This window comes from Protopterus annectens, chromosome 2.part0 (assembly GCF_019279795.1).
Source record: "Protopterus annectens isolate FY-2018-M chromosome 2.part0, PAN1.0, whole genome shotgun sequence".
Lineage (NCBI taxonomy): Eukaryota > Metazoa > Chordata > Ceratodontiformes > Protopteridae > Protopterus > Protopterus annectens.
In genome coordinates, this window is record NC_056728.1 from 1,537,480,553 (window position 1) to 1,537,552,641 (window position 72,089).

Here is a 72,089-nt window from a genome sequence, read left to right on the forward strand (position 1 = left end):
TTTACAAATGCACAGAGGACCATCAGTTGGTGGATTGCAAGAAGCACTCATGAGAAGTGATGGATGCTAATCTGACTTTAGTAAGAACTCATTGGACATGTCAGATTTGCTGCAAGGTGGTGAAAGGTAATTAAAATTAAATTACAAGTAAGGTGAAGCAGGATTAGCAGTGTTTAAAGGGACTTGGGGTTGTCCATTAAGGGGTGGCATTATTGTGGCAAGTTTCGGGGTATGGTCTGGGGTCTATGGAAGGCTTTGGGGGGCAGGTTGTTTTCAAATGTGTTTGTATTTCAGATGATTTACATTTTTCTCTTTTTTTACAGATGATGGTGTTATGTTGGGTGTTTTAGATATCGGAATGCTACATAACACAGTCAATCATGATCGGCGCAGAGGTGCTGTCAGCTGGTGGTCTGAAGGAAGCACTCTTCTTAGGTGATTAAAGATGCTACCAAGATGTTTTCACTTGCTGCAGGGAACGAGGCAACAGGTTCTGATGTAATTTTATTTACTCATTTTGATGTGTTTGCATTGTGTATGAAAGGGGACATTTGGTTATTGAGACTGTAGCAGCCTGAATTTGTTACATGGGTAATATATGGGAGGGGTACAGGACTTCAGTTTTATTCATTGAATCAAATGAGTGTTGGAGTGAAAAAGTAGGACTTTCCATTTCTTGCAGGAAGGCCGTGTTTGTGCAGCTACAGTGGTGTGGGAAGGGGTAGGTTAGTTATTTTGTATGTTTCAGGGGCAACGTAAGGATGAGTTCAGTTTCTGGGAGCATTGTAAGTGAATGTTTGGGGCGAATTAGAATTTGCTGTTGAGTGCAGAGGTGATGCATTAATAGGGAAGCATTAAAGGGAAATTTAAGGCTTTGGGGTAGTAGGGAGTTATTTAGGGTTATATGTATTCTATTTATGGAAGATGGGGTTCTTTGTGGTTAGGAGAGCTGCTGCTAAGTGGATGTTTGGCATGTTATTCAGTTTAGTTTGGGGAATTGGGGTTATTGTTTATGAATGGCTGGTATTATAGACTGCCTTGGTAAATTAAATTGCAGGAGAGTACGAAAAATTAGTTTTCTTCTACTACATATGACAACTGTGAGCTAAATAGCCCTTACCACAGTTTGTGGTATCTGTGGGGATATATTTGTGGTGTTGGTCACATACATGTTCAGCAGACTATTAGATTGTTTCATATGGAAATTAGTAGAGGACGCAGGTAAGGTATGGTTATATTTAACTTATCTTTCCACAGTGATTACTTGCAACATCTTCATTGGGTATCATTTTACTTTTGATGCTTATTGTGGAATTGCAGTTGTTGTATGTTCTTATTGGGTTGTGAAAGGATTTTATACGGGTAAGGTGGGGTTGGGATAAGGTAAGGAAGATAGGTTAGTATCATGGGGGGACAGTTCCAGGAAAATGGTGCTTTTGGATATGGTTTAATGTCTTTAAGAATGTTTGTTGGGTGAGAGTCATGAATTTACAGTGTTTTTTCTTTTACAGGTATAAGCAGTTGGGGCTTGGAAGGAGTGGAGTTAGAAGGTGATGGTTTTGTTGGTGTGGCTGTTCCTGCTGTTCTGAATACATCTGTCACAGGAGATGTTTTGGTCATTAGAGTGGTATGCAGTGTGGTTGTATAGGACAGTTAGAAGGAGCAATCCTTGCAGTAAACTGAGGTGAAAGGTAATGAATTTTGTTGTTCGGGTGTGGTACATATTACTTTGTCTGGGTTCATTGAAGCACAGTTGAATTTACACTGGTTTGGGATAGTGGTGTTTTTCAGGTATTGCAGGTATGCAGGTGTTTTAGACGATAGTTCAGGATTTGGGTACTGTGTCTATGAGGTAGGCTTAAGAAAGGCACGATTTGCTGTGCTTCTTTGCAGATGAGGGCTGGTCCTTATGATCTTGCTGAAGTTTAGCAAATGGGTACACCGAATGATGTTTGGCCTTAGGATAGAAGCTTTGCTGAAAAGAGGGGGAACAGCCTTGTCAGGTTGGTGGCAGAGAAGAGGGGCAGGTTTGCCCTCTTCTTTTCAACCTCTGGTGATGGATGTGCAATTCAATAGGTTTGAAAGGAAAGTGAGCAGTTGCTCTGGTGGACAAGTTAATAAGCAAGCTGGGCTGCTTATATGGATGGTGGTGCAATTCAATAAATTGAAGGTGAGCGTGAACGCTGCCTCGTTAGTGCAAGGATAAGTGAGCAAGTGGGGGGCACTGCTTATCAAGGGTGAGGGGGCACGCTGCCCTTTTGGTTATTTCATGTCTTCCTCCATAGGTATTATTATCACCTGTGTCATGTTCTGGTTGAAATTTATAACTATTGGTTAACAATCATGTTTATGGAAGTTTAATAAAGGTCGTCAAATGTCAATCGGTGTTGCGTGTTTATTGAAGTGGAACAGGACAAATGAGGTTTAGAACAGACCCTTTTGTCCTGGGACATCTTCAGTGGTGTTAGATACATGGGATAGGAGGGATTAAAAGAATAAGGGTAGGATAGGGTTAAATGTGAGGGAAGAATGATAGGAGGAAATGAGGTAAGAATAGGAAGGGGATTAGAGGGTTTTGTCAAGTGTAATGATAGTAGGAGTCACATTTTGACGTGAACTTGCTGCCCTCCATCCCCTTTTTTATTAGCAGGGATTTTGTGTATTTTAGTGGGGAAGGCGGAGAAGAGGGGCAGGTTTGCCCTCTTCTGTTCCCCCTCTGGTGATGGATGTGCAATTTAATAAGTTGGAAGGAAAGTCAGAGGTTGATCTGGTGGAAAAGTTAATAAGCAAGCTGAGCTGTTTATATGGATGGTGGTGTAATTCAATAAATTGAAGGTGAGTGGGGTAAAGCTGCTTTGTTAGTGCAAAAGATAAGTGAACAAGTGGGGTGAGCGGATGCGCTGCCCTTATGGTTATTTTATGTTTCCTTTCATGGATGTTATTATCACCTATGTCATGTTTTTAGTTATAATATATAATTATTAGTTAACAATCATGTTTATGGAAGTTTAATTAAGGTTGTCAAATGTCATTCGGTGTTGTGTGTTTATTGAAGTAGAACAGGACAACAGGAGATATGGCGATACAAAACAACTGAAGAAATACAAGGTAATCATAGTTGGTATGATAATGAATAAGGTTTCTGACTAAAAAAAGTCCTATCTTAAGTAAATGTCATTGCCCTTTTCTAGACTTCAATAGTTGATATTGTCATTTTGTCATTTTTGTTAATTATATCCTTCAGTATAAGCACAATAGGTCATCCCAGGATATTTGTTACGTCTTTGAAAACTCATTATCTTGTGCATAATTATGACTAATTAGTAGCTTTATTTCATTCACTGCAACTTTTATAGACTTATCGCCAGATAACAATACTACATCATCGTGTCATATTGCTAACTTGTCAAGGATTTCCAGACTTCATGATAAACTACTTATTTCACTTATTAATTTTCAACAAGATGTCTCTATGTATGTTTAAACCTTCCTGCATGCAAATGTTATTTTTTTTCAATACATCCGAACATTTCAGGAGTACAGTGTTAGAGTATCTAATTCATTTTGTTAATAGAATCATGCAATATATATTTCAGTTCTGGCTATATAAAGTGTGTGCTGTCTAAATCCAACATGCCTGAATTCTTGCAAACAAACAAAACATGATGCCCTATTTTTTGTTTGTTTCTTTGTTTTTTATTGGTCACATGGGCATATTCAACTCAGCAGTTTCAGTTTGTACTCCCTGATGTGTAATGATTCAAAGTTTTTGGTCTTTTCTTTTTGCTGTAAACAAGGGGATGTGGGAAGTGAAGCCTCTCAAATACTAGCTGCAAGGGCGATACTCCCCTGCAGAAAGACTAACTGGTAGTAGTAGTAGCAGTATTTTTGCTTGTTTTGTTTTGTTTTGTTGGGTTGAAGCTTTGACCTGTTTGTTTTGTCTATTTAAAGCTTTAACCACTGGCTTCCCTTCACTTCTTCAAGCTCCAGATTACTGAGGATCCTTTTGTCAAGACCCATCTCCCGGTGTTGAACTCACCAATAGCTGCTTTCTGTAAGAAATCACTGCTGCTATATTTTTTTAATGTACACGGGTAGAGATTCCTTTGTTTTGCAAGATTTCTTCCTTCATCACTTCATCGTGTCTGTGTGACCATGAAGTTATTAAATACAAGTTCAGGAGGAAACCCCCCACATGGTGGGTATAAGGGGGTTGCCCCCCCTACCAAAATTATTTACAGGTTAAATTTTCATTGAGTTACTATTACAGCCAGTTGTACTCGGGTGTCTCACTGTGTTGTAAATCGAACATTCATTACAGAAACTAAAAAAGTTTATCAGTGACAATGTGTAATACTAGTAAATGTTTTCAAGAGCAATGTACATTATTTATGTATGTATGTATTTATGAATGCATTTTAAGTTTTAACTGAAACAGCGCACTGATCCATTTTTATATTCTTATTGCCATTATCTTCAGGCATTTACTGAACTGAAAGAATAAATTCATACTCGGAGCAGGATGTAAGAGATGCTTTTCTGTTATCAAGGGAGTATACATGAATGTTCATGCTTTAGATATGTCCATGGCATATTTATGAAACTGAAACACACACAGAGCTAGGTATCCCAATCATTGCCTTACAGGGGAAATATAGGAGTTTCTGTGGTCTTTAATATCTCCCCCAGATCAGTAGCAATGTTAGTTATAAGCAATAATGACCTTTCACTCATCTAATTTTATACTTACACCAAGACAATTCACTGCTATCAGTCATAGGTTCTCCTATGTAGATGGTTTAAGTGCTGTGAAAACAAGCATGATGAGACAAAGTACCAGTTCAGCACAGAGGTAATTACACTGTAGCGTTCCATGCAGTGTGTTATTTATGATGCCACAAAGGGTTACAAAGTAAGCAAAATGTATCTGGTTACTAGTGCTTCCATCTGTTGAGCCACTTTATGGCTAGCATATTCAGGAAGACATTAGCAAACAGTCCGAGATTAGAAAACCAGCTGATAGTACCAGCTACAAAATGATGCATGACATTTTTTTTCTCAGTGTTCCAAACTTGGCAGTTTTTTGTGTTTTTTGCATGATTACTGCCGGGCATTAGGGGCTTCAGAACTTGTTAAATATTCAAACAAACAACAGCTGTTGGCTTGCCAATGAATTGCCTTTTAGATATCAATTCTGCATGCTGTCATGACACATTCATGCAGCTGGAGTTCAAAACTGGTGAAAGTAGGCATTTCACCTTTGGTAGCAGAAATCAACATGAGAATAGCTAGCCCTGCCAGGGCACCACTGTAGTTTGGAACCTCAAAATGAAAGCACAGCTGAATGAAGAACTGCATGTTCTTAAAGCTCTGCAAGTTAATGCAATTAAAGAATTGCACAGAAAAAAATATTTCCAAGCAATTCACACACATATCTTTTTTAGTGTCAGGAAAGTTTCAAACTATTGTCGAGCTAATTTGAAGTACTCTTTCACTGCATCAAGTTTTGCACAGAAAGAAATGTGCAAGTGTTGTATTAGCATTTCGCTGCTGATGTACATTGCATCTATGCTCCAAGCTTTGGCATTATTGCAATCTCTAGGATGCAGAAAGTAAGGGACTTTCACTGTTTTCCTTTTATTTATTCATATTAACATCCTAACTGTAGTGCGTTTCATCCTAATGAAATCATGTAACAGCCCATTGTTAGTAAATGACAAATTATCACTCAAATGAAAGTCTTATATCATTCTTACAGTCATTCTACTAAAAATAGGTAAATTAACTTCCTGTATAGACACAGATATCTTGAGTTACATTTTTCCTGTAAAACATGATTGCATTTTCACCAATACCTAGTTGCACACAAGACAACTAGTTTGCAGTGACAAGCACTGCTCCCAGAGTTGCAAACCAGCTACTCCTGACATTGCTTTATATTCTCATTCCAACTGTCTAATCAATACAAAAAGGGTCTGTTGCCATGGATATGAACTTTCCCATTATCTCCATTACCAGCTTGGTGGACCTGGGCATCCTGAGGCAATGTAGAAATTGCCTCATGTTTATTGATAACCAGTTAATTCTCAAACAAACTGATATGGTATGTGAGAAATGTATTTAGGCAATGTCTCTGGAGGCAAAGCGCTCACATAAAAGTACTCCTAATGTTAATAAGGTTGTCAGTAGTGCAAACGCTGCACCCATCACGCACAATTCAAAGCAGACATATAAACCCACATATGCTGAACCACTTAAATGTAACCTTGCTAAACCACAAAGACCTCCTAGACAAAGTACACATAATAAATGCCCTCAGTAGCCCTGCATGCACTCTTTCAAAATAACACCCACATCAACACATACAGCCACATTTCATGGAGCCTGTACTTCTAAGCCTACAAGGCAAGCCACCACACAGTCCAATTGGAGATTTCATTGTGAAACACACTGATGTCTCTCTCACCAAGCTAAGTAAGGAGAAACTCATGGTTAGTTGCTTATCAGGGGCCAGGATCCACCACATTACAAATGCACTTGGGTCATTGGACCACAACTACCAGTATGGCTCAGTCATAGTCCATGTGGGTGTAAATGACCTGAGACATGCCTCCACAGATAATATGAAGAGTAAGATCATGCAGCTCTCTGAATATGTGTCCCAGGCTGGTATGAGCCTAGATTGAGTAGCATTTTACCTTCTCCAAGGATGATGCCACAATACAAACAAATTATGGCTGACTTTAATAATTGGCTTTGTTTCTGGTTTCCTTCTAAGGGGGTGCGATATTTGCCAGCATGAAATGAGATGGTCAATGGACCACGCTACTTTGCCTGAGATGGTCTGCACCTCTCCCCTCTAGGCTTTTGAATATTAGCTAAAACATTGTCTTCCCCCATAGTGCCTTTTTAGGCAATGCCAATCTGAAATTACTTCCGATATAGCAAATCATAACCAAGAAAATCTAAAGATATTACTGCTCAATGCTAGGAGGCTAAACAAAAATCTCTACTCCCTAGAAGCTCTCTTCACCCAAGAGAATGCTGAATTTGTGGTCACTGAGACATGGTTTAAAACTGCGGAGAGCACACCAGCAGTGCAATATTATAATGCCTTTGGCACATTTAGACTAACTACTACACAGACAGGGACTAAAGGTGGAGGTGACTCAATTTACATCAGAAATAGACATACCTCAAGGCTGATCAAACAAGACAATGCACTTGAGCTACTCCATGTTCAAATCATCATAGGCAAAATCTAATACCACTTCCTTGCAAACTATAGGTCCCACTATATGACCCAGGAAACCCATACTATGTATTTAAACTTATTGGAAACACTCACCATCCAACCCAATACCATATTCATGGGCAACTTTAATTACCCCACTATTAGCTGAGAATCCTATAGGAAACCAAATGTAAGGCCACAGAGATTCCGGGATTTTGTAAACACAAACTCTCTGGACCATATTGTCAATACACCAAACAGGGGTGTAACGATACTGGAGCTGGTCCTCACTAATATGAAAGCATGCTGCACACTCCCTAGTGTAATGTCTTCCCTGGTATGGTCAGACCACAAAATGGTCTCCTTTGAAGTAAAACTAAAACCTGGAGCCCCAGCTAACTCTAGAATATTCAGGAACTACTCTAAGGCTAACCTCCTACTATTAAGTGATAATCTGGCAAAATTTCAAGCCCCCATAAACCCTGAGAACACTGCTGACTATGCAGAATTGTTTACGGAAAGCCTATACAAGCATGTTAATAGCCACATAGAGGAAGTTGTACAAACCAGGAAGAAGTACAGAACTAAATCAAAAAATAAGCCACCCTGGTGGAATCACAAAATCATAGACTGTATAACAAAAGGAAGAAAATCATGGCAAAACCTAGGAGGTACAGCACCCAGCAGGATAAAAGCTCTCTCATCAAAGTAAACAAACAAATCAGTGAACAATTTAATTCTAACAAAGCCACATTTGAGGTAAATTTGGCCTCCCAGGCCAAGGACAACCACAAGGCATTCTTTAGCTATGTCCACAACCTCAAGGGCAATGTAGAGCTCATTGTAAATGGAGCCACCTATACTGAGCCAGAATATATAGCAAACCTACTGGCCAAAAAATTCAGCTCCAACTTTACCCATCTCCTCTGTCAACCTTCCCTCAGGAAATACCATCAAATGCAACTCCCCCTGCTATCACTAGGGAACAGGACATTAATGCTCTTTCTCAGGCTAAGAACACTGCATCAATGGACCCAGACAATATCCAGGATGCCTTCTAAATAGCATGACACATGACCTATCAGGCTCTCTGGAATTGCTATTTAACTGTAGCCTCCAAAGAGGCTTCATGCCTCATGAATGGAGAACAGCAACAGTCATCCCTCTGCACAAAAGTGGGCCATCTACAGACCCCGGAAACTACAGACCCATAAGTCTCACTAGTCTTATATCCAAAGTCATGGAACGAATTATCATGGAAATAATCAATAATGATATAGTAAACCTCCAGTCACTCGACCCAATCCAGTTGGTTTCATCAAGGTCAGGTCATGCCTACTCAACCTGATGGACTTGTTTAAGAAAGTCACCAAAGCAATGGATGAGGGCAAAATGGTTCACACTGCCTACCTTGACCTGGCCAAGGTATTTGACACAATACCCCACTTGGGCATTGTTAACAAACTCAAGAGGTTAGGTACAAACCAGTATGTCATCCGGTTGATAGCCAACTTGTTCACATACAAGACCCAGGAAGTTAGAACTGGGGAGTCCACCTCCACAAAGAGGCCATTCACAAGTGGAGTCCTAAGGGATCGGTCCTTGGACCACTCCTTTTTGGCATTTACTTCTCTGAAGTCAAGATCAATTTCAATGGTCTCTGGCTGACTAAATTTGCAGATGATTGCAAACTAGGAGCTGTCATTGAATACAACACCAACACAAATATTCTCCAGGAAGGGTTGACAGACAAACAGCTGGTGTCAGAGACATGGACTAAAATTAAATGCCAAGAAATGCATAATAGTATCTTTCAGGAAGTCAGCCATCCCTGGTAACTATCTTATTGACAACACCCAATAGAGTTGACCCAGTAGTCAGGGACTTAGGGACACACATAGACAGCAATCCAGTCTTTGACCATCATGTGTAAACAGTAGTGAGGAAATCATTCTATGTTGTGCAACTTATAAACAAAGATATGACATCTAGATCCAAGGAAGTCATTGTTCCACTGTATTTGGCATTCATCAGACCTATCATTGAATACAGTGCCCCTTTGGTATGCACCTAACCACACATAGCCAATAATTGGAATGCCCACAGAGGTTCCTTACTAAAAACACAGGGTGTAAGTAAAATGTGTATGCAGACCACCTCAAGGCCATATTCCTGTATTCTGTATCCTACAGGATGTTGAGGGGAGATCTATGCCTGGTACGCAGGTCATTGTCAGACCCTACTTTGATGGACCTCTTGCATATCCACAAAACAAACATCACCAGAATTACCCATTCTAAAGACTTAAACCTTGCTTGTGATATAAATACAACCTGCTGAAGAGACAGTTATGTATCCCAGAGACTACCCAATCTCTGGAACAGGCTCTCCATCCATGTGAAACAGAGTTCCTCCCTAACCCAATTCAAGTGTAACTTGGACAATTGGATGGGGAACAGGAAATGCATCCCTAGTTTGGCACCTATGTCTCTAATGGACACAGGCAGCCTGCAGATGGTTCATCTCCCAGGCTTCTGCTTGTAAATGCTTCATCTCCCAAGCTCCTGCTTATACTTATCAAGGGTACCAGAACTTGTCAGAGATTTGGGATATATGGCTAGGTTTAAAAAGGCCTTTGTGGTCATTAGCCTAGTATACACCTATGAACTTATACTATCCAACACATTCTACAATCACAGGGCCCACATCTCCTTATGTATTTATTGTGGTCTTCCCTTACATTCTGCTGCCTTCCCTCCAGTCTGTTGCCTTCCCTCCAGGAGTTGGTAAAGGCTGACTGAAATGAGAACTAGACAGTAACAAATGGGCAAAAGAGAAACCTTTTCCATAGAGGGGAGGCCAAGAGGTGAGAACATTAATGAAACAATAATAGACAATAACATTGACCATAATATAATCATACCTGTATGTGTGTGTGTGTGTGTGTGTGTGTGTGTGTGTGTGTGTGTGTGTGTGTGTGTGTGTGTGTGTGTAAGGACACTCCATATTCATCATACATGTATGTAGTATAGGAACATTCAGACACACTGCTCAGCTGTTATTACATAGGCATAATAACTCTTAAAAGTTTCCCCTCAAATACAGCTTTACTCCTCCGAGATTTGCTGAATTTATACATAAAGTTAAACCTGCATAATGGTATATATATATATATATATATATATATATATATATATATATATATATATATATATATATATATATATATATATATTATAAAATAAATGAACTTGGCATTCACAAAGATGCCTTCTTACTATCAAAAAGGTTGTAGCATGCAAAAGACCTTTTTGTGGTGAAAACAATTAGAAATTGCTTATCTTTCTGACCCTCTTGTTTAATTTTAAAAGTCCAGTGCTATGACTTCTAGTGCTTAGATGTATAGATCTTTGATCAATGATAGAAGTCTAAGTGTACCATGACTCACACTGGCATTGCCTTTCACTCATAGACTTATTATTTCTACTACACCAATGAAATACTTTTAAATGTTCTATAAATAAAAGGTTTTAATAAATACATTTAAAAAAATAAATATTTAAAAAAAAGTACTTTTAAAATACTTTTGTGTTTCAACATTAGTACAGTGATAAATATCGCAACTTGTTACGTAGGAGATCGAGGTTTGATTCTCCAATGGTGTACAACGTATTTGTGAACGATACAGTTGTGCAGTGTTTGCATTGTCGCCTCACAGCAAGAGGTTCTCCAGTTCAGTTCTCGTCTGGAGTGCCTTCTGTGCAGAGTTTGCTTGTCCTCCCTGCATTTGTGTGGGTTTCCTCCCATGTTACAAAGACATGCATTTGGAGTGATTCTCCCCGTGCCTCCGCTGAAAACTGGCTTCATTCCAAGTTGGACTTTTCAGTAAACAAATGCTAAATAGATAAATGGTCACACTTTGCAGAATGTACTGTGGAAGAGTTTTGAGTCTGTTCTTTAGAGATGAGTGCTACCTTTAAATGCCTTATTACAAATCAGTTGTCTTTAAGGGAGCTGTTCTTCCTGATTTTGACCATGAGTTTTCTACTTTAATGTTATTATATACTCTGTTTAGGTGAAGATTCTACCAGTTAGCTTGTTTTTAGTGCTTGTTTTGGGTTTATTTATGGTAAGCCCAGCAGCCTCTATACAGCCATTCACATGTTTGTGTAGGGACTCTATAAATAATTTTGCATAGGTAGTTGTGTCTCAGAGTTAGGAGACCCTTGAATTTTGACAAACTGTCACTTAATAGGATGCATTTTGCCTTTGAATAGTTCTTAACCATTTCTGGTTTAGCTGCATTTTCTTGGTTGATTTTTACTTCAAATGAGACAGCTTTGTGATCTGATCTCACTACTGAGGATGTGACACAGGGAGAGAGGGGCACTGCAATGCTCATCTATGTTGGTGCGTATCAAATTGAGAATGTGCATGATATTCTGGTTGGTACATGTACTATCTGTTCCAGGGAATTTGCATTAATAAAGTCCAGGAAACATTGTGCAAGTGAGTTTAAGGTGGTGTCAGTTTTCAGGTCTATAGAGGGGTAGTCAATGTCAACCATGAATAGGATATTCAGTTGGATTTTGAGCAGCTCTAGTAGGTTTATGTACGAGTTATGAGACTCTAGTGGTATAGATGGTGACCTGTAGAGAGCCATGATGTGGTGAGGGATCTTATCTATTGTGACTTGCACATAGATGAGCTCCATGGTCTCACCCTGATTAACCAAGCTGGAAGTATGTTTATTGCTAAGTAGATAAGCTGTGTGATGAAAAAGCACTTCCTCATAATAGAGGACACATGGTGACCAAAGCACAGTTTATTGTCAACATAGGTTCCCAGATCCCTGACTCTGCGATCAATTTTCAGGGTTGTGTAGTCAATGTAATAGTTGCATAGGTAGAGTCATGCTTATCAAAGTATATGATTATATATTCCTGGGCATTTAGTTTTAGTCCATGATTTTGACATCAATTATTTGTTTCTGTAATGCCCTCTTGGAGAATCATGATATCTCAAGAGGTGTTTATGATGATGCCAGTTGTTCAGTCACAAACCCTGAACACGAGCTTTGGTCTTCAAGAAGTAAATTCTAAAGAGATGTGGCCCAAGGACTGAACTTTGGGGTGCACTGCTAGTGATAAATCTTTTTTGAAGAAGTCAACCAGATTAGATAAGCAAGATCTGCTCTTGATGAATCTGAACTGACTTGGGTCTAGAGTCTGTAAGTTACTTACATTCTAATTTATTAAATCCATAATGATCTTTTCTATAGCCTCATATATGGGGGTAGTCAGGCATGGGGTCTATATTACATTATCGAAGTTTCAAAACTTCAAATCTGATATGGTCGACACCATATAACCGAAGTCTTGAAACATGCAACCTACAAAAGCAAACCATTTAAACGCTCTAAGCAGGGGGGCAAACCTCCTGCACCCCCACACCCCCTGCTACGTAAATATACCAACTCCGAGATCACACTACAGTGCAGAAAATGGAAATCTTCCCTTTCCGCACTGTACGGAGATCTCCATTAAAATATTCAAAGTTTCAAGTCTTCGATCATATGGTGTCGACCATATCAGATTCGAAGTTTTGAAACTTCGATCTTCTAATATAGGCCCGTCAGGCTTATGGGTCTAACATTACTTGGATCCTTTAAAGACCCACCTTTGTGCAATGGAAAGACTGTTACTATCCTTGATTTATCCAGCATGAAACATATATTAAGGCTGACACTGAATAGCCACTGTGGGGGGTCTGACAAATGATGAGTCAGGCTTAGGCTGCATGGTGTGTTGCCCAGTCTCATACATTTAGCATTCTTGACTTTAAATAGCACCTTGAGGATTTGTTTTGGGGAAATTGGGGGTTGTAAATGTGAGTACGTTATTTGATAATATTGGATATCTGATGGCCATGAACTTTGAGCTTAGTTTATCAGCAGTTAGACTTCTCCTGTGGTTTGTGCATTTCTTCCTGCATCCTGTAGATTGTGTAACTAGATAGGTAGGTGGTTCAACTCTCACAGTGGTGAACTTGTGTGTGATGGACGACTATAGAGTCAGGTAAGCATAACCTCTACCACAGCTGTTAACAATCGACTTCTACTCTGGGAAAACATTTTGAAGTGTGGCTTGGTATAATGGTAAAGGTGTTTACCTCACAGGCACAAGGTACAGGGTTTGATTTTCATGTTTTGAAGGGGAAATTGACTAGGCTTTAAATGGCCTACAAGAGCAGCTAGCCTAGTACTTACCTATGAACCTGTACTACAATGCCCTCTGGGTCTGAGTATGTAATATCATTTACTATTAAATCTATGCAGTGGTGGGCATTGTTTTGGAGGTTTCTAATATAGTTAAAGAATCTGTTGTTATCCTTCACCTGGGTGGCTATTATTATCTTATATTTGGATTATTTGTTTTCATTGGGGTATGGAATTCCTTGTTCAGTTTAAGAAAATGTTTTTTTTTTGTATCTTGAAAGTTATTATTATTTATTTATTTATTTATTTATTGCATGCAGTATTTGTTTCTTTTATTATTGCACCTGTTTATATTAGGGTTCTGCTATATGGGCTGATTTTTGAGTTTGGCATTGTAATCATTTCTGAGGGAGACAGATGCATCTATACAACTATTTACATGAGTACAGAATTTGTCAGTTAAGGATTTCAAATAAGCAGTGGGGTTCATACCTCTCAACCTCTTAGAATAAGAAATCTGTGCAAGGCCAAAAATATGGGGGGGGGGGCAAAGGCCCAAAACTAGGTACACGTTTTAAATGTTACTCTTGTAAAGTTAGAATGTTGCTAGACTAAAAGGTTCTACATTTGCATACATTTTCTAAATAATATGAAGACTGAAACTCAAATGTCTCATTTAGTGAATTCAGTCCTCATTGATCTGCCAGAAAACCAAAAATTGCATGTGGAACAGACCAAAACTATGATGCAAATATATGGACATCTGCCAGTGTCTGGACCCTTGAGAAGTGTGACGGGGTTGTCAAGACAGATGGGGGAGTTTGAAATTAGCCAGGTCATCACTCAGTGTTAGTAGATAAGCCTTTGCATAATTTCTGAATACTGATGTATTCAAAGTTGTCAGTGGTGCAGCGGTTAGCGTTGTCGCCTCACAGCAAGAGGTTCACCGGTTCGATTCTCGGCTGGGGTGCCTTCTGTGTGGAGTTTGCATGTTCTCCCTGTGTGGCGTCTCTCCGGGTACTTCTCCGGTTTCTCCATTCCAAAAACATGCATCTGGAGCATTTCTCCCCGGGCCTCCGCTGAAAACAGGCTCTGTGGAACCTAGTCGGACTTTCCCGGTCAACAAATGATAAATAAATAAATAAATAAAAATAAAATAAACTTCAGTCTTATGCAGAATGTGAATGATTTTCAGCATATCTCTCAACTGTCCAGATTTTTGTAGAATGTCCAGATATTTGCCTCATATTTTTGGTTTTCTGAAAATCACTGAGGACTTAAGTCACTAATTAATGATATACATTTGAATTTCTGACTTCAAATCCTTCAGAAAAAATGTGTGCTACTGCAAAAATCTGTTTCTGTATCAACTTTCTAAATTTATAAATGCAAAATTTAAAATATGTGCCCGTTTATGTGCCCTTGTCCCACATTATTTTAGGCTTTGTCCAGACTCCCTGCCCTAAAACCATAGAGGACATTACAGTTTGTATGCTACAAAGATGTCCCATGTTGGTAACGACCAAATCTCATTGCTGATTTCATTGCCCGAGTTCATTGACATTTTTATTGTCATTAATGTATATTTATTGATATGCCATGATACTATCTTGTCCAATGACATATTATGTGATAATGACATAATGATTGCTATCTGGATGCAAAAGGCCAGCCATGTCTACCTGAACAAGTACAATATTGATTTTCTACCTTGCACATTTTACTGGTGACTCTAATGGAGCTGTACATGCCAAAGGAAACAGTAGACCCTCCATTTGGATAGGAACCTCTTTGAATCATTGCCATACCTTGTGAACACACCCTGTAGTAGAAGAGAATATTGTACAGCACTAGTAAAACTTCCTGGGATGTAATTTGGGCCCGTGGAGCTACCGTCCTTCACTGTGCTCATCTGCTACGTCATGAGGATATGATATAATGGTGGTTGCTCTCAAAGCCTAGTATAGTAGTGTCTTAACTTGCTGGGGTTTCAAAGCTGTAGCTGAATAACCTTCTGGATATGTATGTCATCTGATTTGGAATTTAGTGCACCGCTGATTCCTATAATGCTACATTGATGAGTATTACCTCCAACATACAGAATATCCATTTGCTATTTTAACTTATAAGAGTCCTTGGTTGACTGGGAATATACCAAATGTATTAATATACTTATGATTTTAAATTATAATGTTGCTATATTTATAGATGGGTATGTATACAATTCTAATGGCTACTCCCTGTGTACTGCTTCTGTGCTGTATGCACAATGTCTAAGAATCTTGCCACAGACAGCAATTTAATTTTGTCTTTTTTCAGTTGCATTCAAGCAGCTTAATCTGCTCCCAGCTAGTGTCATTTCAATTTTGTGACCATGAGCTTGTCATGTAGGTGCTTGTGCTCCAAGACTGCCTAAAACAGACACTGTTGTTGAGTTGTGAGGGGCAATGTAGTTAAAAGAATAATGCAACATTTGTATACAGGATAGAAACCTAGTCTGGCAAAACTACATAAGGAAAATGTCCATGGACTCAAAATTAAATAGTATGACATTGCATACATTTACTGTGGATGCATATGTCATACAGCTAACTAGAATATGATCACACACACGTCTTAGCCTAGCTAATCTGCCCATTAAGGTATATCTTAATTAAAGAGAAGCTCATTGCTAATCAGTTTCTTATCTTTTCCTACATTCCACTATAATTGATTTTGATTATTATATGCATTTCTAGATTCCAACATGTTTTTGTTTCACAGTTTTCAGAGGAAAGTAATTTCATGCATTTGCAACTCACTGGAAGCAGTCATCATAGGATCATAAGAAGTTATGAAGCTAATGGCCAAAGAGCCTTTTTAAACCTAGCCATTGATGCCCCTATTTTCATAATTATCAGTATTCTAGGACTAAAACAACTTTGGAATATGCCTGTGCCTTAGGGCATCTACAAGCTGTTCCTGTCAATAAAGGCCACCGGTGACAACCCATGGGTGAATTTACAGTTTCCCATTTATTGGTCCAAACTGCATTTGAATAGGATTAGAATGAATGGGGAGTCTGTTCCAGAGAAGGGTAATCTCTAAGACACATATCTGTTCTTCCACCATGTTTTGCTTATGTGACAGACGAGGTTTAGATCCTTAGATCAGGTAATTTCAGTGCTGTTTGTTTTCTGAATATATAGCAGATCCATCAGGACTAGATGGGAGAATGCCTTGGAGGGTAGGCACAGATCACCTCTCAGTAGTCTGTAGGAGATTCAGTACAGGGACAGGGTTTTGAGGTAGTTCACATAGGACATGTTATTTATACCCCTGTATTCTTTTTAATGAGGAACCTCTGTGGCCACTCTAGTTGTTGGCAAATGCCTGGTTAGGTACATGTTGAAGAGTGCATTCTACTTGATTATGTGTCTAATGAGAACTGAGTATAGCGGTGCTATGATCTACTTAGATCTGAATGCCATGCCCTTACTTATAAGTTGCGCCACGTAGAAGGATTTTCTCACCGCTATGGCACATAGTGATCAAAGTTCAGGCTACTGTCAACCTGAGTTCCCAAGTCCCTTACCACAGATTCTTCTCATAGGGGAGTTTTATCAATGTTGTAATTTGCAGGGGTGGTCATTTTTCCAAAGGGTATAATTATGCATTTTTTGCAATGAGTATTAGGCCATGGTTTTGGCACCAGTTATTTGTCAGACCTTCCTCAAGGATATCTTCATCTCTGGATGATTCAGTGATTGCACCCAGTTTGCAGTAATCATCAGATCTAGTCAGCCAAAGGCTCTCTACATTTGTCAGGAATCCATAGAAATATATTCCAAACAGGAGAGGTCCCAGTAGGAGCCCTGTGGGACACCACTAGTAACAGGCCTATTGGTGGATTCCCCCTCCTTAACTTAATGTGTTCTATCTGTGAGTCATTTGGCTATCCATCTGGTGATATACAAATATGTGCTTAAATCAGTGAGTTGTTTAAAATGCCCAAGTGAGGTATCATGTCAAATGCCTGTGCCAGGTTGAGGTACACTATGCACTATTTTGCCCTTATCCATGGCTCTAGTGACCTTCTTGAATAAGTCCACCAGATTTAGTAGGCCCTTAACAAAACCAAACTGGGATGGGTCCAGTTTTTTTATATAAGTTCCTATGTCTTTGTTTTTTAGGTCCTTGATAATTCTTTCCATGATTTTGCATGTAGTACTAGACAAACTTATGGGTCTATAGTTCCCTGGGACAGTTGATGGTCCACCTTTGTTTAGTAGGATGATAGTTGAAATCTTCCATTCCCTAGGGACAAAGCCTGTCTGGGACCTAGGGACAAAACTGTAGTTGAACAAAGATTCTAGCGGGTCTGAAAAGGTCATGTTTCAAGCTATTTAGGAAACATCCATGGATATTATTAGGCCCCATTGATGTTTTTTAGATGTGGAAAGTGCAGTGAGACCTGTTCTTTAGTGATAGAGGAAAAGTCATAGAGGGTACTTCTTGGGGAGTAACCAGTCATCTTAGAGCCATGGATTTTGTCTTCTGTTTGTACCTTACAAAGGCACTGTAAAGGTTCTGTTCCCTACTCTTTTACCTTGGACTTTGGTAACTACTTTAGCCAATTAAATGTTTCTGCCAAGTCTTTTTTCACTATACTTACAGGTTGAGTGGTATGCCTTCAGTTATAACAGAAATATCACAAAATCACAAGAAATGTATGGGTTTTTTTGTATGTATATTTGTTTTGACTAGGCAATCATTTTTTGTTTCTAATTAGAACTAGCCCATACAATTCTTAACTGACATAAATACATAAATAAGCAGACACACGCATTCAATGTGAAATTGTGGTTTCATTTATTTTACAAAATAAATAAACAAGCAAGCAGACACACATGTTCGATGTGAAGTCATGGTTTTATTTATTTGACTATTTCACAACTAATGACATATCTAGGCATACATAGCTATTTTTGATATAATGTAACAGTTTTACAGTGAAGCAGTGTAAACTGAAACTGAGATGAAATGTGATATTTTGTTGCAAACAGACAATTTGCTTATCAATCACGACAATGCAAGACATCTGTAATCCACACATCATTTTTAGTTGCAATGATATTTTTTAAACTAAAAAATAAATACAAATGCAGGTATCTTTCCATACGTAACACAACCACTCGATTAAACAGCTTGTTTATATTTACACATTTTACATACATGTACATACATACAAATATTTCGGGCATGGGCAATAATACCCTTCTAGCTTGCAGATGTACCAGAACAGTCATTTCCATATAAGTGAAGATGTTCTTAAATTTTCTAAAGTACTGCTTGCTTTAATATCTTGGCTGAAGCTCCTTCTGTGTGAAGTCTGCATGTCCTCCCCGCAGCTGAGTGGTGTTCGAAAGACATGCATGAATGGGAGTGCCTTCATTGAAGATTGGGTGTCGGGCTGGCACCTTGGTGCCGTAAAAATCAACTGCCAATCCTTAGCGGACCTGAGTTTTGCTGTGGCGACCCCTAACCGGGAAAAGCAGAAAGAAGAAGAAGAAGAAATGCTTGCTTTAATATAATTAGAAATGTTATTCCATGTGTCAGCTGCTCTTACAGAGTACAAGTTATCAAATATCTCATTCCTAGATCATCTCTTACACAGACTGATGATTCTCTACTACTCTTTTATAACTCCAAACATTCATAGAGGTAGTTGTCTCTAATTATTCTCCACTTAAATATCAATATGAGACACAGTAAAAAGTTTAAATATTTTAATCTTTTGCAATAATTTAAACTTTCACATTCATGAATGCCATTAGTATATTTTCACTGTGCTCTTTCCAATTTTCTCATGCTAATTTTATTATAACATTTCTAAATCATTATTCCATCCTCTAATTTGGGTGTATTTTAACTTAAAATTCATTATTTCATCACTTCTGATTTCCTAGACTTCATAAAATTTTTTTATAGCCTATAGTTTTAAAAATGATCATTAATCAATTTGTTGATGATCAGATAAAAAAGAAAACTCAATGCTGGATATACCCATACACCCAGGTCCTTAAATGAATGCACATTTTAAATCACTGTGTGCTATATATAATACTCACCATTCAATCTATGTCTCTCAAATCTCATATTGTTTGCTGTTAATAAATTTATTAACATATTATTCTTCTGTGCTTAAATGGTTTAAATTAGTCAAGTTATTTTATCCTGTCTGTGACAGATGTAACATGTTTAGCTATTTAAAGTTACCTGCATGCAGACAATAGAGTATCACAACTGAAAAATATCAGTCTGAAAGATATGATATAAAGAGGCATGGACTGGAGTCAGGACACCCTGACTGTAACCTAGAGATTCACCTGTCCAATTGATGTGTATTTGCCATGTCCTATCTGTAAGCCATGCAGCTATCCATCTAATCAAAATTATATCAATAAATAGTTGTCCTAATGTAGTGATCATTGTTTTGTGTATGATCTTATCAAAGGCTGAAGTTAAGTCTGCATAAATTACACCACAGTACAATTTGCCATTTATAACTTTTGTTGTATTATTACAGAACATCATGTTGCAGGTAGTTGTAGATCTGTTTTCAGCATATGCATGCTTATATAGAGTTTTAAGTCCTACAGGGGGGATTCAGTAAAGGTTACAAATATAATTTTGACCATGTGAGCATTGCAGTATGATGCGCACATAGCTGCAACATTTTTAGATTCAGTAAATTCTGTGTAGTGGCACGCAGCAGCATGTAGAGGCATGCAGAGGCACACACACACGCAAACACAGAAATTCTAGTGGCATGCAAATGACAACATATTTTGCTGAATTTTATTCTAATGAATCAAATCAACATGGTGGAACAATTCAACAACTTGTAAAGCAACCGTGTAGACTCCATGTTCAGGTTGTCCATGAATTCCAAAACTTTCCAAATTTAGCCACTGAAAGGAGTCTACACAAAAACAAGAGGAAGTAAAAGCTCTTACTTTTGTACAGAACTGCCCTTAACATGTAACACCACACATATTCTGACCTAATTACATAGGGTGGATGCTAGAAAATCAGTGTTGTTGTTGTTGTGTCTTTCGGCTTTTCCTGGTTAGGGGTCGCCACAGCGGAACTCCGGTCCACTAATGATTGGCAGTTGATTTTTACGTGCTGAGTTGCCAGCCCTAATGCACAACCTTCAACAAAGGTATGCCCATTCATGCATGTCTCCACAGTAGACGCTCTAGCTGAGAATCAAATGGGACAACGTCTTGCTGTGAGGCGACAACGCTATCGCAGCACCACCACCGCGGACTAGAAAATCAGTGTAACAATCATAATAATTCCTTTTTAAGTGCCATGATATAAATGCAGCTTTGCCCCCCCCCCCCACTCCTAAATGAAGAATACACTTGTATGTAATGTAGGTTGCTAAAATGTGTAAACCTCCATGCAACAGAGTATTATACTGTAATGTAAGCATATGCAGGATGTAGATGATGGCTTGCAGTATTCCTCTGTGACAACACTGGAGTCCCATGCAGTTTTCCTCCCTACTCCATTACTAACTGTAGATTCAGGCCTGTCAGCATGATGAAGATCCAAATGAGGTCAAAACTCATTAGAATTGTTGACTCTCAAAAAAGAGTAACTGTGTAGGGATGTTCATTTCATGTAGGGACTTCCACAGTGTTCATGTTGAATGCATGACAATAGTGAATGCTGACGTCAGAGGGGTATGTCAGGTTACACTTGAAGAGGTGAACATGTAGGACTGTGAAGAGTGAAAGTGCATGTAAGCAGTGCACAGTTCCCAGGTTCTGTGTAATCCTCATTATTTGGTTGTTAAAATGTGTGGTCTGATCTCTGTCCTGTTTATCTGTTTTTTTTTTTTTTTACTTTGCCATTGTTTGCACAATACTGCACTTCGTGCAACCACAAGAAACAGAGGAATGAATGCCAAGTTTCTCTGTGTTATGTAACTATTCCTGTGGAAGCACATGTATGTGTTAGGGCTGGACTATAGACGGTCCTGGGTTCATCTACAAGGTGTGCAGCCTTTCCTTCACTTTTTATGGTCCATGTTTGTACAATATCACATGAATGGAGGAAATATCAGCTTTTCCAATATTTACCTTATTTATGTGAAGGTGCACAGAGGTGCGCATAGCACACTAATGAGCAAGCAACAGGTGTGTTTAATAGATGCTAGTTATAGCATGATCAAGTGAATTGCATGTTAATCAACCAATCCAACACAGTGGAGCTATTCAACAATGTATAAAGTATCCATGGAGCCTCTATATTGGTTTTTCCTTTATCCTTTAATACCATTAGAGTAGAGACAAGGAAATATTAACTGACACAATGCTAGGGGCTGCTGCAGCTATTCTACATCTGCATGTGCTAGAGGCTGAAGCCAATGCTGCTGGTGCTGCTGACAATAGGTCCAGGCTGAGAAGGAGAACAGTGCTCAGCTGCAGGGTATCTTTCCAGGTGCTACATGACCTGGAGATTGCAGAACACTACAGGGTGGACAGGGACACATTACATGAGCTCTGTGAGCTCTGCCACCCTCAACTCAGAGCCATAACCAGCTGAGGGGAACTAAGATATGTGTAGCCCTTAGGAAATTAGCTACTGGTACCTTTCAAAGACAAACTGGGGACATGATGGGTGTGCAACAGGCATCAGCCTCGAGGATCCTCCACCAATTTTTGGATGCTATGTTCATACATGCCAGTGAGCATATATGTATGTATGGTTCCTTATAGTTCTGAAGAAAGGGTCAGCAATATGGAACTGTTTTACTGTGTAGCACACTTCCCTGAAGTACTGGGTGTCATAAACTGCACTCATGTACACATTAAGCATCACCTGGTGAGTAGGATAGAATCTAAATTAACTGCAAGGGATACCATGCCATCAACTGCCAAGTCATATGTAATGCCTAGTCAATAATCTTGAATGCATGTGCTGGCAAACTTGACAGTTGTCATGAATCCCATATCTGACACACATCACAGCTGTACTAGATGTTTGTTAGTGGAGACATCTCACAGGGCCATTTACTGTGGGATGCTGGCTATGCCCTCGAACTGTGGGTGATGACATCAAAAGTGCACACACGCCCACAAAAGAACGCCATAATGAGGCACAGGCTCAAACTAGAAACATCAAAGAGCATGTGTTTGGGCTTCTAAAGTCATGGTTCCAGTGCCTACATATATCCTGTGGAGCCCTGCAGTATATTCCCCACACATGTACACAAATATTCACAGTATATGCTATGTTCCACAATCTGATCCTGTGGAAACAGCCGCAGCAGGATCAGCAAGGGGAAGGGACACACATTGCTCCACTAATGTCTAGGTCACCACAGCCACAGTCAGAAGAGGACTCAGAGGAGGAACCCCCAGCTGCTGTCTCTGTAAGCAGATGTAGGTCTGCGCTGTATCCCCTTGCTTTGGCTAAGAGAGAATGCATAACACATTCACTGACCACCTAGGGACCTAATATCATTCTCCTACTCACATATATACAGTAAAAGTGATGCCAGGCAACTCACACTGCCTATACCAACCCCTGTATTGGCTGTGTACTGCTTGCATCAGACAGAGTCAGTCCTGAACTAAAGGTATGTCAACTGCTACATTAGCAAGATAAGCCCTGAACCTAGAGTGTATTCTTTAATAATATTATGGCATATCCTTGTAGTTCCTAAATTGGTACAGTAATCAAGTAAACAGTGGTGGATTTGTACAGAAAATACCTTAATATGTGACACCAGACATTTATTTTACTGATATTTGTCCATTAGTAATTAGGAGGTCTCAGGCTTGAAAGATTCACACAGTCATACCTCTGAAGAATTATGATGGTCCCTGCATGGCCTCAGTTTAGCACCATACCTTTGTACTGGTAAATCATTAAAGACAGAAGTTAGAAAGTGATGATACACGTTACAGTTTCAGACTTCAGACTTGTTTGTGTCATAACAGTAACTGAGCATTACCCCCCCCCCCAAAGAGGAGTGTACCATTGTTCCTGCCATAACAGTAACTCAGCTATGTTACCCCCAAAAGAACAGTATATGTGTGTTTGTGCTCTCTGACCTGGACTTCATTTGTTGGCAACTGCATATCATATAATTCCCAGTTAATATCCGCTCACTCATTAAGGCCAGCAATATAAAATGGCTTACACACTGCATGTGTTAGATAACTGATGAAAGATCAAGAAACACAGAAAGGTAACACAGAGCTGTATATTTGTAAGCATAATTATGACAGATTGTGTGATCACTAACTGCTCTATGTCCAAATATTGTAAAGAGAATTAAATGTACAAATTGCAGCTGATGTTTTGATAGCAGTGTAGATTCTGATGCAGTTGGTTGTTTTAAGAATGACTTCATATCATTGATGCAAAGCTGTTTATGTGGCAAAGAGGACTAAGGCATCCCCCCTGTTTTCTGAAGCTGTATTGGTGTGAGGATCCAAATCCTGACATATGTAGAAATTTGTGATGTGTACTATCAATTTTTTACTGTGCTTTTACAGATTTTGCATATGTGTTCCTTAGTTTTAGTATCTTTCCTCTGTCTTCTTTTAATTCCACTTTTGCACAATGCGCCACATCCCGACAAACAGTTTTGCTAAGCTTATCTTGTATGTGCAATGCACAACATTGCAGAAACAGGGAAAAAAACAGATTGCCTGGAAAGCAAACCCCCAAAAATAGAAAACAGATACATTCAATTAATGCTCTTAGCCATCACAAAAATCTGGCCTTGTGTACAGATGGGACGGGGTATAATAGCAAACATTAGTAATGCGGCTTTCTTTTGTGGACTGCTTCCCTGCACATAAACAGGCCTATCTTGCATGTGTGCTCACTTTGTTAACCATCACAAAAAACTAATGCTCATTGCACTATGGAATTGTATATATAATATTTAATTTTTGGTGTTTATTGTCCATTTCTTTTATATGGCATAAAACTACATGTAGAAACATTGCAGACCAAGGGCAGAATATAACTGCATGACATATATTTACAATACATCCACCCCCCACCTCAAACCACCCAAAACAAACACTACAGCCCTGAGGTCTCATTACTTTTTCCACACTTATATCAACCACAATACAAAATGTTATACATAATGTTGTGTACTCACTCATGGACAGGGCCCCTTGGTGATGCTCACAGCCTTGATCTGGAAAACTCAAACAGCCAATATGCTCAATAAGGGCACTTGTGTTTTTACACAGCTAGGCTTCCAAACAGCCTACTGCTATTAGGCTACTAGCCTCAGATGTCACTAGGAAGGAATGTACCTCTGCATGCCTCCCAACCTATTGTCTCCCACATGGCCTGTCAATGTCATCTACTATAAGTTCAGCTTAAGTCGTGTTAAAACCAAACTTGTGCCATGGCGTGTACAATAAATACTGTGTTCTGTAGTCTGTGTCCTTAGATAGGTAGGGGTTCTATTCTCACTGCAGACAACTGTGAGTGTGTCTACACATAAGCGCAGAAGTGTGTATCCCACAATTACCTCTCCAATGGCATGACCTTACAGTTTTTTAAGACTTGCACAAACATACACATCCATTTCTGCAAGTCTCCCAACCTCTTGTCTCCCACATGGCCTGCCAGTGTCATCTATGATAAGTTCACCTGCAGTCCTTGCAAAATTAGACTTGTGCAGTGATGCATGTGTTGTGTTCTGCAGTCTATGCACCTTAGATAGGTAGGGATTCTTTTCTCACTCCAGTCACCTGCGTGTGTGCCTACACAGAAGAGCAGAAGTGGGTATTGCACAGTTACTTCTTCAATGACATGGTTTGCTAGCTTTTTGAGTCTTCCACAAGCCTAAACATCCATTGTATGCAACCCTCTCAACCTCTCGTCTCCCATATGGCCTGCTGATGTCATCTACTATAAGTTCACATGCAGTTCTGATAAAATCAGATTTGTGTCTTGGGGCATGTGTTAAGTACTCTGTTCTGTAGTGTGTGTACTTAGATAAGAAGGGATTCTATTCACACTGTAGTCAAATGGTGTGTGTGTGTGTGTGTGTGTGTGTGTGTGTGTGTGTGTGTGTGTGTGTGTGTGTGTGTGTGTGTGAGCTGTTTCTGGATTTTACAGTCATAGGTTCATAGGTTCATAGGTAGGTACTAGGCTATTGGCCCAAGGGCTTATGTAAGCCTAGCCAACAAGGTACCCTGGCTTACGCCACCCAAGAAAGTTATTTTCCTGTGCCACTGTTGAGCAGAGACACAGAAGTGATCCCCGGGGTGTATTTCCTATTTCCCATCCACTCATCAAGATTTTTCTTGAAGAGTGCTAATGAAGAACTTTGCTTGACATAGATGGGTAGCCTATTCCAGAGTATGGGAAGTCTCTGGGATAGGAATCTATCCCTCCAGCATGTCCTGTTTATTGTGGTGACAAGGTTTAGGTCCCTAGAGCGTGTATCTCGGAGGTATTGAGATTTCTTTAGGTGTAGCATGTCCAACAGCTCTAGGTTTGACACAGCTTTATATGTTAGGCAGAGATCACCTCAGAGTAGGCAATATGCTACGGAGTAAAGCTGGAGTTTTTTGAGGTGGTCAGTGTAGGGCATTTGTTTGAGTCCAGTAATCCTCTTTGTGAGGTACTTCTGTGGCCTTTCCAGCTGCTGCAGATGTCTTGTGAGGTACATTCCAAAAGGGGAGTTGTACTCTATAATGGGTCTAATGAGTGTCGAGTAGAGGGGAACGATGACCTCTTTTTTCCTGGATGAGAACCATTTTATGATGAGGTGTTCCACGTGGAAGGACTTCCTGACTACTGTGGCGATGTGACTATCAAAGCAGAGACTACTGTCCACCTGGGTCCCAAGGTCTCTTATCATGCATTCGGTGTTAAGTCAGCCTTTTATACCAGCCTGTGAGACACTGTTATAGTATCCTTAACAGACACTGCTGATGTCATCATCTATAAAGTGTTGCCTGACATACTCCATATCAGACTTGAGCCATGGTGCTTGCATTAAATACTGTGTTCTGTAGTGTGTGTATGCCTAGATAGGTAGGGTTCTATTCTCACTGCAATCAAAAGGGGAGTTGGTGTGTGTGTGTATGTGTGTGCACGTGCATGTGTGTGTGTGTGTGTGTGTGTGTGTGTGTGTGTGTGTGTGTGTGTGTGTGTGTGTGTGTGTGTGTGTGTGTGTGTGTGTGTGTGTGTGTGTGTGTGTGTGTGTGTGTGTGTGTGTGTGTGTGTGTGTGTGTGTGTGTGTGTGTGTGAGCTGTTGCTGGGCTTTAGAGTGAGCCTTTTCTACCATCCTGTGGGACACTGTCATTTTGCCCTAGGCAGACACACATCTGTCATTACTAGGTTATACAGTAAGCAAAACAAGCTGCTGTCCACAAATACAAAAGTGCAAAACCAAAACTGGAAGATCACCCTCCTCAGCCTAAGAAAGAAAATTAAACAACTTGTGCAATCTCTCACCCCAACCCTTATTTTCTCTTTTATTTTATTTTTTTTTCTTTCCCCCACAGCACAGTGGGGTAGTCCTGGCCCACAGGATCCACCTACCCCCACTCTATTGCTATGGCACCAAGGCCCAACATGTCTGAGCCACAACCTGGCATCACCCCTTGTGCTGCCCTGCACTACCTGGTCCTCAGGTACTTCTGCCCAAGAGGACAGGCCTGTGGTTCCCTCTGGAAGTAGTGATAGAGGGGGTGATTTTATCACTCGAGAAGAACTGCCAGGGATGGCGCATAGGTTTGTGTGCTGCACTGTGGGCACACACTTATACCAGATGGAGACACTGCTCTCCATCATTACACTGAATAACACAAGCAGATGCATACATCAGACACTGCAGCTATCAGTCCAGTGAAGTGACAGTGATGACAGTCCAGTGGATGAGGACTCGATTCTCACTGTCACCCAGCTTGACATCGATGGGTTTGTGAAGTCCACACCCTTACTTCAACCATGGTGTTCGCCCACTTCTTGTGTTCTTCACCATCACTGCCTCTTGTCTTTTATGTCCTGTATGTCAACAATTGCTTCCTCACCTTGCCAACTTACCTACCTCAGAAATACCTGTGTCTCTTTCCCCGACATTCCTCTTTCCAAAAAAAAGGGGAGGGCACCTATCCCAAAAAAATAATTGCCCCATACATAGTGCTACATGTCGCAGATGTGTCTGCTTGACATTTGATTCTTTCCAATTGCCTATATAACATGATTACATTGTTGTCACCTCTCTCTCTGCCAGTGACAGTCCAAATTCAGCTAATCTTCTGTACATATGGTCAGTTTTTCAGAGCACATTCTCATTATACATCATATATTCACAATACATGCATGTGTTGTCCACCCACTCCAAGCAATACAACCCTGGGGGCCCAGTATTTTTATACACATAAATCAACCATACTACAAAGTGAAATATATAATGTTCTTTGCTTCTTCATGGACAGGGCCAGTCGGTGGTGCTGACAACCTTGCTCTACTAAATTCAAACATCCAACTATGCTCAATGAAGGTACTTGTGTTTTTACACAGCTAGGGTTCTACACACCTAGGACACACTGTACAGTTAGGCTACTGGCCTCATATGAACCGCCTATGCAGGCCTCACAACCTGTTATCTACCACATGGCCTGTTGATGTCATCTACCATAAGTTCACCTGCAGCCATGTAAAAAGAGATTTGTACCATGGCACTTGCGTAATGTACTGAGTTCTATAGTCTGTATACTTAGATAGGTGACAGGTAGGGGTTCTGGTCTCACTGCAATCAACTAGGGGTGTATGTGTGTGTGTGTGTGAGTGTGTGTGTGTGTGTGTGTGTGTGTGTGTGTGTGTGTGTGTGTGTGTGTGTGTCTGTGTGTGTGTGTGTGTGTGTGTGTGTGTGTGTGTGTGTGTGTGTGTGTGTGTGTGTGTGTGTGTGTGTGTGTGTGTGAGAGAGAGAGAGAGAGCTGTTTCTGGACTATACAGTCAGCCTTTTTCACCAGTCTGTGGGACACTGTTATCGTATCCTTAACAGACACTGCTGATGTAATCTATAAAGTGTTTTGTCTGACACACTCCATGTCAGACTTGAGCCATGGCATCTGCATTAAACACTGTGCTCTGCAGTGTATGTACCTAGATAGGTAGGGTTCTGTTCTCACTGCAATCAAATGGGGAGTTGGTGTGTGTGTGTGCTTGTGTGTGTGTGTGTGTGTGTGTGTGTGTGTGTGTGTGTGTGTGTGTGTGTGTGTGTGTGTGTGTGTGTGTGTGTGTGTGTGTGTGTGTGTGTGTGTGTATGAGCTGTTGCTGGACTTTACAGTGAGCCTTTTATACCAGCCTGCGGGACACTGTTATTTTGCCCAAGACAGATGCACGTCTGTCAATACTAGATTATACAGTAAGCAAAACAAGCTGCTGTCCACAAATACAAAAGTGCAAAACCAGAACTGGAAGACCACCCTCCTCAGCCTAAACAAGAAAATAAAACAACTTGTGCAATCTCTCACCCCAACCCTTATTTTCTCTTTTGTTTTTTGTTTGTTTTTTTATTTTTTGTTTTTCCCCCACAGCACAGTGGGGTAGGCCTGGCCCACAAGATCCACCACCCCTCACTCTACTGCTATGGCACCAAGGCCCAACACATCTGAGCCACAACCTGCTAACACCCCTTGTGCTGCTCTGCGCTACCTGGTCCCTCAGGTACTTCTGTCCCAGAGGACAGGCCTGTGGTTCCTTCTGGAAGCAGTGGTAGAAGGAGTGATTTTATCACCCAAGAAGAACTGCCAGGGATGGCACGTAGGATTGTGTGCCACACTGTGGGCACACACTTACAACAGAGGAGACACTGCTCTCCATCATTACACTGAATAACACAAGCAGATGCAGACATCAGACACTGCAGCTATCAGTGCAGTGAAGTGACAGTGATGACAGTCCAGTGGATGAGAACCCAATTCTCATTGTCACCCAGCTTGACATAGATGGGTTTGTGAAGTCCACACCCTTACTCCTACCATGGTGTTCACCCACTTCTTGTGTTCTTCACCATCACTGCCTCTTGTCTTTTATGTCCTGTCTGTCGACAATTGCTTCCTCACCTTGCCAACTTACCTACTTCAGACATACCTGTGTCTCTTTCCCCAACATTCCTCTTTCCAAAAAAAGGGGGGGGGAAACTATCCCAAAAAAATAATTGCCCCATACATAGCTCTGCATGTCGCAGATGTGTCTGTTTGACATTTGATTCTTTCCAATTGCCTGTATAACATGATTACATTGTTGTCACCTCTCTCTGGCAGTGACAGTCCAAATTCAGCTAATCTTCTGTACATATGGTCAGTTTTTCAGAGCACATTCTCATTATACATCATATATTCACAATACATGCATGTGTTGTCCACCCACTCCAAGCAAAACAAAATCTGTGGCTTACAAACGTATGTTGATTTGGAGATAACACCTAGGGGGTTAAGAGTTTATAAAGATCCAACTACCCCTTTTGACTTGCAAAAAGATACAGACATTGCTTTCCATAAACGTTGGGTTGCAGCCACTCATAAATGTGTTTCCGAATGGGTACACATTTTGATTGAGCGTGACAGAATTAAACAGCATGAACTGGGTGTAGAGATAAAGAGACTGCGTGAAAATCTTATAGTTTGTACTTCTTCTCCAACTATGGATGATTTTTTTAGCAACATGAATGAGAAATTAAGAGATTATGAGACTTTGTTACTTGAAAGAAAGAAAGTTAAATTACTCAGGGATTTACGTGACTACAAGAATAACAAGGCTTTTTTGTCGAGCCAATCGCAAGAAGCCACGTCATCGGGTGCATTTTCAAAACGACTATGGAAGAGAAGGTAAACACAATTCTTCGTTTTCAGCATCTGAAGGGGGTTATACTTCCTACGAAGAGATGGAAAATACTAACATAGAATTTCCTACACTGCCAAAGCCTCAACAATCTGAGAGATTTCACCAAACTTTTCGTGGAGAGACGAACAATGCCTGTGGAGGTCTCCAGGGGAGAAAACGGCAGCGGGAAGCACAAGGCTCGTCACAAAGAGAACAATTTCCACAAGGTGAATATAAAAGAGGTAAATGGTGATGTTTTTTCTTTACCTCCAAATGAAGATTATGTTATTAATTTGTCGGGACATCTTTTTACGGACATTGAATTAACTGTTCTTAACAGGGGATTGAAGTTCATTCCAACGGTAGTGTCTCATATGCATGAAATGAAAAGGGACATTTACAGATTTGGTAGGAAGCTTCATTTAAAAAGTTTTTTCCACAATTCACTTAATAATGTTAATGTTGTGTCTTCTTTAGATAGTTTGGATTCTTCATGTGATAGTTTTCACACATGTGTATCTGAAGACACATATGATGCATATTTTAAGTTTGATACTAATTGCATTAAGCAAGTCAGTAGCTTTGTTCCTACTGTGGGCACACACTTACAACAGATGGAGACACTGCTCTCCATCATTACACTGAATAACACAAGCAGATGCAGACATCAGACACTGCAGCTATCAGTGCAGTGAAGTGACAGTGATGACAGTCTAGTGGATAAGAACCCGATTCTCACTGTCACCCAGCTTGACATCGATGGGTTTGTGAAGTCCACACCCTTACTCCTACCATGGTGTTCACCCACTTCTTGTGTTCTTCACCATCACTGCCTCTTGTCTTTTATGTCCTGTCTGTCCACAATTGCTTCCTCACCTTGCCAACTTACCTACTTCAGACATACCTGTGTCTCTTTCCCCAACATTCTTCTTTCCAAAAAAAGAGGGGGGCACCTATCCCAAAAAAATAATTGCCCCATACATAGCTCTGCATGTCGCAGATGTGTCTGTTTGACATTTGATTCTTTCCAATTGCCTGTATAACATGATTACATTGTTGTCACCTCTCTCTCTGGCAGTGACAGTCCAAATTCAGCTAATCTTCTGTACATATGGTCAGTTTTTCAGAGCACATTCTCATTATACATCTTATTCACAATACATGCATGTGTTGTCCACCCACTCCAAGCAAAACAACATCTGTGGCTTACAAAAGTATGTTGATTTGGAGATAACACCTAGGGGGTTAAGAGTTTATAAAGATCCAACTACCCCTTTTGACTTGCAAAAAGATACAGACATTGCTTTCCATAAACATTGGGTTGCAGCCTCTCATAAATGTGTTTCTGAATGGGTACACATTTTGATTGAGCGTGACAGAATTAAACAGCATGAACTGGGTGTAGAGATAAAGAGACTGCATGAAAATCTTATAGTTTGTACTTCTTCTCCAACTATGGATGATTTTTTTAGCAACATGAATGAGAAATTAAGAGATTATGAGACTTTGTTACTTGAAAGAAAGAAAGTTAAATTACTCAGGGATTTACGTGACTATGAGAATAACAAGGCTTTTTTGTCTAGAGCCAATCGCAAGAAGCCACATCATCGGGTGCATTTTCAAAACGACTATGGAAGTGAAGGCAAACACAATTCTTCGTTTTCAGAATCGGAAGGGGGTTATACCTCCTATGAAGAGATGGAAAATACTAACATAGAATTTCCTACACTGCCAAAGCCTCAACAATCTGAGATATTTCACCAAACTTTTCGTGGAGAGACGAACAATGCCTGTGGAGGTCTCCAGGGAAGAAAACGGCAGCGGGAAGCACAAGGCTCGTCACAAAGAGAACAATTTCCACAAGGCGAATATAAAAGAGGTAAATGGTGATGTTTTTTCTTTACCTCCAAATGAAGATTATGTTATTAATTTGTTGGGACATCTTTTTACGGACATTGAATTAACTGTTCTTAACAGGGGATTGAAGTTCATTCCAACGGTAGTGTCTCGTATGCATGAAATGAAAAGGGACATTTACAGATTTGGTAGGAAGCTTCATTTAAAAAGTTTTTTCCACAATTCACTTAATAATGTTAATGTTGTGTCTTCTTTAGATAGTTTGGATTCTTCATGTGATAGTTTAAACACATGTGTATCTGAAGACACATATGATGCATATTTTAAGTTTGATACTAATTGCATTAAGCAAGTCAGTAGCTTTGTTCCTACTGTGGGCACACACTTACAACAGATGGAGACACTGCTCTCCATCATTACACTGAATATCACAAGCAGATGCAGACATCAGACACTGCAGCTATCAGTGCAGTGAAGTGACAGTAATGACAGTCCAGTGGATGAGAACCCAATTTTCACTGTCACCCAGCTTGACATCGATAGGTTTGTGAAGTCCACACCCTTACTCCTACCATGGTGTTCACCCACTTCTTGTGTTCTTCACCATCACTGCCTCTTGTCTTTTATGTCCTGTCTGTCAAGAATTGCTTCCTCACCTTGCCAACTTACCTACCTCAGAAATACCTGTGTCTCTTTCCCCAACATTCCTCTTTCCAAAAAAAAGGAAGGGGGGCACCTATCCCAAAATAAATAATTGCCCCATACATAGCTCTGCATGTCGCAGATGTGTCTGTTTGACATTTGATTCTTTCCAATTGCCTATATAACATGATTACACTGTTGTCACCTCTCTCTCTGGAAGTGACAGTCCAAATTCAGCTAATCTTCTGTACATATGGTCAGTTTTTCAGAGCACATTCTCATTATACATCATATATTCACAATACATGCATGTGTTGTCCACCCACTCCAAGCAAAACAACATCTGTGGCTTACAAAAGTATGTTGATTTGGAGATAACACCTAGGGGGTTAAGAGTTTATAAAGATCCAACTACCCCTTTTGACTTGCAAAAAGATACAGACATTGCTTTCCATAAACGTTGGGTTGCAGCCGCTCATAAATGTGTTTCCGAATGGGTACAAATTTTGATTGAGCGTGACAGAATTAAACAGCGTGAACTGGGTGTAGAGATAAAGAGACTGTGTAAAAATCTTATAGTTTGTACTTCTTCTCCAACTATGGATGATTTTTTGAGCAACATGAATGAGAAATTAAGAGATTATGAGACTTTGTTACTTGAAAGAAAGAAAGTTAAATTACTCAGGGATTTACGTGACTACGAGAATAACAAGGCTTTTTTGTCTAGAGCCAATCGCAAGAAGCCACGTCATCGGGTGCATTTTCAAAACGACTATGGAAGTAAAGGTAATCACAATTCTTCGTTTTCAGCATCTGAAGGGGGTTATACTTCCTACGAAGAGATGGAAAATACTAACATTGAATTTCCTACACTGCCAAAGCCTCAACAATCTGAGAGATTTCACCAAACTTTTCATGGAGAGACGAACAATGCCCGTGGAGGTCTCCAGGGCAGAAAACGGCAGCGGAAAGCACAAGGCTCGTCACAAAGAGAACAATTTCCACAAGGCGAATATAAAAGAGGTAAATGGTGATGTTTTTTCTTTACCTCCAAATGAAGATTATGTTATTAATTTGTCGGGACATCTTTTTACGGACATTGAATTAACTGTTCTTAACAGGGGATTGAAGTTCATTCCAACGGTAGTGTCTTGTATGCATGAAATGAAAAGGGACATTTACAGATTTGGTAGGAAGCTTCATTTGAAAATTTTTTTCCACAATTCACTTAATAATGTTAATGTTGTGTCTTCCTTAGATAGTTTGGATTCTTCGTGTGATAGTTTTCACACGTGTATCTGAAGACACATATGATGCATATTTTAAGTTTGATACTAATTGCATTAAGCAAGTCAGTAGCTTTGTTCCTCCAGTTTTAAATAATGATGCCGTGCAATTTATTAATTTATTAAATTTCTCCATTGAACATGCATTTGAAGAATATATGAAATATAGAGCTAATATACAGTATAATTTATGTCTCAAAGAATGGAAGGCTTTTTTAAAACTGAGTAAAATGAATGAAATTGTTTTTAAGCCATCTGATAAAGGCAATAAGCTTGTTGTTATGCATTATTCCCAATATTTTAGGATGTGTAGTGATCATTTAAATGATGAAAATGTTTATGAAAAGGTAGGACATAGTTTATATAATAATGCTTTAAAGGAATATGATGAGTTACTTGGGAAGGGTGAAAGGTTAGGCTATTTCTCTCAAATGGATTTAAAGAAGAAATTTAATAGAGAAGGTTGTAAAATGGCCAACTTTTATTGTCTTCCCAAAATACATAAATTTTTGACAACACCTCCAGGGAGACCCATTGTTTCGGGATGTAATTATTTTTTGCATAATTTGGGCCTTTTTTACATAATTTTTTGTTAACTAAGGTTAAAACTTTACCTTCATATATCACTGATGTTTTTGATTTTATAGAAAAAAATTAAAGAAGTTAAATGGAATAAGCAAATGTATTGGATTACCATCAATGTTAAAAGCCTCTGTACGAATATTAGTCATCAATTTGGTATGGAGGCTGTCAGGTTTTTCCTAGGGGATTATCCTGCTACAGAGTATATTTTAGAGCTTATTCATTTTTCTTTGATAAATAATTTTTTTGAATTTGACAATTGTTTGTAACGACAAAAACGAGGCACAGCCATGGGGGCAGCTTTTGCCCCCATGTATGCAAATTTAGCTATGGGTTTATTTGAATCAGAATTTTTATATAGAAAATATTTTTTTCAGAAATATGTTATTAAATATTTTAGGTTTGTGGATGATTTAATTTTTTTGGTTGAAGGTGGTGAAGCTTTAGTGGATAATTTCATTTTAGATTTAAATAGAAACAGGTTCTCTTTGGAATTTGATGGGTTGAAAAAAGGTATATCTATTTCTTTCCTTGATATTATTTTAAATATTGTTGATGGAAAGAGTTTAGTAACTTCTGTCAATAGGAAGTTTGATGGTGGTACACAGTATGTGTATGGCACTAGTTGTCATCCTCCACATACGTTGGAAGCTTTACCATATAGTGAAATTCTTAGGATTTCCAGATTATGTAATAGTAAAGTTGTTTTTAATAGGGAATTGAACTTATTAATGCATATGTTTAGTCAAAGGGGATATAATAAGGAAGTTATACAAAATAGTTACAATAGGTTTTGTGGTTACAGGTGTAAAAACGTTGTTAATAATGTTTATACTAGGTGTTCAGATGTGCAAAATGTTAAAGTTAAGCCGAGGGATATTTTATACTTTGTTTCAACTTATGGTTGTTTTAGTGGGGAACTGGTTAAATTAGTTTATTATTGGAATTACTTCAGTTCCCTACATAATGTGTCTTTATGGTTGGATGTTGATTTATGATTTTCATATAAAACGGGTAGGAATATAAAAATTTTTTTAGTAAAGAGTAGATTTGAGATGCCTGTGGCTAATTTACAACGCAGTTTATCTTTTAGTGGTACTTTGAAGTGTGGGAAATGTAAAGCCTGCAGTTTTGTGGTTAATAATTTTTCTTATATTAATAATGTTAGATTTAATACTTGTGGTGTTTTTAGCTGTAACTCTGAGGGGGTGATTTATGCCCTTAAATGCCCATGTAATAAATTTTATATTGGTGAGACCAAACGGGCATTCAAGGTTAGGTTGTTGGAACATGCTAGGGACATCATTAATAACAGAGAAGAAAGTTCTGTAGCTGCACATTTCAAAGATTTTCATAATAGTAAAAATGAAGAACTTCAAGCCACAGTTTTAGAAAAAATAAATTGTTCATGGCATAATATTTCGTACATCAAACAAGCTTTGATACATAAGGAAGCTATGTATATTTTAAAATTTAACACTATGTATCCACAAGGTCTTAATGAAAACTTAAATTGGAGAGTATTTATCTAAATTAGGTTATAACTAATTGATTAATTGATTTATTGTTTTATTCATTAATTTTGTATATATAAATGAAGTGTGTTACTATGTTTTTCACTCCTTGAAGGCTACGGCAGAGATGTCAGAGGAATAAATTTGCTTTTTTCTGTTCTTCTTTTGTGGATTTGTGGATTTGCAAGATTTGTTTTCGACATATACCTGTGTCTCTTTCCCCAACATTCCTCTTTCCAAAAAAAAGGGGGGCACCTATCCCAAAAAAATAATTGCCCCATACATAGCTCTGCATGTCACAGATGTGTCTGTTTGACATTTGATTCTTTCCAATTGCCTGTATAACATGATTACATTGTTGTCACCTCTCTCTCTCTGGCAGTGACAGTCCAAATTCAGCTAATCTTCTGTACATATGGTCAGTTTTTCAGAGCACATTCTCATTATACATCATATATTCACAATACATGCATGTGTTGTCCATCCACTCCAAGCAAAACAACCCTGGGGGCCCAGTATTTTTATCCACATAGATCAACCATACTACAAAGTGAAATATATAATGTTGTGTGCTTCTTCATGGACAGGGCCAGTCGGTGGTGCTGACAACCTTGCTCTACTAAATTCAAACATCCAACTATGCTCAATGAAGGTACTTGTGTTTTTACACAGCTAGGGTTCTACACACCTAGGGCACACTCTACAGTTAGGCTACTGGACTCATATGAACCGACGAATCTATGTGCCTATGCAGGCCTCACAACCTGTTATCTACCACATGGCCTGTTGATGTCATCTAACATAAGTTCACCTGCAGCCATGTAAAAAAGAGATTTGTACCATGGCACTTGCATAAAGTACTGAGTTCTATAGTCTGTATACTTAGATAGGTGACAGGTAGGGGTTCTGTTCTCACTGCATTCAACTAGGTGTGTGTGTGTGTGTGTGTGTGTGTGTGTGTGTGTGTGTGTGTGTGTGTGTGTGTGTGTGTGTGTGTGTGTGTGTGCGTGAGAGAGCTGTTTCTGGACTTTACAGTCAGCCTTTTACACCAGTCTGTGGGACACTGTTATCGTATCCTTAACAGACACTGCTGATGTCATCTATAAAGTGTTGTCTGACACTCTCCATGTCAGACTTGAGCCATGGCATCTGCATTAAACACTGTGTTCTGCAGTGTGTGTACCTAGATAGGAAGGGTTCTATTCTCACTGCAATCAAATGGGGAGTTGGTGTGTGTGTGTGTGTGTGTGTGTGTGTGTGTGTGTGTGTGTGTGTGTGTGTGTGTGTGTGTGTGTGTGTGTGTGTGTATGTGTGTGTGTGTGTGTGTGTGTGTATGAGCTGTTGCTGGACTTTACAGTGAGCCTTTTATACCAGCCTGTGGGACACTGTTATTTTGCCCAAGACAGATGCACGTCTGTCATTACTAGATTATACAGTAAGCAAAACAAGCTGCTGTCCACAAATACAAAAGTGCAAAACCAGAACTGGAAGACCACCCTCCTCAGCCTAAACAAGAAAATAAAACAACTTGTGCAATTTCTCACCCCAACCCTTATTTTCTCTTTTGTTTTTTGTTTGTTTCTTTATTTTTTGTCTTTCCCCCACAGCACAGTGGGGTAGGCCTGGCCCACAGGATCCACCACCCCCCACTCTACTGCTATGGCACCAAGGCCTAACACATCTGAGCCACAACCTGCTAACACCCCTTGTGCTGCTCTGCGCTACCTGGTCCCTCAGGTACTTCTGTCCCAGAGGACAGGCCTGGGGTTCCTTCTGGAAGCAGTGGTAGAAGGAGTGATTTTATCACCCAAGAAGAACTGCCAGGGATGGCACGTAGGATTGTGTGCTACACTGTGGGCACACACTTACAACAGATGGAGACACTGCTCTCCATCATTGCACTGAATAACACAAGCAGATGCATACATCAGACACTGCAGCTATCAGTGCAGTGAAGTGACAGTGATGACAGTCGAGTGGATGAGGACTCGATTCTCTCTGTCACCCAGCTTGACATCGATGAATTTGTGAAGTCCACTCCTTTACTCCAACCATGGTTTTCACTCATATCTTGTGTTCTTCACCATCACTGTTTCTTGTCTTGTATGTCCTGTTTGTCAACAGTTGCTTCCTCACCTTGCCAACTTACCTGCCTCAGACATACCTTTGTCTCTTTCCCCAACATTCCTCTCTCTAAAAAAAAAAGAAAAGGGGCACCTGTCCCAAAAAAGAAAAATGCCTCATACATAGTTCTGCATGTCACAACGTGTCTACTTGACACTTGATTCTTTCCAATTGCCTATATAACATGATTATGTTATTGTCACCTCTCTCTGGAGGTGATAGTTCAAATTCAGCTAATCTTCTGTACATATGGTCAGTTTTTCAGGGCACATTCTCATTACACATCATATTTTCACAATACATGCATGTGTTGTCCACACACCCCAATCAATACAACCATGGGGGCCCAGTATTTTTTATACACATATATCTACCACACTACAAAGTGAAATATATAATGTTGTGTGCTCCTTCATGGACAGGGCCAGTCAGTGATGCTGACAACCTTGCTCTACTAAACTCAAACATCCAATTATGCTCAATGAAGGCACTTATGTTTTTACACAGCTAGGGTTCTACACACCAAGGACACACTTTACATTTAGGCTACTGGCCTCATATGAACCTATGAATCTATGTGTCTATGCAGGCCTCACAACCTGTTATCCACCACATGGCCTGTTGATGTCATCTACCATAAGTTCACCTGCAGCCATGTAAAAAAGAGATTTGTACCATGGCACTTGCGTAAAGTACTGAGTTCTATAGTCTGTATACTTAGGTAGGAGTTCTGTTCTCACTGCAGTCAACTAGGTGTGTGTGTGTGTGTGTGTGTGTGTGTGTGTGTGTGTGTGTGTGTGTGTGTGTGTGTGTGTATACTCAGCAGAGTAGATGTGTTTTCCTACAGTTGCTTCTCCAATGACATGGCTTGCTAGTCTTTTCATACTTGCAGAAGCTTGCACATCCATTTCATGCAGCCCTCCCAACCTCTTGTCCCCCACATGGACTGCTAATGTCATGTACTATGAGATGGCCTGCAGACATGTAAAACTAAGACATGTGCAGTGGTACTTCTGTATAGTACTGTGTTCTGTAGTCCATACACTTAGGTAGGGGTTCTGTTCTCACTGCAGTTACATGTATGTATGTCAGGCAGATGTTACTTGACATTATAGAGGTCATTTTACACCAGCATGCAGGACACTGTTATCACCATACACTCAACAGATAATGCTGATGTAATCAGCTATATCACATTATTGCATGCACAACCATTCCACCAGCCCAGGATCAGACCCTGGCCTGGAGTCCAGTCAGGCATCACCTTAGGTTCAAAGGAGGCTACTAGATAGAGGACTGGTGAGAGGTATATTTTGGGGTGTGTCTGGTGGGGACAGGGGAGGTGAAATTTCCCCAGTATGTCTGATAGCAGGTTGAATGTGTTCTCAGGGTCAGTATGAATGGTACCATCCACTACTAGCTAGGCACCAACCTGGGCCCTCACGTTTAGATTTCTGACAAGAATGCTTCCTGATTATCTTTAGCTAAGGATGCTACTTTAGGTGTGTAAATGGCTTTAGAGGACTTTTCAAGATAGCTAATGTCCTTGTTCAAGCTATGGAGGGTGTCCTTATTCTACTCATTTAGTTCCCTCTTGTTCTTAGACATTACTTTCTTTGATTTGTTGTATGTATGCTTGATGCCCACCAGGATGGCTTGTTTACTGTAAGGAACTTGTTTTGATCCATTGACATTCAGCCAAGTCTTTACATTTGTATAGCTGTTTATACAGGCCTTTTGTGTACAACTCTATATAGCAGCCATTGCTGACAGTATTAGCAGGGAGGTTGCAACTCTTTATAGCATTGGTTAGGAGCCTATAGTTTACTTCGGATAAATATTTGATCCTTTATGCACTTAAGAGGGTGTCAGGTATGATTGTGAATGTGAATGAGACTGAATTGTGATCTGACCTGACTTGGGGGGGGGGGGGCAACACACAGGGGTTAGTGCAAAGAACCACTGTGTTGATCAGAACTATGTATAGGACATTCAAGCCCCTTGTAGGAGTACATACTATCTCTTACACAGCTTGTGTTTTAACAAAGTCCATGAGCCTTAGGGTGAGTGTGTTTGTGCACATATATGACTCCAATTGAATGAAGGATAGTTGAAATCACACATGACCAAGGTGTCTGGCTGTATAGTGAGTGACTCAACTAGGTCCAAGTAGACAGAGTGGTCCTTGTGGTTCATGATGGGAGACCTGTAGCTATCAATGATATTGAAGGAGGTTGTACATACAGTTAGTTGGACTTGGAGCAGCACTACAGAGTTATAACTCTTGTAGTGTATTTGTCTTTAATGAAGATGTATACATCTCTGCCTTTGGTTCTATTGCACTACTTTTGATGTGTTTACATGTGCAAAACACTGTACCCCTGCATGGCCAGGGTGCTCTCTGCAGCCCTGAGCCATGTCTGTGTGACTGCAGAGACATGGACATCTTCCAAGGTAAGGAGTTCTTCCAGTGAGTGCAGTTTCTGATTTACACAATTTGTATTAAGCAGCATAACTTTCAGTTTGTCTATGGTGGATTCTTTTACTTTGGGACTTTAGTTGTTCTGACATTGTCTAAAATGGCCACTATGGAGGAGGCAAGCACCTTCATATAGTACACCGAGGTACGTCTCCAGTCATTCACTGTAACATGGACTCTGACTATGACAGAGTCATAATGGTACTTGCTGTTGAAAGAGTCAAGTGCATGAGTGATCTAATGGACCCTGGCACCTGACAGGCGGCTGACTGTGACCTTCTCCTTGTCAAACCTGGCAAGGGGGACATCTGTGTGTCTCACTATGAAGATGCTTATGAGCAAGACATTTGGTTTTGAGGTGTTTTGCCTGAGGGGCTTATTGGCTGAGACACTGTTGTGTGTTTTATTATGTGCAGTAGATTCTGTTGGGTCTGCACTGTGTGCAATAGGTTTGTGCTTGGGAGGTCTCCAATCTTTAATTAAGTTTCTAGTGTGTTGCTCCACGTATGTGGGTTTGTGTGTTGTGAGCTTATGTGCAAGAGGTGAATTGTATGTGCTGAGAACATGTTTGACATCTGGTTTATTGTTATGTGAATGATTTGATTTCAAATCCATAGTATAGATACAGCTCTCATGTTGTATTAGTTTGTGTTAGCAATAACTGTTTGTCAGTATACATGAGGCAATTGTTCTGTTGCCTCAGGATGCCCATGTAAATCAGGCTGCCTGGAGAAATTGTGGCAAACTGTCCTTCCATTATAGAAGGTATATAATATAGTAACTAGATGGGAGTGGGCCAGGTGTGATGAAGACTTTCAAAAATGTGTCTATTCTATGTATGGCTAGGGTTGCAAAATTGTGTCAATGTTTCACAATGCATACCTGAGTTGCTCACAGGGCAGCTGTGCAAGCTCTAAGCAGTTATGGTAAACTGAGTGCAAATACCCCAAAACACAACACTGGAATGCAAATGAAGTTAAACTACTTTAAACAAGTAAAAAAATGAAAAGGCCAACAGTGAGCTTTATTCCAGCAATCCCCAACTCAGATGGGTCCTTGGCTGCACATTTCTGCCACAAGGGTGTAGGGGGACTTTCTTAATGTAAGAGAGCTGGTTTTAGTGCTCCAATGATACCACACAGTCTAAATTCAACAAGCCTGAATTGAGTTTATGCTATAAAATGCAGACGTACTAGAAATCCAAAGTGCAGAAAATCACAACAGAAGAGCAAACAGTTTAAATAAAACAGTAATTCAGTACAATATTCCAACAAGAGTATAGGCAACAAACCTTCCTAGTATGAAATAAGTGATCTGGAACACAAGTATTTAAACCAAAACTAAGACACTTTCAGAATAACAGACACAATAAGCCTTCAACCAGGAATTCCGAGCTTAGAAGGGTGTAGGCTATCCTCCCCTGCCATAAGGGTCTATACCATAAACCTGCCTAATGTGAAATAACTGGTTTGGAGGACAAGTGCTTAAACTATAACAAAGGGAATTTGAACAACAGCCACAACATGCATTAAACTAGCAATTCCCAGCTCAGAAAGTCAGAGGCTACCCTCTCCTCTCACCAGAGTGTAGACTACAAACCTTTTTAATGTAAGGTAACTGGCCTGGATCCCAAATTCCTAAACTAAAAGTAAGACACTTAGAATAACAGTTACAATGTAATGCAATACCAGACAGATGACAGTGACATGTCTTTTAATTTACCCACATACATCATGTCATGGTTAGTAGGCCCTGTGTTATCTTAATGAGAAAGCCCTGTTGTTGGTCCAGCTGCTGCATGTGTCTGGTGAGGTTCCTGCAAAAGAGAGCATTATACTGTATTACTGTTCTGATGAGTCTGACTACAGTGCTGTCATACAATCCTGAGATCTGAATGTGATGGCATGTCTTATGATGTGCACCATATGTGTACTGGAAAACATTAAAGAGAAAGGTTATAAATAAAATATATAATGACACACATTGCAGTTCCTGAATTCACAACCTATACAAGAGAATACAGTAGAAAGTATTGTCATGATGATGCTATCCACTGTATCATTTGGCAAGGCAAATATAGCTGACAGGTACAATTATCATTTGAACAACACAAATGCAGATGTACTAGGCACTAATGTGGCTAGGCACTGTGTGCATCAGACACAAAACTTTTGTATCTCTGAAGCCAAAAGAGAAAATAGAGATATGGCACAGTTATCATCACTTGCACAGGGTACTGGGGGCCCTAGGCTGAAACAAAAAGTTGCTGAGTGTGTGTGAGGGTGAAAGGGAAGAAAGCAGGCTGTTTTTGTGTCTGTAGGAGTCCTCTGTGTGAAAGTGGTATGTGAGAGTCTGCATGAACACAGCCAAGCTCAATGCTAGCTCTACATCTTGGTATGTTGGACTGGTTTGAACTGTGCATGGTAGATGTGGCAGTTCATTATTGTCAACCCTGATCCTGGGAACTGGTTCGGACAGGTGTTGCACTGTTGCCTCCATGCCCAAGGTCAGATAGAATGCTGCTACCTGAGCATGATCGATGTCTGCGGGAAATTCACCCAGCAGACAAAAGTGGGGATATTATCCTTATGGACAGACAGCATTATTTAGCTAAAATGTGTCAAGTATCAGAGAATGCCACTACGTATATGCCTCTCCAAAGGCACCAAGTGGAAGGTTTAATTAAGAAAGTTAAATTTTATGTCTATGACTTACATATGACCAGGTTACTCTCCTTAGATATGTACAAGTATTTTTCTATTGAGCATCCAGTTGTACCTATTATATATGGTTTACCTGAGGTACATAAAAATTTGAATGACCCCTCCCCCATGTGGCCAGTTGTCTTTAGTAGAAGCTGAGTGACTGAATTGTTATCTATTTTTATGGAAAGAACACTGCACCCTATTCTAGATGGTGTACCTAGTATCCTGAAGGACATCATAAGTTTTTTTAAGAGACCTGTATGCATAGTATAAAGATTTGGAGGATATTGAATAATTACTTCTTGCTACCCTTGACATAAATGCATTATTTACTGTTATACCAAGTGATTTTGGTATTGAATGCATTACAGTGTTTTTGTCCAGAAGCAGCAATTTCTCCACAAACAAAGTGATGTTGCATGCGTGCTTCTTGAACTTATTCTGGAGAATAATGGGTTGCTCGTCAAAGATGCATTTTATCTGCAGTGTGTTGGGGAAGCAATGAGCACAATTTGTGTCAACTCCTATGTGAATGTAGTTTTAGTATAATGGGAATACAAGAATATTTATTCTAATAATCCTTTTATTGATAACATTAGTTACTACAGACGTTTTGTTTATGACATCTTTCTAGTATGGACAGGTACAGCTGAAAGCCTCTTGTCCTTAATTGAGTATTTACATACCACAACAACATTTTTTAAGATTTTCTCATCACTATTCTAAGGACTCTATTGAATACTTAGATGTTACTGTTGTAGATGATGCATTTGGCAGGATAGAGACTAAGATTTACAAAAAGCCATATAAGAGAAATAGCATCTTACACAAGACTATTGTGCATCCTAAATATGTAACTCGGAATGTATTGAAGGGGCAGCTTCTTAGACCATCGAGGCTTCACACCAAGGATGTCTGATTGATTTTTGTCAAGAGGTTATTCATATACAGAAGTACTCAGAGCGGCTATTGAGGTACACCTTATGAGGGTTACCACTGCACAACCATACTTCAAAGAACATGATGAAGCTGTATCCTGTTTGTCTGTTAGACATTCTGCCACCCCTCGCATTGAGTTTACATATTCCAGTAGTGTAGGAGTGATATGTGAGATTACAAAGAATTGGCCAGTGCTTATGACTGACAATATGATCAAGAAAGCATTGGGACCTGTACCCAAGTTTTCTTTTCGTAACAACAAATCGTTAAAACGAGAATTATGCTACAATTTAAATGTGTCAGATCTGTCCGCTCTGATTGCACTGGCACTTTTCCATGCTGATCCTGCAAAGCATGTAAATATATTTGGGTTACAAGCTCCATTGAACACCTTTCTCTTAATTATGATAAGTTTGATTTTTATGCTGATTGTAAATGTTTAAATGTGAGTTATTATGCCAAGTACCAAGCTTGAAGTAGCTTTTATTTCAGAAAAAAAACAACGAAATGTTGAATGAGAGAGTTCTACAACATGTAAGTGACATTTGAAATAAGAAATCCATGAATGCTTTAGCTAGACATGTTATTGACTTTGGCCCTGCACATTGTTTTAAATTTGCTATTTTAGAGATTATTGAATGAACCACTAGAGGGGTGACATTAAAAGTATTACAGAATGTATTGAGCTCAGATGGATCATTTTACTTAAAGCTGATTTGCGTCCTGGTTTGAATGACACTTCAAACTAGTCTTCCAAGCACGTGGCTTGAGGCATTGATTTTATTGGCTACCTCTTAATGAATGAAGTTTTTATGAATGGAGTTCTATGAATCCGATCAGGTTACCTCATCTATAGCAGGAGACTTGTGACTTGTTTTGGTTTTTGATTGGTTAGTTTGTATTTTAAATATTGAAGCACTTTCATTCGTTTTATGGTCTGAAGAAGCGGCTATCAGCCATGAAAGTATTTACCTACTTTTATTGGCTTTTCTTGTTTTTATATTAAAACTTTTGCATGTTCTAGCTATGGTGGTTGAGTTTGATTTATGCTAACCACTACAGAGACATTAGGATGAGGAAGAGTGATATCCTTGACCATTGGATCAAGGAATGTAAGAATGGGGGCACCCCGCAGATGTGTAAGTATCACTTATAGGCACTACTTGTCATAGTTAAAAGCTGGGTATAGTCATGATTGGTATGCTTAATAGCATTCTGTTGTGTTTTGTTTTTATCCATAGACATCACAGACTGAGAAGTGAATGTGCAAACCCATGTCACTAGATTAGCATGGATGTGAGATGCATGTGTTATGTATGCATCCCAACTGTGGGGCTACTTTACCATTAAGATTTACAATGCATTTATTTGTTACTTATATAGTTGTATCAAATTGAGCATTCATTTCTTAACTGTAATAGGGAAGTATGCATGCAATACTCTGGAGAGCAAAACAACAGTTCATTATTACAAAGTAGTGCCTTCAAAATCCACATTTCCCAAATATACAATACTGTAAAACAACCACAAACTGGAGAAAACACCAGAGGAAGCAAAAGGAAACAAAATAACATGAATTAAGCATACTGTTTTTATTTCTCCGCTTTCCATCCACTAGGACTTCATCAGAATAACAAATTATCATAAAAACAAACTTAAAATATTTATTACACTCCATTCAATTAATTAATAAATTAGCTCACAGCCAGTAAAAAATCCACCCAATGAATAATTTAGAAGAGTTTTAACATCTTAAAGACATAACTAACTAATAGTACTGATAGGTTGAACTTTACACCTACGATCTTTTAAAAAACATTTTATATTAATATGTCCATTTAAATCAGGATGTTTGTCAGCTATTAACCTTATTTGCCATGATGTTTCTCTTTTTTCCAAATCATTTGTATGGTCTACCCCTCATATCCTTGGGAACCTGTTCAAGCAGAAAAAACAAGAATTTTTTTATAAAATTCACAAGTAAGACTATGCCTGAAGAAGGCATTGTTGTGATCTTTATTTCTAATAGCATAAACATGCTCAAAAATTATTTTATGTAGTGCCCGTGTTGTCATCCCAACATAAAATGCTAGGCATCCAGAGGATACCCCAATGTAAATCACTCCTGTGCTATTACAATCAAATTTCCCAGTACTAAAGAATGTTTGATTTAAATGTGCTAACATTAAGTGAGACCCCTCCTCATCAATAAGCCTACATGATGTGCAGAACCCACATTTGTAAATCCCTTTAGTCTTATCAGTATACAATAAACTGATTTTGCTCTTGTTATTGTTTAATAAAGTTTTTAAACAATAATTCCTTTTGTATACAAATGAGGGGCTCTCACCCAGCACCTGAACTAAATCAACATTACCTTTAATAATCCACCAGTTGTTGATAACAATACTCCTAACAGTATAACTATAAACTGACATATCTAAGTTGCAAACTAAACTTCTGGAAGTACGAACTGAATAAACACTCTCCAAATTTTGTCTCAAAAGAGGTAAAAAATTTATTACCTTTTATTTAAAATTTCTATAGCACTTGATACTAATATTTCCCTTTTGTAACCCCTCTGTAAAAAAAGAGAATTAATAAAAGACAGCTCTTGTTTAAAAACCTCATCTCTTGTAGTCAGTCTTGATGCTTGAATAAGTTGTCCTCTAGGCATATTTTTCTTAATTAAAAAAGGTGGTTACTATTAAATTTAAATATTGATTGGTAAAAGTACTTTTTCTATAAACTTTACTATGAAAACAAGGTTTCATAAGATCCCATTCTAAAGTAATGTCTAAAAAATTAACAGTCAAACCAAAATCACCTAAATAAAATCTTAAAAAAACAGTACTAGCATTTAAATTCTGTATAAAAGGCATACATTATTCTTAAGTGCCTTTAAAAATAAAAAAAAAAAATCATCTGCAAATCTCTTAAAAAATATTACTTGTTTGAACATAGAAACAAGGGGTAATAATTTATTTTCCCACCACCCTAGCAGCAAATTGGAAAATGCTGGGGCTACAGCAGACCTTGTGACAACACCCTTTAGCTGTTGAAAGTACTTTCCATTAAACAAAAAATAATTATGTTCTAAAAGAACTTCTAACAAAGAACAATATAAATTAATGTCTGAATTCAAATAAGCCATATACTTCCCTAAATACAATCTTACAAATTCTATACCTTCATCCCAAGAAATACAAGTAAACAAGGAAGTAACATCAACAGTAAACATAGCACGATGTTCTTGAACCTCATAAGCAAAATTATTATGCAATTATTTAATATGAAGTAAAAAATCCTGAGAATCTTTTAAATAGGAAGTCAACTGTTGGACCAAGGGATTTAATATGCTATTAATGTACAATGAAATACCTTCAGTAACTGAATTAGGTGCAGACACTATGGGTCAAAAGGGAGGGGTTTTTTTGTATCTGTGTGTATCTTAGGTATTCCAAACAGAACACCAATTTTTTGGATTTTCAATATTCATAAAATCATATAACTTGAGGCCCAATGACCCATTCCTCAAAAGCTCATATAGATAAGTGTTGATGAACCTATAACCAATATTAATGTCACTTAAGGTGACCTGTTTGTATTCATTATTTACACCCAAAATACTTTCAATGGCAGTGATATAATCTTTCTGATCCATTAATACCAACCCCCCTCCTTTGTTTGCTTTCATAACTCTTAACCAATGCATATTCCTAATTTCAGTCAACACTTGTCTTTCAACAGTACTTAAGTTATAATAACAGTGTTTGCTATCAGTTCTATTGTTTAACATGTGTTTTATATCCTTTTTACAACTTTTTTCAAAGGCTTTCAAAGTATTGTGAAGCCTGGATTATAGCAAGATGGTTTAATAAAACAGGTATCACTTAATTTTAAACTTCCACTTAAAAAGTTCAAATTCAGCTTCCTTGTAATCATTTTAAATCAATTATTGCATTTACAGTGTTAGCTCTGCATGAAGGTACATAATTTAAGCCTAATTGCAGAACTTTAAAATGTAAGTCATTAAGATAAAAACTCAACAAATTAAATGTCTTACAATATTCACTCACATTAAAGTTCAAAACCAGTCCTTCTTTCTCAAGTTCTTGTTCCTTGTGCAATTCCATTGCACCTGAAACCCTTCCATAGAAACCCCTGAGTGTTTTGAAACTGAAATGGCAGTCTCTACTTGATTCTCATTCATTGGATATAATGGCAGTTCCTCAAAAATATCCACTAATTCTTCTTCTTCTAGAGGGCTCGTGACTTGAAATAAAGACTCCTGTGATGCAATTTCCTTCTGGTCATGCATTCATAGCTACACTCCTTCTAGGTCTAAAAGAGGAAATACACCCTCTGTCAGAATGGCCCACATAAGTTGCAGACAATAACCGTTTTTTTTTTTCAAATCTCTCAAGAGAATCAAAAATAGTTTCATACTAGGTGTTCATCTCCTCAACAGACTGTAATTGGACCAAAATCTGTCATCCATAACTTGAGTGGTATCTTTTAATTCATTCATACTGTGTTCGTTATGTTTGATCAAGATTTTGAGAAAGTCAATCCCACTCTGGTTAAAGAATTCAACTAAGTATACAAGGGATGAGTTTCGTTTATCCCTCTGGAAAACTTAAAAAATCTAAGACCTTTAGGCACAATGCATAGCATTATACACTAGTCAAAATATAAGTTCTCCGGTTTTAAAGAACAACACTTTCTCAAATATTTTTCAGACTCAATCAACTTACTCTTCAATTACTCCTTCTCGACAACAGCTGTTGCCTGAAATTCAGTCTCACAAAATGGATTCCTTTGATTGGAAAAAACAGAAGACACATCTTTGAACAAATTAGGTGTGTTCATTGGCAACACTTTAGAACCATTACCTCTGTTTTCACTGATGGCTATCTCACTTCTTTTAATGACATGAGGTGTATTTTTTGAACCAATTTTTAGGCTCTCAACTTACTCCATCAATACAGTCAATGATTTTTGTAGTTTACTCAAGGCAATTTGTAGTTTGCTGACATTTTGCCCCTGAGTATCAGGAACAATATAAGTAGAAAGCTCCAACAAGGTGTTATCCACTCCAGTTGCCATCAGAAACACACAACTAGAACAAAATAAACCAATAAATGTGGTAAAAAATAAATAACTGTAAATTAACTGGAGAAAACACCAAAGGAAGCAATAACAAAATAGACAAAATAAACCAATAAACATGGTAAAAAATAAATAACTGTAAAACAGCCATGAACTGGAGAAAACACCAAAGGAAGCAAAAAGAAGCAAAAATAACATGAATTAAGCATACTGTCTTTATTTCTCCACTTTTCATGCACTAGGACTTCATCAGAATAACAAATGACCATAAACACAAACTTTAAATACGTATTACATGCCATTCAATTAATTAATCAATTAGCTCACAGCCAGTAACAAAACCCACCAAATGAATAATTTTGTTTTTGTTATTGGCTGTGAGCTAATTGATTAAATAATTTGGTGTTTTCTTCAGTTCATGGTTGTTTTACAGTTATTTTTTTTTACCATGTTTATCAGTTTATTTTGTTCTAAATATACAATACTGTTAAGGTTTCATCAGTATTGCAATGTAACATCAGAGCTGTAAAGCAGTGTCACCATTGGCTTGATGTATATTTGGACCATGCATATGTGTAATATATGTACACATCAAGAATCGCTTACTGCAATCTGTAGTATCTTGTGCATCTGTTAGGAGCTGGGTATTCCTAAAACTAAACAAATGTATTTGTTAGAAGTTTGTTGTGCTAAAAGTAAAGGTAACAGAATAGAGTAAAATAATTGTGTCAATACTTTGTATGTCACATATGAATTACTAATGTTCTCCCTTTTTTTTCTCTCATGTCAACCTTTTTCTCTCTCTTTTTTGTGTATGTGTTTATTATTTTCTTTTGTGCGTGTGTTTATTTTTATATATTTTTTTGTTTTTCCCACAGAACAGAAGGATAGGGTTATCCCACAGGATCCACCTGCCTCCACTTCACTGGCTACAGCACCACTACGTAGCATGTCTGGTGCAGAACCTGGTAGTACCCCCTCTGCAGCCCCTACACTACCCAGCCCTTCAGGTAATTCTGCCCCAGAGGATAGGCCTGTGGCTCCCTCCAGGAGCAGTGGCAGAGGGGATGATTTTAACACCCATGACAAACTTCCAGAGAAGGTGCATAGGATTGCGTGCTGCACTGTTGGGACCAAACATTCAAGTCTGTCTTCTCAGCAGCTGTGGGAAAAAAAGAACGGAACACCATTATGAATGCCAGTCTTAAGTATATTCTGCTTTTACATCTTACAATTACTCACAGAAAGTGATACTTACATATATGTGGAGTGTCCCCTGACTGACATTCCTTGATCCAAAGGTCGAGGGTATTCCACTTCCTCCTCCAGAGGTCATAAAAATGATGTCTGCATTGATCACCTGTGCAGTGGATACCTATCACACTGGTTAAGGCCCTGGAAAAACTATTCTAGGCTTCAGATTTATATTCTGAACCAGAATACTTCCGCTACAACAACCTGGGCCCATTATTTATAATTAGGAGTCCAACAAAAATCTAGGACTCCTGGACACCCTAACATTAAATCCAAAAGCACACACCCTCTCCAGCAACTCCAGACATGCCTGCAATAGTTCAAGCTCAATGTCTAATGAGCATTTCCTACCAATTGCATTTTATATGCTGCTGTTTCCCACCTATTGCATGCCTTATCCTTACTGAGAGTGCACATATTTTGGTTTTGCAACATTTTAAATCATTGTGCATTGCTTACCATCATGCAAACACAGTAGATGAGTGTGTGCAATGCCAGGCACTGTGTTTGCATGATGTTAAGTGATGCACAACAGTAGCAAGCACTGCAATTTCAAGATTATTTGGTATCCAGGCACTTGTGTAAATGTGATACTGAAATGGACCATGTCTATGGTTCTCCTGAACTTACAGCTATTGCCACAAGAAGGTTGAGAAAACAGTTGTGTATGTTGCATTTAATTGCTATAATCTGCAATTTGCACACCCTGTAGTAGAACCCTGGACAATCTGCACTCCACATCTACATTTAACACCTCCAGCCAAGGGATTAGTGGGATGATATCTGCTATCTTAGTAGTTATTGTAAGTCTCTCGCTGTTTATTTGAAGAACATTTGGAGCTGGCGCTTTCCAATAATTTTCTTTTTTTATGAAGGAGAAGTATATTTACAAAAAGAAGGAGTGGCTATGGGATCACCTTGTGGATCCCAGTTTGCAAATATTGTTTTTTACAATGGGAGCACACTATTCTGTTTAATAGTTGTTTTCCCACCCACTTCAGACTCTACCTCCACTATTTAAATGATATATTTATATTATGGAGGGGCAAATATACATATTAGATGCCTGTTTGCAATATATCAATACAAACACTAACTTTTTAGCTTTCTCCCATACTATTGGTTATGATTGTATACCTTATCTGGATGTGATGTTAAGTAAGGATAGAATTAATGGGAGATTTTTAGCTAGTATCTACAGGAAGCTCACCTATTCAAAAACATTTTTGTACTTCAACAGTGCATACCCCTTTAGTCATAAGGGTACTGTAGTTAGGAGCCTGCTTGTCCAAGCAGCACGCATGATTACTAGGGATGAAGATTATGAGAATAAATGTCAATTACTTAAACGTATGTGTTTGAAAAGGGGCTATCCTGCAGGTCTCATTGATGAACTTATTCTGGAATAAATTCTGAAAGGGATACAGAGCATTTTGCTCCTTTATTGTGTTTTAGACAATTAAACATCACTGTGAATGTGGAAAGGGGAATTTAATTTTGAGTCAAGATATAGCACAGCCTTATATCTCTCAAAACTTAACTACATCTTACAGCTCGGATAGTAACATCATAAAATGGATTTTGAATAAGAGCTGAAGTCTACTAAGTGAGAATGCCAGTATTAGGGATATAGTAGGTGATAAGCCATTGATTGTATATAAGAGGGGTAGTAATTTGAAATCCATTTTTAAGAACCACAGTACTCGATTTAGGGGCACCAGTGGAGTTAAGAAATGTAGGAGATGCCATTATTGTACATTTCTCCTTCAAGGGAGTGCTTTATAGTTTTGTGTAAATCCTTTAAAGTAAAGGGGAAAATTAATTGTAATAGCTCTGGGTTAGTTTATATTGCCCTTTGTCAGTCCTGTGATTATTTTTATATAGGAAAAATGGAGCATAAGCTTTGTGAGTGGGTCTATGGCCATTATTATATCAGGAAAGAAAAAATACTAATCCCCTGTATAGACATGTAAAGGGGCGTAGTGGTCCCAGTTTTAAATTTACTGTGCTTTAGAAAGTAATCCCGAATCTGCGTGGTGAGCCCTGTGAAATTAACTTAAAAAAATGGGAATTGCCTTGGCAAATTTACTTTTTAACTCATATAAAAGGCCAGGACTGAATGATCACATCTGTATTTCATGGTTGCTTAAACTGAAGGCTTTGAAGAGATGAATTGTCAACAAATATGATTGAATGATTAATGGTTGATTGATCATTTTTATCACGTTTATATGTTTTAGAATGTACTTAGAATTTCTTTTTGTATTGTTCATGTAATTTAGAAGGGTTATGTGGCTTTAAAATTAAGTTAAAGCATCATATGATTGTTTTAGCATTAAATGATGTTTACTATTTATAAGCAGGCAATTTAAAATGTTCTTTGTCTGATGAAGTTCTGCTGATACAGAATGAAAGTGCTTATCTGAACTATTAAATCTTTTAAGTATTTTTGATGGCCCGTGATCATTTGGGCTTTTGTGGATTATCGAGTTTGTCTCCGTTTTTTTTTTTTTGGGTTTGATACAGGTTTCACAGCCAGTAACACAAGGACAAGCTGCTAAACCTTACTTGTGCACACCACACATCATTAATATTTATGGCGCAAGTTGCGTGAGGCTGCACAATGTCGTGGAGTGAGCCGTATCATGTAAGCGAATACACTCCGTGTAGGCTCTGTGCAGAACCTACATGGAGTTTATTGAATCTGGATTCTAGTCTTTTTAATTCTGATGACACTTTATGTAAATAACCTTCTCCATTATTTTTTTATAAAAAGAAAGTAAAATTATGGGTCTCTGTAACTTGGGGTTTGTCCTGTTCCCCTATCCCTTAAATATAGGTTGAACAAGTGCATGTCTCCAATCTTGAGGAATCTCCTCATACTTTAATGACCTGCTGAATAACAAGTGCACTGATACTGTAAGTTCATGCTGAAGTGTTCTCAGTCATTGTTACTAATTCTATTTCATCCCTGTACTTTGTGTCCAATGTATTTTTCAGTGTAATGTAATTTAATTTCAGAGTCTGAAGGTAATGGAATGTTATTAGCACAAGTTTTCACAACCTTTGTGCAGCCCAAACTGCTTTGAATAAGAGTTTGTAAATGTATTTATAGTCCATTATGTTTGAGAATACATTTTACAATCTACACAGTTTGTCAGTTTGTATGTTTTTAGTCCTACCACATCTTTTATATTTATAAAATGATTTTCTGTTATACACAATATCATTATATAAGTATTTTCAGAATGTTCCTGATCTTGTCTCACACTGTATTTAATGTGTCTGTCCAGTTTTATCAAAGTTATAGTTGTAGTGTCCCTCATTTCCATTGGTCGTATTTTTATCTATCATCTTAGTGGTATAACGCTTTATTGTATTTACCATTTTCTCTTTCTGTCTTGTACGGGGAGGTCAGGTCGTGACTGAAAATGGTTTGTTAAACAGTCTACGTACATGGCTACAAAACTGAAATTAATATGTAAATGGACAAATAAACAAATAGTTGAATAATGGGAACAAATTAAATGATTTCATACAGAGATTGAGTTTAATTCATGGTACCTTAGACATCGCAGTACAAATCTATTTGTTGTTTTTTTTTTTTATTAAAATATACAATTAAATGTTTGTTTACAGGTACCATGTAGTCTATATACATTGGTGGTACCCTTACAGGACATAAAACACAGTAAGCAGGTATTCATAAAGAAAAAAACAGCACACTGTGCAAGGCAATCATATAGGGTATATGCAATTCAGAGATATTTGTAGCATAATCATGGCAGTATGAAAATTTGTGTGGTCATCAGTATATACTTTCATAAGCACCCTATTTGTGGGTAAATGTAAAAATATTTTATTTTGGTATGTGTGAATATGGATATTAGTGTCAACCATGTCTGTTAATTATAAGATGTATACATATGTAAATAAACTGCATATGTGCATGCATGCCCATAGGCCTATGCATGTACACTGCTCAGGCAAAAAAGGGTAAGGATTTGCATATGCACATGCATGCGCATGTGTACATATGGATCTACGTTTAAATACTGTAAGTCCACAATACTGAAGACCAAAATACCGAGACAACAATCACGAAACATCAAATGTTAAACTGCATAAGTTTTTCCAGGGCAAGTAAATACTTGCCCAACACAACATTAAAAAACACTGCAGTATCTAAAACCCACCTAGGTGGGGGGGGGGCTGCATCCCTCGCACCTTCCTAACTATATATACCAACTCCAGGATCACACTACAGTGCAGAAAGGGCATAAGTCCCCACATTGGGCAAGTGTCTAATTGGCCTAGGAAAATTTACATAGCTCAGCACTTTAAGTTTTGTGGTGCTTGTCTCTGTATTTTGGTCTTTGCTAGGAATTAAGGTATTTAAAAGTAGACCCATACATACACATATGTACGTGTATCTAATTATATATTGAGATATGTATGTCCCTATGCATGTCCAAAGGGAGTCACAAATTATGCTTTACATTTGCCACAACTTTTTTAGATGATTTAGGTGGTGATACATTTGCCAATGAATTTGTTCAATGTTTTGTGTTTTGAAAAAATTAATTGATCATTATTCATTGTGTGTGTGTGTGTGTGTGTGTGTGTGTGTGTGTGTGTGTGTGTGTGTGTGTGTGTGTGTATCTACATATATATATATATATATATATATATATATATATATATATATATATATATATATAAAGTTAGACAAAATACACACATATACTTAGAACAAATTATTGATTAAGTTTAGAGTTAGTTACACAAATGTGGGTGTGGACAATAGAGTGGAAGATAGCAACAGTACAGTAATGTTATGCAGGCTAGTCAGCACCCAGAGGTACTAAAAATATAATTCCACATTGTAGGATAACAGCAGAACTGTTTGTGCTGTTTGGGAAAGTGAATTGACAGAAAACTATGTATACAACATATGAATGTTGTACTACATAGCATAATATTATTGTATTCCATAATAAATCATTATGGCTATGCTATTCTTTAATTTTTGAATACACCTCAGCATTGTATCAGATCTTTGCACAGGCCTAAATTTGATATCATCACACTGGCCATATCTTGAGTTCACTGTTGTGGACATTTGACAGGGTGATGGCAGTGCTATACTTGGACTGAGACTACACGTCCTTGTTTTCATTTGATGCATTCAAGTATGGGGTGTAGCACTGTAGGGTGAAACATCAATACATAGCAATAAGAGCAATCACCAGAGGTGACATATTGAGTGGGAACACTGTTGTGCCACTGCATGAGACCTGCAGTCTAGTTGTCTAGATAATGCATTTTATGTGAGTGGACTATTTCTCATTCAGAGACTGGGGTGTGCCTGCATAGCTTGGGTCAGCCAGAAGTTTACTGCCAGGCCTTATGTAAACGCTGCTCATTCATGTCATGCTAAGGTCTTCCAAGATGACAGTACTGCATCTGTATATGTTTTTAGATTTTGTCACTTCTCTAAACTACACAACACTGTGTTATGTGATGCTATCATGTAGCAGATGTACAGAAGTGGTTAATAGGTTTGTGAATACCATTCATGGATCTGGTCAAGGATACTGGTTTGCTAGGCTGTGGTAATGCCAAAATGAAAGAAGTGTGCACATTTAGGTTCATAGATTCATGGGTTAACAGCAGGATATTGATCCAGAGGAATACCAGTAGCCTAGTCACAATATCTCATATTGTAAGTACCCAATAGCATTACTAATTTAGACCTAGTTTTAGATCCCTTTCACTGATGGCTTCTGGGGTCAAACCTGGGATGTATTTACAATTGTCCATCCATGCATCCAGGTTATGCTTAAAGAGGGTCAGGGAGCTACTTTGCTTTATATCTAAAGGAAGTATATTCTGTTAACGGGGGATTCTCTAGGATATATAGCTATCTTGCCAGAAGATCGTATTTATATTTTTCTAGAAGATAGGTTCTCTTGAACAGGTGTTTAAGAGTTACTGATTCTGTGGATGTGCAGCAGGTGACAGTGGACCAGATCCTCTGAGGCTATGTAGGCTAGACAAATATTACCTCTCCAGAATGTATAGGAAAACAGGCAAAAGACAAAGTACTTTAAGGCTGTCTGGGTAGTATAAGAAAGAGATAACCGTGATTATTGTAACAAGAAAACAATACAGTCCCTCAAGCTGGGTCATGTGCCTAGACAAGTACATACCAAAAGGGACACTATACTCTATTATACCATGATCTCCAAAGCCGCACGCTGATTGGCCAGCGTTCGTTGTATCGAGAGTTATACTAATGGAAAAGGTCCGTGCCCGGACTTTTTCCATTAGTATAACTCGCTATGTTAAATGGGTTTAACAATGTTAAACTCATTTAACATAGCGACGAAAAAGCAACGGAGATCTTGCTTTCCTGATGTACCTGGTAGGCCGCAGTACATCAAGAACTGCCGCGATGCCAGACATCTGCGGAAGGGCAGTAAACAGGCATTATACTATGCCATTATTTAAGAAAAGTAACAGTTTCTTTTCTTAAATAATGTCAAAATAATATATGGGGTAACAGGTAATGTGTTTTAATAAGGTTGGCTTTTTTGTTGTATCCGGCTTCAGCCCACACCACCCACCAACGGTGGTAATAAATTAGCACCACACCTGGCGTGGTTATTGCTATATTAATCACCCCTGGTGATTAGGTAAAAGGATTTCCTAATGTTAGTGGATACATAACAATGAAAGGATAACTAATTGTCAGTGAAACAACTCGAGTCCCTAATGACCGGGTTAGTTTTGGCTAAAGACATAGTGCTAGTGCTTCACTTCTTCGCATGTAGTTCTAGACTTTGCTTCAGGCATCACTTATTGCTACATGCCAGTCTCTCCTGAAAAATCTGGAAGCAGATGGTCATGTAGTGACAAGTCCAAATTTGGTTAGCTACAAGTCCTTGATGTCAGCCTTGACACTGGAGAAGTAAATACCAATGATGAGTGGTCCTGGAATTGATCATTGGGGGATACCACAGGTGAATACTCTTTTCGAAGGGAGCATGCCTCCCAATGAATAGACTTGGGTATGGCCATTAACCAGTCTGTTATCTAACAGGTAACATAGGAGTTTACATTTAGTTTGCTTAGCTTATCAATTATGTCAGAATGTAGAGTGGTATAAAATGCCATAACATGCACACGCACACACACACACACACACACACACACACACACACACACACACACACACACACACACACACACACACAAAATAAACATATACTGAGACACACATTTGCTTAGTTGTGGGATTTATTTCCACATTGATGACTGGGTAAGTAGTCTGGCCAGCAATTCATCTCAGCCATTGCAGGGAACTCTTAGAGGAAATGAATAGAATTACAGTAGTAACACTGAACTGCACTTCTAAAATGTATGTGCACTGCATATGTAGTTTCAGTAAAACATCTTCATTATCAGATATGTAGCATATACATAATTTATACATATTCAAGAATGCCTTGAATTGCAAGTCTGTCAGTAAAACATACAGATGCTGTTGTTTTCAAACACATGAATATAAACACAGATTATGTGTTACACACATACATATGCACAATAATACATAGAAAAATAGCTACTATAACTTATCAAAATATAGAGTCATAGATGGCTGAGATTTTGGTTGCAGTAATGTTTACTGCCTTAGTAAAAAGTACCCCTATAATTACCTACTGTAATATACTATGAATGCTACTGAAAAGTATAAATGCATAGACTGCATTTGCTTCAACTTTCAAATGCTAATCAGTGTAAACTAACTGCACTTCAGTCATACATTCAGGAAAGGTGTGAAAACTCAAAATATTTTATCACAATGAATGGTAGAAAAAAGTGAGAAAAAGAAATTCACTTGGATAGAATAAGTATTAGACATACAGTTATGGTGTGATTTCTAAAGGACAACATACGGCCTCAGCTAATGAGAAAATACTTTTACAACAGTGATTAGATTCAGTTCCAAAGCTGCTTGACATTTTTATAGAAAAGATGCAAAATACTTTCTCTTTTAGAATATTAGGACATTCGTTACTCAACAGGTTTCTTTCAAGGCACAACTGTCCAAAATAGTGCTGAGCTGTAAAATGAGGGAAAATCTGTATGATTATAAAAGTATACCTACATGAATACAGGCACACTAACAACCAACACTAATAACAGACCTTATGAAAAATAATTGCCAGTGGTTGGAAAAAGATTTGTAGCAACAAGCATGAAACAAAAATATTATTGCCTAGGCTTGAATAATTATTAGACACAGGGCCGGATTCACGAAGGCTTGCACGGAGTCTAAGAGTAGAGTGAGACTCCATGCAGCCAACATGTCCGCCGAGCGATCCAGGAACAGCAGGTAGGGGCGTGCAACAGAGCTCTCAAAACTAGTCCAATACGGACGTGGCTTGGATATGCAAATTACCTCAACTGCAGGCGAAAGCTATGCAAATTAGGTAAATTTGCGATCCAGGAAACCCAAACCTGTCCGAGTCGGAGTAGTGTTATTTGCAGAAATGTACTCAGTTGACAACTGAGTACGGTTCTGCAAATAGCAAAATGGAGCCATGACAGCTCCAAAAAAAGGATGCATTTACAGGAGGAAGCATGCCAATGGCCAAAAATATGGCCATTGGCAATGTTAAGTGATGCAAAATAAAAATAAAATAACTTTTTTTTCATCCCGATCTCCGGGGTTTAAGCATAGCGCAGCGCCACGCAAACGCGCTGCGCACTAAAACCCAGAAAATCAATAATTAAGATTCACAAATGTGGATTTTATTGCTAATATGAATTTACAATGCAAGTGAATGGCAGGCTGAAGACAACATGGCCACCGAGTAGAGGTTGCTAAGGGGGGAGGCTCAGTCTAAGAGATGTAATCAAGCATTAGTAGGCAATCCTATGCAAATGAGGGTTAGGATAGTGAATCGCAAGTTTATATAGCAAATGAGCACAGTCAGTGGAGTGTAGGAGTAGGATAAGGGGAGTAACAGAGTAGAAGATAGGTGACATCACGAGGGGGGTATGTATGAAAGAAGTGAAGCTCATTGGAGCAGAGTGGCATGTGTCAGCTGTCATTTACACATCATTGAAAGAGGTGTGTCAACAGGTAGGCTATGTAAAGTCAAGAAATTGAAGGTGTATGCCATGGATAACACCAAAGTTTCTTGCTGAGTGTGTATGTGTGCATGTGTGCGCCTGTAAACCCGAGTAAGACAGTGTGCACATGTGTAAGCGTATGTGCATGCATGTAAGCCGGAGTAAGCATATATAAGGCTGTGTAAAGAGTTGTAAGCGTGTTTGTGCTGGTGTGCGCATGTTTTAACAAGAATAAGCAAGTTTTAGTCCGTATAAGCATGTGTGCGTGCGTGTGAGCTGCTGTGCATGTGTTTGCGCTTGTGTGTGTGGCACTCCCCCCTGAGGAAACAGAAAGGAAAAAGGAAGCACAGCAAATAGTAGGAAGTTACCAGGGAGTACTAGCAGAGCTAGCAGGTGAAAACAATCAGAATCAGGCAGTTACACAGGCAGTACACTAGCCCAGCCCAGCCCAGCACTTGAAACTCTGCAAATAACAGTCCATTATGTTTCTCTCAAGAGACACTGCAACACTGCAATAAGCTAATAGAAGTGAAAACTGAAAAAGCTTTACTGAGACAAAAAATGTTAGGGGCTGCCATTGCTGTTAAAAGGTGACATATGCAACATGCTGAGGGTGGTGATAATGCAAATGCTGCTGGACAAACCACAGTGAGGAGACGGAGAAGAGTGTACAGGCCCAGGATAACCTACCAGAGGCTACATGAGCTGGAGATAGTGGAGTGCTATAGAGTGGACAGAGACCTCTTGCAGCAAATTGTTGAGCTGTGCAGGCCACACCTCACACACAAAACCAACAGAGGGGAACCCATCCCAGTGGAAACCAAGGTATGTGCTGGCCTAAGAATAATAGCAACAGGTACCTTCCAGAGACCAACTGGTGATATGACTGGGATATCACAGGCATCAGCATCCAGGGTACTGCACCAGTTCCTGGATGCTATGTCAGCACATGTCTGTGATCATGTATATTTCCCCAATTCCCGTGAGGTATTGGCCAGCAATATGTGTCTCTTCCAGCAAAGAGCGGAATACCCTGAGGTAGTGGGTGCAATAGACTGCATGCACATATGCATCAAAGCACCAGCCGGTGAGCAGGGTAGGGTCTACTTCAACTGCAAGGGCTTCCCCTCCATCAACTGCCAGGTCGTGTGTGATGCCCAGGGCATAATACTGAATGTGTGTGCTGGCTGCCCTGGAAGCTACCATGATTCCCATATCTGGCATCTGACGCAACTGTACCAGTCATTTGCCAACAGGGACATCCCACATGGTCACCTAGTGGGGATGCTGGCTATGCACTGGAGCCGTGGCTGATGACACCCATCAGAAATGCACACACACCTGAACAGGAATGCCATAATGAGGCAGACGCACAAACACGAAATGTAATCGAGCATGTGTTTGGGCTGCTCAAGTCATGGTTCCGGTGCCTGGACACATCTGGTGGAGCCTTGCAGTACTCACCAACTACATGTACCCAAATTGTCATGGTATGTGCTATGCTACATAATATGATCCTGCAAAAACAGCTGCAGCAGGACCAGCATAGGCCTGGGCCAAACAGCCCCCCACCATTGTCAAGGCCATCACAGGCAGAGTGTGACTCAGAGGAGGAACAACCTGAGCCTGCCCCAGTAGGCAGAAGGAGGTATGCCTATTATGCTTTGGCCTTGGCAAAGAGGCAATGCATAGCACATACACTGGCTCAGTAGGAACTCTGGAAATGATACCGCTCTCTGACTCGCACATATAGTAAAAGGGTTGCCTAAGTTGACACTACCTGCTTTCAAACATGTATAGGGAGTGTAGTATGTGCATCCGACATAGGCAGCCCTGCAGAACCACCTGAGGCATGATTGCCATGTGTTAAGCAATATAAAGCAGTGCTAAACCGCATTTACCACCATGTAGTATATGTAAAGAAAATTGCACACACCAACTAGCACAACTGTGGTCAATGTTGAGTAATATTGGGCAACATCCAGCAATGTTGGTTAATATTGAGCAATGTTGGAGAAACTGGGTCTAAGTAGGGCATAGCTGAACAAAAGCCAACATGCTCATATTTACTCTACTGGCCCTTAAGCAGTCTGGTCTGCTCAGTATGAAAATATAAAGCAGTGATGGGCCTCAAACCCAGGATACTGTGCATTATAGTCATAGTACTAAACCACTAAACCATGACAGTATTGCAGTGGGCAGCCTGTATGAAGAAATGTTGATAAGTCTATGCAAAGTATCTCATGGAAACCCTGCAGGCACAGCATAATCCCTGTCAAGTTATGACACAAAGGTGAGTCCTGCAGTAAGAATAGAACCTGACTTTCAACACACACACAGTATAAATGTTAATATTGGACATGTACACACACATCAACAAATGTAGTAGACCTCAGACAGCACCATACTGAAAGGTCACACTGGGCATGCTCACACACTTGAATAAATGAGACAAATGTCAGGCAACAAAACAGTGACAGTCTGAACTGGGCATGCTCACACACTTTGGCCATGTCAGAGTACAGCAGTGGGCCACACATATCAGACAGTTGCATGTGTTAACCCAGAAACCTCTCACTATCCAGCAATCCACCCCTGTGCACACAGTTATATGACAACAGACACATATATAATATAGTGGAACCCTGTCATAATCAAATATGTTCTGCAGATATCTAAGTTGTTCATAGAAAGTGGGAAAGCAAAGACGATAAAAACCTGCAAACAGTATCATCAATAAACATTGTGCATCCTGAACATTATCATAGGTGCAGAGGTTGATATTAGACTATCTGCCCTAGGGCATGTACAAGCCTAGCCAGAGTGTGTTTGGCTTTTGCAACCCTGTCAAATTAGTACATTGTGCCTGTGAATAGTAGGTCACACAAGATAGCCCATTTATGTTTAGTCTATTCTGTCTCTGTCTAGCAGGGACCCAGAAGATATCCCAGGGTAAACATACGATCACCCATCCATTTGTCAGGATGTCTCCTGTAGGTGGTCAGTGGGTGGCTCTGTCTATGCGAAACCGGGATTACAATCCAGAGTGAGTGGAGCCTCTGGGATAAGAATCTGTCCCTCCAGCATGTCCTATTAACATCTGTGCTGAGGTATATGTCCCTGGAGTGTGTAGCTCCAAGGGAGTCGTATATCCTGAGGTGGAGCATGTCCATTAATTCTGGGTAGGATATTTCCTGAAACAACAGGCACACATCACATCCGAGTAGGTGGTAAGCGACTGAGTAGAGCTGGAGTTACTGTATCCGAACTGTGCAGGGCATCCGTGTGAGTCCCTACATCTGCTTGTTGAGGAATATTTGTGGCCATTACAGTTGCTGCAGGTATCTGGTAAGGTACATCCCAAATGTGGCATTGTAACCAAGCATGGTCGTGATGAGTATAGGGGCACAATGACCTCACTTGATCTAGATGTGAAACCATATGGGATAAGGTGGGCTATTTAGAAGGTCTGTATAACCACTTTGGCAACGTGATTGTCAAAGGTGAGAGTACGAACAAGTCATGTCCCCAAACCCCTAACAACTCCTACCGTATGTAATGGATTACTACCTATGTGGTAATGTGTGGGCATGTTGTTATTCCCAAAGGGGATGACTATGCAACTAATGGCATTTAGCTGTAGGCCATGGCTCAGGCACCAGTCATCCATCTCTGTGAGACCCTGTTTGAGTATGCATGTGCCAGCTGGAGAGTTGATTATGGCACCCAGTTTGCAGTCATCTGCGAACATGGTCAGCCATATTCCTCCTGTGTTAGCCTGTACATCACACAAATATATACTGAACAAGAGAGGTCCCAGGACTGAGCCTTGTGGGATGCCATGTGTAACTGGTGTATAGTCAGACATGGCACCTGCAATACTGACCATGTGGGTGCTATCCCTGATACAGGTAGCAATCCATCATGTGAGATATGTATCGATATCGACGCCGGTGAGCCTATGCATAATGGCCGACTGGGGTATTGTGTTGAAGGGTTTTGCAAGGTCCAGGTAGGCTGTGTGGACAGCCGTCCCTACACTGATGGACCTGGTAACTGTTTAAAGACTACGAACAGGTCCAAGAGGCAAGATCTGCCCACAACAATGCTGAAATGTGTAGGACCCAGTGTCTGTAGGTTTCCGATGTCTATGTGTATGAATCCCATTATAATACACTCCATAGCTTTGCAGAACAGGCTAGTTAGCCTTATAGGCCAATATTGTCTGTGGTCCGTTGTGGCATCAATTCTGTGGAGCGGGACCACTGTCGCTGTACGCCATTCCTTGGGTACATATCCTGCAGTAACTCTGATACTGAACAGTGACTTAATGTGAGGGTTACTTCAGTCATGAAGCCCGTGTAAGACGCAGGCCGGGACACCGTCTGGTCCCATTGATGCTGTGTTGTCCGCTGTGGGGAGGGCAGCACTCACCTGTTTATTTGTGATGTTAGGGAGGTTACACTCTGTTGGGATGGACAATTGCTCCTTAGGGGGGATGGGGGGGACATCTGCACTGAACCTGTTTGCCAGGATGTTGGCAATGTCTGTGAGTTCAGGGTATGTTTAGTCAGTATGCAGTAACTCACAGCATATCAGTGAGTGTCTACCCAGGTACCTGAATTAACTGAAGAAGGCCTTGTGATTGTCCTACGTGTCTGGTGCAATCGTCCGTTAGAAGCGGACCTTAGATAAGTACATGAGTGATCGTAGCTGTCTGCTAGTACAGATCACAGATGCCTTCCCTGTCTGGGATTGTGCTCTATCATGTAGTAGCTTCCTCCTTTCATTGTATATCTTATTAATGGCCAGGGTCTACCAGACAGGTCCCCTGCCATTGGAGGAGTGAGTCTAGTTGTTATTTGGGATAGCAAGATCCATGCAGTACACTAGGTGTCCATAGAATGTGTATGTAAAGGATTCAGCAGTCTGAGCCACATTTACCACTGTCCCAGGGTCTCTGAAGGATACCACCTTGGTTTGGAGAAGTGTGACATTTGCTTTTGAGAAGTTCACCAAGATTACCCAGGATGGGTGTGGGGACGGGATATGGATGTCCAATGAGATAAATGTATGTTCTGACCTTACCAATGAGGGGTATATCTCAGGTGTGGAACACAGAGTCCCCATGTTGGTGATGATCAGGTCCAATATGTTGTCCCCTCTTGTGGGTGTGGTGACCAGTTGTGCCATAGCATATGAGTTTACAAATAGTAGCAACTGTTGGGTGAGGGTGTTGGGGCCTGAGTGGTATCCCCAGTCAATATATGGGTATTTGACATCACCCAATATAATGGTGTTTGGGGAGACCTTCATATTGTCCAGTGTTACCAGGAAAGCTGAGTGTGGTTCCTGAGTTTGGGAGTGTGGTCTGTAGCAGGCAACAAACTGAAAGGGACTTTTGCACAATGTTAGTTGCATATGTATGGTCTGTGATGCTTTGTGCAGTGCTACTAACCCGGAGGTATGTGTATCTGTGATGTATATGGATACTCTCCCTATTTGTGTTGGCCATTCCGAGTGTTGTGGTCAGAAAGCATGGTATGAAATATAACCTGGTAGTGCTAGTGTGCATTTGGGAGCCTGAACCAGGTGTCTGTTAGTGCACAGATATCTCTATTCTGCATACTGAGGAGAGTCCTGAGTGGGCGCAATTTGAGGGTAACACATCTGGTGTTCAGCAGCATTACCCTTAGTTTCATTCACTCTGTAATGTCTATGGAGGTGGGTTTGTCATTTGAGCCCTGCTTAAAAAAAGCACTATGGTGGTAGCAAGAGCCTTAGCCAGTATTCGAAAGTCCGAGGGTGACAGGTGCAAGCTGTCCATAGGGAAGATATGTGGCATGTCGAGCATGTCACCCCAGGCTGACAGACACTGGATCCCCTTTGAATGACACCAATATGTTAGACAACTGTTAAACGTGATCAGTTTGTCGGTATACTGTGACATCATACTTGGTGAGTGTAAGATGCTACACAAGGTCAGAGTCATACTGGCCTGGGCTACATGATCAGAGAGTTCCTCTATGTATCATGATGTCAGGTGGTCCAGGGAGGAACGTCTGAGGTTTTATGCACCAGGATGGACAATGATGGAGCCAGTCCTGTACTTGCTTTGGAGTGACCTGAGTGCATGTGTTATGTGGCGGATCCTGGCAATCGACAGACAGCTCAAAGTGACTATCCCCTTGTTTGGCCTGGTGAGTGGGACGTCAGTGTGTCTGACAATAAGTGTCACCTATTACAAGTGTATTAGGTGTGTTGTCTAGCCCGAAGGGCAGTGATTGTGTGGCACACTGACATTGTGAACTATGTGATATGTGGGTATTGTAGTGGGGTAGCAGTTGTTTGTGTGTTTGCTTTGGAGGTCTCTGCTGCTTAGGCAGAGTTTATTTAGAGCCTCCAAGTATGTTTGTGTGATAATGTGGTTTGATTGCTGTCGCTATAGGTTTATGTGAGACTGATATGTGGTGTGTGTGGTTACCTTCAATACCTTATAGACTGTGCCAGTCATGGGTCGAGAGAGCTCAGCCTCCTGTATGTCTATATAGCTGCATCTCTCACATATACCTGAGTTTGTTGGGAGGAGGAGAGGGTTGTCTGTGTACATGAGGCAGTTGTGACATTGTGTCAAAATCACAATATTCACCAGCTAGACTGGAGAGTACACACGAAACTGACCCCTGGACATGCCAGGATATTATGATGACATACTCCGTAGCCTGATCACAAAGGATCAGTAGGGTGTTAAGTGTGTAAAAGAGTATAACAGGGATTAGTGCTCAGGTTTGTCAGTGTTTTGTAAAGAGTAGCTGCGAAGGAGTCCAGACTGAATCATGACACCTCCTTCAGCTATGTCATACATAGCAATGTACACTCATATATGTCCTGAGTCAGGGCCAACTGTACCTGACTGACAATGCCAACATCCTGTCAGACAGGCCCATATATACATACCCACCTCCCACTGACGAAAGTCCATATCATCATACCAGGAGATTTCACATGTAGAATGGCTGAACAGCTCCCCCCAACGCCAAAAGTATGGCAGCAATTGGATTACATTGTTTCCTTATATGTGTCATGCATGAACTACAGAACAAACAGACCCTGCACCTGAACAGTCTGTTGAGCCTCACCCTCTCCACAGGATCTGAAACCATTGAATGTGTTACAGCAACATATGGCACTCCCCACAAGTGTTGGGGCACAACACACCATGTGAAGTATAGTCCAGTAAGCCTATGAAGTCTGATCTGCAAGGCCATGGAGTCCATCATGGTTGAAGTCATAAACAGAGCTATTGGAAGCTGAAAAACACACAACCCTACCAACTGTGGCATGTTCATGTGCAGATCATGGTTCCCAAACATGCTCAACTGTTTGCAAGGCAGCCACCCAGGACATACATCACTGAAGAGAGCCACACATGTCCTACATAGACTTTGAATAGCCCTTTATCAACATCCCAGACACGTCATATCCACAAAACCAACAATCTGTGCATAAATATGTGTTGATATATGAAGGAATGTCAATGTGTCCACAGATAGATCACACAAACTAAGAATTATGGGGTCCTGTTCAAGCTGTTGACACCTGCCGACCCACATGGCTCATGCCTGGGATTGCATAAAACAAAGTGTACACACATTACCATGTCCAGTCTGATGATGTCAGCATCCTACAAATATAGCAGGAGAAAAGAAACCACCCAGTAAGGCATATAGCGTGCCATGTTCATGTGTGTTTTTCTATTATCATAACATAGTTAGGTAGGGGTTTGAATCCTGCAAATGGGTGCTGTGTGTATGTGTGCAATTTCCTTTGAGAGGAGTGCCCTTTTTGGAGACTGGGAAAACACATTAAAAGAGGTACATTCCTCTTTGGAAAGTCTGATGATGTCAGCATCCTACAAATATAGCAGGAGAAAAGAAACCACCCATTAAAGCAAATAGTGTGCCGTGTTAATGCGTATCTCTCTAGTATCATAACATAGTTAGGTAGGGGTTTAAATTCTGAAAATGCTGACAGTGTGTGTGTGTGGGGGGGGGTGTATGTGTGTGATTTCCTTTGAGAGGAGTGCCCTTTTTGGAGACTGGGAAAACACATTAAAAGAGGTACATTCCTCTTTGGAAAGTCTGATGATGTCAGCATCCTACAAATATAGCAGGAGAAAAAAAATGCCCAGTAAAGCATGTAGCACGCTGTGTTAATGCGTATCTCTCTAGTATCATAACATAGTTAGGTAGGGGTTGAAATCCTGCAAACGCTGACAGTGTATGTGTGGGGAGTGTGTGCATGTGTGCAATTTCCTTTAAGCGGAGTGCCCTTTTTGGAGACTGGGAAAAAACATTAAAAGAGGTACATTCCTCTTTGGAAAGTCTGATGATGTCAGCATCCTACAAATATTGCAGGAGAAAAAAAAACACCCACTGAAGCATATAGTGCGTCGTGTTAATGCATATCTTTCTAGTATCATAATATAGTTAGGTAGGGGGTTGAATCCTGCAAACGCTGACAGTGTGGGTGTGTGTGATTTCCTTTGAGAGGAGTGCCCTTTTTTGAGACTGGGAAAACACATTAAAAGAGGTACATTCCTCTTTGGAAAGTCTGATGATGTCAGCATCCTACAAATATAGCAGGAGAAAAGAAGCCACCCAGTAAAGCATATAGTGTGCCGTGTTAATGCGTATCTCTCTATTATCATAATGTAGTTAGGTAGGGGTTTGAATCCTGCAAACGCTGACAGTGTGTGGGAGATTGTGTGGTTTCCTTTGAGAGGAGTGCCCTTTTTGGAGACTGGGAAAACAAATTAAAAGAGGTACATTCCTCTTTGGAAAGTCTGATGATGTCAGCATCCTACAAATATAGCAGGAGAAAAGAAACCAACAAGTAAAGCATATAGTGCGCCTTGTTAATGCGTATCCCTCTAATATCATAATAGAATTAGGTAGGGGTTTGAATCCTGCAATTGCTGAGTGTGTGTGTGACACTGTTGGTCATTGCAGTGTGGGTTTTGCTTTTACTATGGTATGACATATGATTAAAACAGTATGTGCATTGCACACATCAGGTATCCGTGTGGCAAATAAATGTGTACATGTGACCTCAATTAGTACATAGGTGTGAAGTCTGCATACTACATGAATACATTTGTTTCCTTTGACAGATTGTGCCGCTGCTTCTCAGATCATAGGTCACATATGTATGTATGTGACAAGGCTGGCCACTGTAGTGATCTGTGGCCAAGGTCATCTGTGCCACACACACCCATGAGAGTTACTACAGAGTAGTGTGAGTGAGGGTACATGCTTGGGGTATATGTCAGACATGTTCATACACAACAACGACTGGCAGTAATGGACAGTCATTATAGGTGTACAACAGCCTTGTGGATATGCATTCAGGCCCCTAATGTCTTATGTGATACATCGAGGGACTCCACAATACCTATGGATATGTGGATACCAAGGGACAGATGACATAACACATGGCTGTATGTACACATTGGTACCCAACATACATGTTGAGGGCTACCACCTATGTGGTACTGTCGGGATAGTATGTATAGTAAATGTGGATGATTATGCCATAGTCGGCTTAGTGCTATACAGCATGTGTCGGACAACAGGTATCTGTCTGTGTGATACCCTTGTGTAGGATATGTGTCCCATCCAGGGAATGCATTGTAGGCCAATGCATGTATTTCCAGATGTGGATGGACATATCCCTAGTGTGTTTGCATGTACCTAAGAGGGCTATATGCCAAACAGGTGTGGTCCCAGGAATGGGTGGCGGTCAATATTACTGGTTACTGTTATAGTATAGTACCGGAAGGATCCAACTGTTACTGTGTTCCCTACAACTTTGCGTCATTTGTCAGGACATCATCTAATGATTGGTTATAGTCATGCTGTTGAGGTTGTGTATACTACCAGACTGCAAAACATTGACAGATATTAATAGTATCACCCACAGCATAGTGTCAACCCATGTCATACACACATGTGTACCCATGTTAGTACATATCTGTAGTAGAATGCATACTGGCCATCGAGAGATTCTATGAGATGTTAATGTGTAAAATAGGGTATGTCACACGTCCCATGTGTCCACTATGCACGTACATGCAGACAGTGCACACCCACCATGTTCGCAGATGTACACCTGCTAATCTGTACTGCACGCATCACACACATACTGTCCACTCACTAACACATGCTGGCAACACTTTACACTTCAGCCAAGTGGCACATGGGTGGACAATACATACTCAGACCTAACACTGGTGTAAACAATGCTACATTGACAATCAGAGCTTTGATGCATAATGCCTGCTCAGATATACCTACAAGGATATCATTACACTTTACTGTTGACAACTTGCTAATATTGCTACACTGCTATAATGTCACCCTGTGCATCAGCACCATGTTAGCCTGTTCCTGCATCAATGTTACAGATGACAGGAGGTGGCACAGGTGTCATCATATGCACAGGGTGTGTTGTTGGTTTGCCAGAGCCTGACATTGACCCATCCAATCGACATGTCTGTGTGTGTGTGTGTGTGTGTGTGTGTGTGTGTGTGTGTGTGTGTGTGTGTGTGTGTGTGTGTGTGTGTGTGTGTGTGTGAGGGACAACAGTACAGCATGGGCCAATGTTGATGTAATGTGTGTGTGTGTATGTGTGAGCCCTAGTTGTTTGGTTAATGTGTGTGTGTCTGCATGCACACAGCTCCACCATGTGGCTGCCATATACAGTAGGTTGTGGGACAGCCACAGACTGCACCTGCTAGGCTGTACAGATCACTGTCTCTGGCCACGGACATGGTACCTGTGCCTGGCAGGGGTGCTATGGACAGTATAGGGTACCAACCTTGACTGGGTACTATCATCAGAGGCAGAGGTATGACGACTGGACCCATGTCCCTGCTGGGACTGGCCAGAGCCACGTGCATGTGGTGTACTAGGACAGTCAATGGACAGGCCAGCCCCAGCATTGCTGGGGCTGGTACTGCCACTACGGGAGCGGCTGTGATCTGAGGGCCATCTGCAATGACTGTCAGCTGTTGCTGTTGCTGGCATGCATCCGCGTTGATGTCTCAACCATCCCGCACGGTCCTGGCTCATGGAAAACACATTGTGGAGGGCATCTAATGTCTCCCCCCAACATCTATCAATGACCTCGGTGTAATTCCGGATGGCACCTTCAAGGTCACGGATGCTGTCATTGATAGCAGTGTAATGGGCCCTCTGCACCCTTAGTCCCTGTTTGGTGTACCGTTCCATACGTGCCTGTGCCTGCATTACAGCCTGGAACATACCGGAGGTTGTAAGACCTGTGAGGGCACGTCTGCCAGGGGCAATACGACCAGCAGTTGTTCCCCCGAGAACCCCTGGACATCCGCCTATGTGGTACCATTCCAGGAATCCGGCTATGGCTGCTGTGAGGGGATGCAAGTGCCATGGGTACCACACTATCCTGGTCAATGGCAACTGTATGCCGTCCCTCGGCTAAGGCCATTGGTGATGAGGGATGTACTGGCAGTATGAGTGTGTGCATAGATGGGGTTGAACGCTGTGTACTGTCGATTGGCGGACCAACGACTGACCCTGTCAAACCTTCCTGTGCCAGAATACATGTCTTTTCATCTCCACTATTTGTGGCAGTGACTTCAGGTTCCCTACTGCTTTTAGCCACCCCAACCTCAGCACGTGAGAGAAAGACAGGAAACACACTTTACAATCTGTACATGATGTTAGCACACATGCACACATGCACACATGAACACATGCACACATGAACACATGAACATATGCACACATGAACGCATGCACACATGAACACATGAACACATGCACACATGCACACATGAACACAAGAGCACATGAACACATGAACACATGCACACATGCACACATGCACACATGAACACATGCACACATGCACACATGAACACATGCACAAATAAACACATGCACACATGCACACATGAACACATGAGCACATGCACACATGCACACATGCACACATGAACACATGAACACATGCACACATGCACACATGAACACATGCACACATGCACACATGCACACATGAACACATGAACACATGCA